Genomic DNA, 72,089 nt, shown 5'->3' with positions numbered 1-72,089 from the left:
GGGATTATGGCATATATTTTATATACCCAACGCTTCATCACATGGTAAATATGAAGACTACTATGTATTGGTGCAAATATTTATACCCGCATCAGCAATATGAACAAACACATCCACAAACAGCATGCATATACTTATTCAAAGAGCGTACATTGAATTAAGCAGCCTATTTACAAAGAAAAAAACCAGAAACATTATTCAAAAGTGATACAGCTGCCATGTTTCACAACCTTGCTCCTTTTTTTTCGTTTCAAAATTCGATGGCAGCAGCCGCGATTAAACTGGTGCTAATAGTTCGTTAGCCAGCAGACAAGAGACAAACACGATGAAAGACGATGTTTTGTGAGGAAATTAGGGACAACGAGTTCGCGTGTTTGTTTATCGTTAGAGGTTGGACACGGCTGATTGGTCAACAGGAGATCCGGCTGGCATGAACGTTTGCAAAGTTCTTGTCTTCGTTCAACGATGCAAAAAGCCTGAGCTTTTATCGAGACAAGACAGAGCGCTGCAACAGTCAATAAATGAAATACAGGAATAAATGAGGCGACATTTGTGAGAAATGAATTTTAAAAACCCTCGCGGTATTGTGTTTCAAGGAGAAAAAAGAGTTTCTGGACTGCTGCTGATTGCACAGCGGTCCTTGCGAATCTTGCGTGTTTTCCTTTCATTTGCCTGACTGATTTACTGGCCTCCAAAACCAATATTATTAACAGAATTAAAAGACTTGGCTCCGAAACGTATTACCTTTGCGTTGTGGCCTGTATTTACCTTGCAATAGGCGGCTGACAGAACTCCATTTTGCGAGGAGGTGGCACGTCCTCCAGCGGACCAGCAGGACAAGAGAAGCTGTTGGGTGACGAACGCAGTTTGACGAGGACTGTTGCCAGCACACGCCAATTAACTGGACTTCCCTCTTTCCATTTATCTTCACCTTGTTTGGCGGGCATTCCAGCAGAGCCATTTGGCTGTTTTTCTTACACTTGTCAAAATATTTTGTTCCCGGACTATTTTTCTGCAGCTTACGGAATTAGTTGCCTATTTGCCCACTCAGAGCGGTAGTAAGTCAGTCCTGCACTAAATGAAACCGGATGAAGAAGACGAGATTATGAGAGATGGGGTTGGTGGTGTTGGTGGTGGTTGTGATGGTAGAAGGGGGACGAAGAATGTACATATAGCGGGGATCTACTCAAGCACGTGCATAAAACATAAAGAGGTTGAAAAATAATGAAAAGAAAGAAGAGTTAATGGTGAGAGAGAGAGAGTCAACAAAGAGGGAGACGCTAGGATAGAAAACATTTTTGGATAGTGGAGATGGACTTATACTACACAGATAGGGATGTTAGGTTCGTCATCAAACAGTTGTGAATCCATTTCTAAAATCGAGAAACATATTTATGTCTGCGTATGCTATCCTGTGTAGATATGCGTGTATGCGTTCTCGAATTTATTAGTTTTTTTTTTTTTTCCTTTTTTTCTGTTTGAATGTCCGTCTGTATTCATCCATCTATTAATATCTCGGCTTTCTATCCATTACCTTTGTGTGTGTTTATGTGGAGGTCCATATGTGTATTCCTGTTTACTCGTGTAAGTGTAAACAACAAACAACCAAGGGAGTCGATGCCGTTGAAATAGGTTCCCCCCCGGCGGAGGTAGGCCAAGGGAGATAAACCAGGCAGATGACATTAGTCTCGACAAGAGAAGGGTGGGTAGGGCGTCTCAATATTCCCACCCTACCACTGAGTCTGACAGGAACTCCGGCCAGTATTGAAAATGAGATGTGACAAAGGAACCGCAGGTCATCCGCAAAATTTCTCCCTCCTCACTCGGCTGCTGACTCCATCAGGTCCGATGTGTGACAGTCAGCCGTCTGCGATCTTAAGCTCGCCTGCGTTATGAATGCCATGAGTGTATCAAGGGATTTCCTCCCTTTCCGCAACGGCCTAAATGGAATCGAAAAACTTGGGTACGATTAGGTTATTGATATTGGCATGCAATTTAATCCTCCTGGCTTTTGTCTGAATTTCACGTTGGTGTCCAGCCCACCTCTATCCTTCTGAGTATTTGCAACATTGGAGAGTAATATTTTACAGGAAGTACCATCACTACACTGATTTTATAAACCTTTTGATATAATTATGGATATTGTTTAGTAGGATTTTAGGATTTTTCTGGTGTGTGTTTGAGTGTTGTTGATTTTTTTTTTTAATTCAGTTATTCCTCAGCAATGGTTTTCTTTAAATCCACACTATTTACAAACCCTATGATAAACTACCCATCAGAATACGGTAAAATCCAGCTACAAAAATAAGATGGCGAGTGAAATGAATGGTGTGAAGGTAAATGAAATTGAAGACTGTTAGATGACCATCCTACTCTTCTTCAAATTAAATGAGTCACAAGAAACCAAAAATAGCTAGAATGAATGTTGAAATCAACGGTATATGAGGGAACTAGCGACCCTTCACACACCTACCTTATCCCTTCCTCTCTTGCTACCTTCCTTCCTCCACTCCCACATGTTTCCCCACATTCCCATCCCCCCTGTTGCGAAATCGCCTGTAGGTGGAAGCACTTTGCCTTCCACAAACAACCAAAGCCTATTCGTCAGGTTCCTGGAATAAGCTTTCTAAAGACAGAATCGTGTATTTTGTAATCCTGTGGAGCAGACAGACTATTCATTTATTTTTCCCCAGGGATGAGAGGTCGGAGCTGTAAATAGCTCCCGAGACACAGACCTTTATGTCCAGACCTCCTGTCTGTGACAGATCCCTGCTTCATTTCCGGTCTGTGGTAACTTTTATATCGTTTAAGTTTGATTTACCAGCGTATCACTAAAAAATACATTGTATTCTGAAAATGCAATCTGTCAACTATGTTCCAAATAGGCTCTTCAACCAGCATTTTGCTCTAAATCCTGTATTTTTATGGCGTCTGCTTGCAACTTCCGGTATCGTCTCCACTAGGACACCTTAAAGAATTTAACAAATAGCTTTATAATAAAATATTAAGAAATAAGTTTTCGAATAACAATGCATGAAAAAAACCACAACAAGAAAGATAAATCACGAACAGACATTGTCGATTGAGAAGCCAAGTAGTACCTAGCCCTATAAACCCAACGATTTCACACCTTCCGCACCAGAGGCGGGCGGGCTCTTGCTAACGGGTATTTCTGTCGACTGGAGATGGCCGTGAGCGACCTTTGCCCTGACAGATCGCGGGAGGGGGGCAAGCTTTGACGAGCAATAAAATCTGCACTACACTTCAAGGGGTCAGTGCCTGTTGGGTCAGGTCACGGGCATCCTATGGTGAGAGGCTCGGTATGAAATGAGCCGTGTGCAAAATGCGTTCTTTCACATCGCGGCCAATCACGCGAGCAACGAGATGTTTGCAGAGAGTTTAGTGACCATGAGCGTACACACTGAGTGGTTTGATTGATGCCAGTGAAATGGATACCGGATACAATCACACTTCAGAAATAACATTTGTGGATATGCACCGAAGTGAAGATGGTGAATCGTAGTCAGTTCGAAGAGGTACCGATGGCCATTGCCAAAAGCGGTGTAGTAAGTCATAGTGGAAAGTTTATAGACTATACCATCCACTACTGGTAGCCATGAAGAGAGCGAATGAATGGGGGACATATCCACAAGAAGAAAAACAAAGTTTACTGGCAAATATAGGCGAGGACATGATGAGGACTATACAGTGAGACTGATAAGGAAACAGTCCGGGGCTACAACTATAAGACATTTCTCCCCAGTCATGATGACCAGCAAAAAACATTAGCCATTGAAGACAAGTGAATGCGACCTGCTCTAGGATGACAAGTCTATCGTAGACCAGTGGTCGGAGTACTGCAATGACTAATTTTTTAATATTCCAAACATTCTCCAGGACAACCAGGAGACGAATGTACATCCAAAAGACCCTGCAAGTCCTACTGAAAGAGGTTGAGTGGGTTATTCGGAGCCTGAAGGCAGGAAAATACCTCGGACATGGAAATGTCTCAGCGGAATTAATCACGTGTGGCAAGGAAGAGATGGTGAAGGCTCTTACCACACCGTGCCGGAAAATTTGACCAACCAAGCAGTGGCCACAAGAGTGGACACAGTCGCTGGTCACATGTCTTACAAAGAAGGGAAACTAAAGCAAGAGGTATCGAAGAATAAGTCCGATTAGTCATAAAAGGTTATGCTAAATGTGAGTAGAATCCGCAAGTTTTGTTCTGGACGACATGCCACCTTGCTGAAGACAGTCCTCCATGGCAGTCGATTCTGTGGCGAGAATGACAAACGCTGGGTGACTAACGCGAGGTGGAGCGACTGTCCCCTGGGAAAACTTTCTCACGCATGCGCGAATCACCCTCGCTGGTGTGTTGACCTCTGTTGCAAGTGTTGTGTTTCCCCTCTGGTACCAGTTAAGGGATGAGAAGAAGACGCAAGAGAAGATAATGAAGGACTAACTGACGATAAACAAAGGGTACAAGCAGGAGACCATGGTTCACTTCTAAAAGTGATTTCTCAGTGTAAATAAGTGCGGTTAGCTCGATCACCCGGAGCTTTTTTGATGCAGGTTTAATGGCGGTAAAGGAAACCTTTCAAATAAATTCGAACAAATTCATCTGCAACCCAAGCACACACTGCAAACCTCCTAAAACTTAATTGTCAGGAGCAAACTATACCGCCATCTTGCAGTGAACATGTTTCTATTCAGAGGCTTAACGACTCCCATTACACTTTGGCAAAAATTGTAAGATGGAATATAACCTATACATGAATCATCCAGACAATCCATTAGGATTAGAACCCCTTGAAATTACCTCCCTTCCTCTGCAAACTAAATACAAAAGTTAAAAAAAAAACTGGCAGCCTATCAGACAAGCCGAGTATAAATACTTTCCAAATACTCATCCTGTTTATTTAAATAAAAAGTCAATGATTTTATGATAGCACTGCTGTCAATTTTGCTTGATATTTTTTTTATTATTATAAAATATAACACTCGTGGGACAAATTGTATTTAGGAATAAATATGATTATATTAATCTAAATAAAATCTACAAGTAAATGCTTTCATGTTGCACACTGTCAGAAATTTTCGAAATAGGAAAAACCGCGATTTCCAAAAGCTGTCTTACTCATGCTTAATTTATGTAGTCTGTCCTCTGGGAAGATGTTTCTAGAATTCAGCTTTAGAAAGTCGCGTGGACTGCTTGTGTTGTCTCCCCCTGTCTGCCCACAGCCCTGAGGGGTGGCTGGAAGTTAAAATAAGGGAGATTACTCACTGATGGATGATTGATTTTTTTTTTTCGTTTCTGGAATGGCGTTTTTCTTTCTGTGAGGTTTGGATAAACATGAACATTCGGATGCAAATCAGTCCACAGTGAGAGCTTACCACCAGACCAACCACTGGATGCGACCGGAGTTGTGTGCCTTTGCCAATTCCCAATTTTGTAGTTTCCTAATTTCATCAATTTGCACTTTCGCTATTTTCCTAATTTCATCCCTTCGTGATTTTTCCATTTCATAATTATGTGATTTAGAAATTTTGCCTCTTTGTAATTCGGTCTCTTCGTTAAGTTACCATTTCTTGATCATGTCACTTTGCAAGTTCAACCATTTTATAATGTTGTTATGTCCTCATTTCCACTTTTAATAATGACAGTGGTTTATAATTTTCTGCACTGATGAGTTTTTTTTTCCAGGGAAGTTTACCGCCAGACCTCGCTCATATTTTATGATGTACCTACACAGACTGCCATCCTCCTTCATATTGGTAATTTATCCCAGACATTGCCAGGTTATGACCAACAGTACTCCCTAGCAGTTCCTACCTGATCGACTTTTATTATTATTAAAGTACTGTTATCATAGCAAGATGATCACAGCATTATGTTAAAAAAAAACAAGAAATTAAGAATAAATAAAATTAAACAGCTCAAATTGGCATTGCCCGCAGGATCGAAGAAGATAATAAGAGGATGAACATCAGACTAGTTATAATAAAGACGACCGCCAAGTCCTCCTTGCCCGGAGACATCTTCAGTGCCTTTAGTCAGACCTTCTGCATCGGGGTTAAGGGCCGCTGGATCACGAGGCTGGACATGACAGTTAGTAACTGCGTGCTACCTCAGTGCCGTCTCCATGGCAACCGTCTGTCAAGATGTCGTCTACTTTGTCGTCGTCTCAAGAGTCATGGTCGCTGCTCTTGTCAGGAGAGTTCACGGTAATTTTTTGTGTGAAGTTCCTGGGTGCGGTATACCCCATAATGATGTGTCACCGGCGGCAATAAGACATCTCCGTAGCGCAAACGGATACCACCAGATGTCACCAGGTCCAGTTAGGAAGATGTTATGGATCTGGGTCCAGAGACAGTACCACCACAAAGTCGATGGACCCTGGCACAGGCTCTGTATATGTGAGCTGCAGAATCTCGCTCCTAACACATCGTGAAAGCATACCTCGAGAAGACAATACCAGAAGGAAAAAATGAAGGGCAAAAAAAAAGAAATAAGGACAGAGAGGTCACGATAGAAAATTTTTTTTTTAAAAAACTAGAAAAACAGAAATATGGAAAGGAAAAATACATGAAATACCAAAATTTTGAAAGATTGCTTTCTCTACATTAGAAAAAAGGGTGTGAGAAGCAAAACACAAAAACAAAACAAAAATGAAGGGGTTAAAAAAAAGGTGGAAAAACAAGCAAATAAACCAGAAGTAATGGAAAGTAACTGTAGGATGCATGTTGTCAAAAGCGAACCCCAATGTCCAAAGTGAATTATATGCTCTCTTTTCTACTAGTGATGCTGGGGAGGAATGAAAACATTTAACTTCTGGAACCGAGAGGCGAGCGGGGTTTTTCGCCCCTCCCTCAAGTGACAAATACACATTTGCTTCCTTTTTAGTTTTTTTTTCTGTCTTCTATGAAAGTTTTCCTGATAGGGTTCGATCTGCAGCCTAAAACCCAAGACATGAGCGAGAATAATCCTTTTCGTTTCCTGTTTGTTATTTTTGGCATTTCCTTTTTATTTTTTTGTTTTGTTTCATTACTCCATTTTAAAGTCTCTCAGCTCTCAGAATGTTTATATCTGCTTAAATTCTAGGTATCCGTGTTGACATTTTCTTTATGGAGACGGCGTTATAGATGGAAATTTTTCTGTCAAGGAATTCAGACAGCAGGGTCTTGAAATATTGAAATGAAATCACAAGATCACAAGAGCCAGTCGCAGGATTCAAGAAGATTGAATGGTAAAAAATTAGGGCCGGGACAATGAGTGAAAAAGCGAAGCACGCCGAATCCCCCTCGTAGTCCAGGAGAAATGATTAAACAAACCAAGAAAAATTGAGAGATCAATTGGGGATATTAAGTATTGCTGAAGCAGAGAAAAACATCGATATAAAACGTTTTCTCCGATGCTGCCGAAATGCGGTTGGCTGGGTTTTATGTTTTCTTAAAATCACAGAAAATTTGAATTAGTTGATTAAAATATATGTACTATATTTTATTCTTTAAATTACTAAAATTGCATTTCCAATTAAAATATTGAAGGGAGGGCTAGTGCTAGTGGCTAGTGATATTTAAATGAAATTTTATGATAATGAAAAATAGTTTCGATTTTTTTAGTTTGCTCACTTGAGAGATAAAAGAACTCGCGATCTTTAGACCACAGTTTTCTACAATACTATGGATAGTTGTTTACTGATAGGCCAAGCACGACCAGGTGACCAGTGGAGGTGTTAATGACATCCGGATGGTCTTGACGGGTACGAATGACTCCTGGGGGTTCTCACACAACGGACTGGCAGGACCCAGTAACCTGACATGGGGAGGATTAGTCACCTGTCCACCCTGCCACATGTAGGTGGAGCAAAGGGTCAGAGGGGTGGTGGGCTTCCTCTTATTCGTGCTGGCTACCTGTTGGCTGGATAAAGGATGTGTGAGTTGTCCACCAATAATACCCCTTCCTGTAGGTGTCTGTGAGAACGTACGAAGCAAAGGACTTGTGTCCGTGTGGGTGGACCACGTGGTAATCATCTTCAGCTTTTCAACTTTCCTTCGAGACTGAATCTTAAGCCAAAAGGGAAAATAGAAGAAACCACGTTTGGGTTCGAGAACATTGACCCAAGGGAAGATTCAGTAACAGTAGACCTTCAGGACTGCCAGATGTCGTCGAGGAAATCAAAGAACTTCGTCTTAACCGTTGCGCCACCGTGCCAGCAAAGAGAAAGAGAGAAGGGAGGGCCAATGGCGCTGGACAAAGAAAACTATTCCACGATTAACGATTAGCAGTCAAGCGAGATTACAAACACAGAGGATAAACTGAACGCGGAGCAGACTTGGTGCACAAAGACTCACGTGACTACACAATGGCCGCCGTGTCCGCCTCGCTAGGCGCCGACTACCCCAAGCACGTGTGAGGCGAAAACCTTTAACATGGCGCTGGGTGGCCTTGGCAGGGGACGGAACCAATCTTCGTTTGTCAATGCTGGAGGCTCGGGCGCGAAAAAGCTCGCCGCGATTTGCCCGCCGAAACTCGTGGGTTCCGACTGGTGCGAGTTTATCGTACCACGTGACCTGGCGATCGCGTCGTGAGGCTGGAGTTCCGGCTGTCAGTCGAGGCTGCACGGGGGGCATAGAGCAGCTGACTGAGGGCTTAAAGACAGTGGTGATCATAGTGTGTGTGTGTGGACGTCAAGTATTTTAAGATTATTGAACACGTGACTTACACACGATATATATATTTTAAATACAGATACATACTGCATCGAAAATAACATATATAAATGACTGATATAATAAAAACACAATTGTCCTAGGAAGAACAAGATCGAGGGCCAATGCCAAACCATAGGAAAGGTACTAACGACTGAAGATAACGAACACAGGTCCAAGCAAGACATCAGCCATCAAAACATGGCCGACTTTTCACAGAAGGGCTGTTGTACTAAACCGATAGATATTATTTATACCATTTCTAGAAAAAGCAAAAAGCAAACAGAGCCAGAAATACAAACAGAAAATCTAATCAACCACCAAAGTCATCCTGAAAGGGATACAAGATCGCATCAGCATCCATCTGCGGAATTGCTCGCAGAGCAAGTACAAGCGCAGCTCAACAGATTTTGAAACTGTCACATCCTAATTGAAAAGCATCTTCAGAAACTTGATAGACTTCAGAAATGTTTTTGACGGAAGCTGCCACGAAGGGCTATGGGATCCGATGCCAAAGTTCAACATCGAAGAGGGTCTCGTCCAAGTCGTCGAAGTGTCGTATAAGAGCTTGGTGAGCGAAGTATTAATTGATGACCAAAGAGGAACTTTCTTCCACCCGAGAGCAGACGTCAGTCGAGGGTATCCGCTATCACCTGACCTGTTCAACATCTTCTTGGAGAACATCATACATGAAACCCTCTTCAACAATCACACTTTCATTTCTATCATTGGAAAACCTTTCTGAAATCAACACTTAGCAGGCGGCATCATAAAAGAACTGCAAGACCTCTCATCAGACGAAGGACAGTTAGAAAGCATATGGAATTGAAACCAGGACTGGTTCGAGTGAAGTTCTGTCCAAGGCAGGTTTCAACATGAAGGACAGACGTGACTAGTGGACCTTGCTGAAATGTCTATCCATGTGTCTCCACCAGTCAAGGAATGAATGAATAATTAAATTAGTTACATCCCTTGCAACGACATCAACCATAGGTGGACCTTGCCTTGAGAAGAGGCTGTCGCTTTTTGCTGATCTCTTGATGTTTAGATGATTGTTACATGAAATAGAGACAAATAATCTCTCTTCTCTATAATATTTCGTTCATTAAGATGGAGAAAGTGAAAAGGAAAAATCAGATTCACACTTACACAAACCCACCCATACACTTACTCTCCAATGCCGTTAATCTCTTCTCGCGAGACAGCTCGTGTCTTCCCTAACAATTGCAATCCATTTGTCCGCTTTTTTGACAGTTTGCTAACAGACTTATTCTTTGTATAACCTTTCCCTGAACTGTACTCAGCCTAAAGTGGCATTATGCAGTCTGGAAGCATTGCAATTTCGTTGGCATGCAGTGGCATGTCGTGACATGAAGTGGCATTAACACAGCCTGGGCTGTCAGGGCCTTTCATTCTGGTCCTCCAAGAAAGACATTAGCAAAATCGATGTAGGTTCCTTTTTAGCTTTTGTTAAATACAGGCGAACATATACATGCAGACAGACCTACAAATGGAGGATAAAGAATAGAAGGGTTAATGATTTAATAGATAATTAAATGAAATATTTATATATAAGTAAATAGGTCAGTAAATTGATTGATGACACATCCTAAGTCCAAAGTATTTTTTTCATTCAAGGACCAGCGCCAACAGAAGACAGGACCAAAGAAAAACATGTTCTTTGTTTCTACAAAGCTGTTGAAGTGACAAGCAGACATCCCTTCCCCTCAAATCCCACAATCCCCCTCCCTCCCAAAACAGTCCAACTGCAAGCTCAACAGCCTGCCGGGGCTTCCGCCACAACTGCGCATGCGCACAAAGCAGGCTACCAGAGGCCGTAAATGTTGCCCAGGCATCGATCTCGCAGGACAAACGCTGCAAAGTCTGCCTGTAATTGAATTCCACAAGCGCATGGGTGTGCGGGCTCCGGGGGGAATCGGGTGGTTGTCTTTGGGCCAAATCTCGCCAAATCTTATCTTTCGTGCACGGGGCGGGAGTCGCTGGAGCTGCAACTGTCCCTCCGTCTCTGACAGTAATGCTGCGGCGGGCCGGCCAGCGAGCCGGTGCAGGGGCAACTGATACGTAAATATTGCATTTAAGGGAGACGAGAATGGCTGAGATGGACGATACTGGAAAAACAGACTGGAGTGGATCGAAAGGAGAAACCGGTTAAATACATCTTAGTAGAAAGCATAACTGGGGTAAGTCTTAACATTTTTTTTCTTTTGTTTTCTTTTGTTGTTTTGTTTTTTTTTTTTTTTGGTTTTTGTTTTTTTTGTTTTGTTTTTTTTTTTTGGTTTTTTTTTTTTTTAGTGTGTGATGAACTTCAAGATTTTTGATAAATTTTGTTAGGTTTTATTTGTTTAATTTATTTTATATTTATTTTTATTTACGTTTTTATTTGGCGCTCAAATATGGTCGCTCACATCATAGAAAAAAAAAGAATTATTTTTGTTTATTATTTATGCTGTTATCTATTAAAACTATCAAATACAATCATGTTTTATTGACCGCTAGACAGTTACATGTCGACATGGTGCCTGTGTATCTTGTTATTGTTCATTTCTTAAAGTCGTAACTGCTTGTAATTCTTTTGTAATTACTAACGAGCTTTAGCAGTTAGCTAGTAATACACATTCTTCTCACCCTCCATCACACATTCCACCCCTCTACAACTGTTCTTAACTGAGCAAAGTGCCGGAGCATCAACCCTGTCTGATTCCCAGTGACTTTCACACAAACTTTGTCAAAGGTTCGACAGAATGTTTCTTGCAAAGAAGTTCTGCTAAATGATAAGTTTTGAGTTATTCAGCTAGTACAGGATCAAAGAATGAATGAAAGAATGAAATAAAGAATTCGGCTTGAAAGAACAGTTGACACGTGTGTGAGCAATGTGGCTGGCTGTACTTTTACAGGTGACGCTTGCTGGACGGCTGCATCGCCTCCGACAATCGAATTCACAGAAGTCGACTCTTTTGCATCGCCTGCAGCCAATCGTATTGATCTCACGCGTCCCATCCCATGGAGTTGAACCCTCGTGACCTCAGCTACACATGCTGAGTGTAACTCACAAACTTTCAGCCGAATACTTCACGAGGGTTGTCAGAGCAGTAGGATAGAGAGTTTGGTGGGTATACTATGGAAGTGAGTGGCAAGTCGGGCGAGTATAGCTGTACGTGGAGACTATTATAACTAGGGATATGGTGGAATGCCATTTATAGGAAGATCGCTAGAAATTGTTTAAAGGGAAAAGCAAGTCAAATAGCAAGTTGTGTTTGAATGATAGATACTCACCTTCCGAATTATATCCAGCAACATGTACGATGTCTAGATTGCGGATGCCAGAGTCCTGAGGACCTTTGGCGACCTTCCTCACGACATCAGTTACCACACTACAAGGCCCCCACACCTTACTTGCCAACACAAAATGAAACGATCTCAGACTTTATTTCAGACATTATTGTGATCTACCCTTTAAACTCAATTTACCATCCAACTTGCTTCTTCCTTCAAGGTGTGCTGTATGCTTCTTCTGCTGCTAATGAAAGGTGGATATTAAAGAACCTTTACATGCTGTTAACTGGTGTCTATAAATAAACAAGTTGTTTACCAGTAAGTGTTTGAATTAGCAATTTGTGGACACGAGCAAAGAATTTGTTGAGAAGAGGCCAATAAACGAAGAAGGATTTAATTAATATTCAAATACTAGGAAATTTACCACATAAAGAAAAACAAACCCACTTCCATAAATAAAGCGAGGACAAAGTCCTTGAAAGAAATCTGGACAGACGAATACATGACTAACCGATAGAGAGAAAAAAAAGATAATGTCCCTATGGTATTGTTTTAATTCAAAACACATTTACGCTTTAATTTCCACGACAACACGAAGAAACTTAAATGGAGTTATAGTTATTGGCTGCCCATGGCCCATACCTAGCCAGAAGACATTGTCAAAGCATGAAGAAAGAAGTAAGAAAACAAGGTGGACGTATCAAACTCGACTCTCGTTGGCGCTCGTTGTGGAAAAGTAGTTGTCGCGAAACGGCTCAGATCCTGAAGAAGATTCTGAAAAAAAAAACTAAGCTTATTGTACTTACATATAATCACTTTGTTTGGTTAAAACCACACACATGTTTTTGTGCCACAATGGGAAAATAACAGTTTTTGTTGACCATTGCAGGACAAAGCCTGAAGATCTTAGACAGTCCAGACAAAACCTCAGTAATTTGCCGCTTAAATGGAAATAACTTTTCCGCCAGATGAAACGCATTTATGCTTAGCTGGCACGAGAAAGGTCTTTTCTATTTTTAGTTTAAGCCAAAAGATTACTGACATCATTGCATCTACCTGCCTACTCCTACCCTCGACCAGTCTAACACGCTTTATTTCAATAAGAAATGATGATGATGTAGGGTAGTCTTGAAACGGCCAGATTTTCATTACGAAGCAGTACTTAGGGAGAAATTGAAAACAAAACAAAAATAGTGAGAAGAAAAGGATGGGGGATCTGATGTCTTACTGCAAGCCGGCTATATCACAGCATAGCAGTCGGCCAGGTGTCACAAGGAGGGAAAGACAAGTATGTCCTGAGTCGAGATTTGAACACAGGGCATCCAATCCTCACTGTACAAGTAACACACTAAAAGGAATAAGAGGATAAATTGATAAAAGAAATAAAAGTATGATGTGGACGGTTTATCTGAGTAACAGCTAAGTCTTCAGCGTTTGTTTTTGTAATTTTCGCCCCTTGCAGCTCGTGCAGCATCTCGACAACAAGTCTCGTCGCCTTGACCACGAGGTTACAGAAGTAACTCCGGGAGTTCCACACACTGGGCAGGTCGCCTGTAAACATTCGCGATCGACACTGCAAAAGGCATCCTCTTCTATTTTATCCGATCTGTAGACAACAGACACCATCTGTCTGAAGTGTAAATCATTGTCTTGGCTACTGGCTACTTTCCTGCGAGTCACGACTAACGAGGGTAGGAAAAGGCCAAGGCCCACTACTCAGCCTCGAATATGTTTCATTTCCGCTTTCTTTTAAAGCCAGGAGATTGCAGTCGTGCAATTACAGACCCTTGTCAAGCGAGAAATAGTCTGTGGAACCAGGAGGTCGTCTGCTGTCGCCAATAAATCAAGAGTGTGGCAGTTGACAAAAGGGAAAGGGATGTCGGTGGACATGGGGGGAACCAGCTGTTAAATCTCTGTCGCCTTCCACGATACATTGTTCTACATGTAAAGAACCCATTTTTCTCGTTATGCCGGAGATAGATCACCACATTTCTTCCTGATCTCTTTTATACTTTTTTTGGAATTTGTCTTTTGGGGTAATTAACTGGCGGATAATTTACGTAAATGTTATTGTTAGCGGGAGGTTGTTTATTGACACAAGTGGAACAACGGAGGTACTGAACAGGTAGTTTCAAGTCTTCAGAGTGATCCATCTCCAAATGTGAGGTTGGGTGCTTGGAATTTGTCTGCTGCATAATTAAAGTCTATGAAACAACAGACGGACAGACGCCTGCTGGAATATTGCTGAGGCCAGGCGATCCAGAATTGGTAATCAAAGTCCTGGTCCTCCTCTTGTCCCAAGTTTGTTTTTTTTTTTTTTAATATGATATTCCATTTGGAGATGGACTTGAAATATTCATCGACAACAGTGGTTGATTTGTACGGCGGAAAATTGGTTTTTTTTTCCACGTGTTCAAAGTGAGAAGAAGAGCTCCATCCTTGTATCTACTTCACGGTGGAATCAGTGACGGCATTGGACATCCTGGAATCCATCCGCTCTTCCATTACTTTAGGCAAGCGATTTTTTTTTACTTTTATCTTTTGTTCGTCTGGGGTCAGTATCCAAAAGAAAAACTATTCCCTAAAATAAATTTCGAATGACGATTAGTCAATGTCCACAACTGTAAGGTCACTATCATCGCGAAGATCTTGCCCTTCTTGCACCTCACCACCCACACTCAAGCTTCATGAATCGTCTCCCTTTCAGAGCTCTCTCCCGTAGGAAGGAGGAATCGGACGATGGGGACAGTCAGTTTCCATCGACGGCATTATCTCCAATGATTGGATCTTAAGAACGCTCTTGCGCCAGAGACAATGGCTTCTCGTTGCCCCTCACAATCGATGTTGCAGCCGTTGCCCGCGTTGTCTGCGCAACCTGAACTGGCGGGCGATCAAAGACAACCAAGTCTTAGAGCGCAGTTTCAGGACCCGTAGCGCCCTGGTTTTGCCTGTAATTCCTCGGCAATTTTCGCTCGTTTCCTTTCGCTTACCGGCTTTATTGCAGACTTCGTTCTTTGGCGTTGTTTTGGTTTTTGTTTCCATAACGGGGACGATAGAGTTTGTGGGCGTATGTATTGCACTAGGCCTTCTTGAAATTGTTTGTTCTATTTGACAACTATCATCGATTTTCTAAAAGATTAAAAACTTTGTTTTTTTAATGTTTCATTTTTTTTAAGTTTAAACATAATTTCAAGTGATTCTAACCAGAAAAAAATGCGCATTGCAATGCCAATGAGAGTACACACGCGCACTCACAAGCACGCGGACAGAGATCAAGCCTAAACCTAACAAAAATATTACTAAATTGTTTGCATTGTCGATAAATATTCTCTCTAAGGTAAACCAATGCAATGAGAAATTTTTGAGACTTTCTTTTGTCGAATCGCTTGATTTCAGAGATACATGTCGCAGGGAACTGAACAGAGATTCGTTTAACTTATACCCCATACCTATGCTTTGGAAATGTTACAAGCCGTTTATATCTGTGTAAGTAAGAGATAGAATTTGTGTTTTACACCGAGCCAATACCAAAAATCTCTATCATGGCAATAAATAACAGAGCTGATAACAGACGACACAGAAGGAACAGCCTGCTCGAGATGACACCAAACCCCAGGACATCTTTACATACATACAGGCAGACTAGCATACACCTGATTAAGGTAGATATAAAATAAACCCTCCTGAAAACACACACAGGGGCCATGGGGGAAGAAATGAGCACCTGAATAAAACCACCTTAGCTTACGATACCACAGACAAAACAGGTAAACATGATCGAGGTTAGCCACACAAAAGTCCAATCAGATAATGTCCATGATCCAGAAAAAGGTTTGAAAAAAAATTTATTTTTACTTATATATACATATACAATCATCAGTGATAGACAGTATTATAACTCATGTATCTCTTCCTCGATCATTTTAATAGGTTGCTTTTGAGATACTTATGAGAAGGAGAGAAAACTCTTGTTTGTCCGCTGTTGAGGACAGCGTGTCTACAAAACAAAAGAATACAAAATGGCATTCCGCCCTTCCCAGTATACAAAGTACAATTACTATGCGTCTGGGGAAATCCTAAACGAAAGAGCCTACCCGAGAAGTAATTGATGGCCGACTCACTAGGGTCAGTCGACTTGGGGCAAACAGGAAGCACGATTAGTGCGGTTTCTTGATGTAGAGAGTATTCACACCAAGGGCCGTCATTCATCGGACGTTAAGTGTTGCCAGCCCCTGGGAATGTCCTCTCTCGCCCCACAGGGAGTTATGATGGCGGTTTATGTGAATGTAGCTCCTCAAACAAGGCAGAAGGACATTTTTGTTTGAAGAGCGGCGTTTTCGCGGCAAATCCGCCATTATGTTAGCCGTTGCTAAATAGTCTGCTTCTTTTGAAGGATTCTGGGAAAGGCGCCATTTTGACCATCTTTCTGCACGAACGCAGGGCAAGGACCTGAAGGGCTTTGCACGGTTAATGAGGTGTTGTGCTTTCTGTCCACGGCTGACTGACCACTCAGCACGGGGGTAAATGGGATATGACGTCATGGTCAATGAAAGATGATTACGCAACGATTCTACCGCTCGGCTGTTTAACGAGGGTAATTAAGCTGGTTTTACAGGGGAGTTAAAAAGGAGCTTGTGCACGTGATACAGAAACTAAGAGTTAATGATGCTGAAAACTATTATAAGCTAACCTCGATACATTTCGATGAAAGCAAAGTGATCTTAAAGTGGAGACTGGCCTGGTTAATGGGATGAGCGCTGCTTGGTCAGGTGTCTACAAGTGAAAACGTCCCGAGATCCGATGTCCGATGCACTTCCATGATGTTATTGTTGGAGAGTAATTATTTCAAGCAGGGTGGGCAGTGAGTGTAACAGCCACGTGTTGCAAGATGCCATCTCTGGGTACAAGGTTGGAGGAACTGACAATGTGTACTTGTTGGTCTCCTCACATCCATGAGCATCACCCTCCCGAAAGGCGGTCCTCCAGGTATTGGTGGATGGAGACAGAAGCGGAAGTAAGCACGATTCACAATGACTAATGTGGAGGAGTGGACAGGCCGCTGTAGGAAAGATGTTCTCAAGATGGCTCCACATCGGCCTGAATGGTGGACACTCGCTACTGCTCCGTCATCGGTCCACCTGATGACAAGTACTGGAGGATTGGTCCCACGAGTGGACCGGCTGGTGCCAATTAAGGAGATGATGATGATGATGATGATGATGATGATGATGATGATGATGATGATGATGATGATTAAAATATGGCTCAGGAGTAGCGACCTGGATTTTGGAAAATAGTATCTTGGACTCCAAAAATGGACAACACAAGAAATTAAAGAGCTAACCTGAGACAATTTAATTAAAAAAATAATTTCAAAGTTTTTCATTACATCTTTTGTTCTAAATTTGTCTGAAAAACCTAGAATTGTCTGACTCTAATCTACCTAGTTAGTAGCTAGCACTGCTGTGTGACCTTTGAGAGTGTTATTTTTGCGTCTTTATCAACAAAAACTGTTTTGACATTAGTTTCCAAGGCTCAAGTAATAATATTGCAAGTACAAAGGCTAATAATCGCACGAATATAACAAAGTCATTTAATTTGATCCTGGGAATAAGCTTTCAAGGAACTACGCCCACTCATTGGATGTAATCGCCTACTTCAAAGTGAAATGTATCTCAGTCTGCTGCCTCTGTTGGTAGAAATAATGGTGACGTGAGACGGGAGGTCGGGAGGTCGTGGGGTCAGGAGGGTCAGGGGGGAGTTTGTGATGATGGATACTAGAGACGTCTGCGTCCTTAGTGTAGCGACTGGGTCAAGTAACTTTTGTATTGACGCCATGGTCTCCCTGTAGACCTTTTCCTCACATTTTTCTCCAATCAGACTTGTCCTACACTCTCTCATGTATGTCTCTTCCCTATTTACTTCTTTCCACGAATCCTCTATCATTTATTTTGCTTTTTAGTGGAGACGATGAGCTGGCAATGTAAAAAAAAATCATCGAAGTCATCATCATCTTCTTCTTCTTCTCTGCGACTACTACTACCTCTCCTCCACTTGTGTTTACCTTAGCCTCGTCTTAACTATCCAAGAGGTCCGCTCAGTGTCATCGGATTCTCTGTGAAACACTCTTCCTTAAATTATTTAGTTTCAGGTCAGACTACCTCGAGGTCAATAATTACCTTCTGGAGTGTGATCCGAGGCTCAGGCCGCACCAGGCCACAGGATGCACAAGACAAGCGTGGAGAGATCGATGGCTTGAAGGGGAGAGAACTGCCGTGCATTGATTGCACAGGTCAGGAGTTACCCAAAGGGAGGTAATTGCTACGAGGAGGGTTAGCCAGACTGAATGATACAGCTTGGTTTGAGGGAGGACGGGGGATGTCGGAGAACTTACTGAATACTGACGGGGGAAGTTTAAATCCACCTCCCAGCCATCACTTCCTCCTCTACAGACCTCAGAGATAAGGGAGAGAATATTAAACTCTTCTTGTCCATAAAGGAGGTGACCATGAGTGTCCCGAGATGGGTACATCACACCAACACACACTAGAGGTATTGCTCAACCATCTACATGATCATGTCACACAGTAGGCAAGGTGCACAGACACTGTTTGTTTATTTTTCCTTTTTCAATTTTGATTTTCAATGTGGTTTTATTTTTTACTTTTGTCGGTCACTTTTTCTTTGAACCCTTTATTCCTTGTCACATAAATCTGTCTTTATCGTTCTTTTTTTAAGCTTTCTAGTATCAACCAGCATTAACAGCCAAAAAGATATGAAAGAAAGAAAAAAAAAAAGAACGAACTCGATGACCATCTCGCGTGTTTAACAACATTCATCCCACCAGCGAGCAAAGGCCATCTTCACGACACAACTGCCGACACTTGCACACCCCCTAGCGGCCAACGCCATTGCAAAGAACAATTTGCACGCGCGTCAGATCCTGTCAGAACGGGCAACGAGGCTTTCACAAACCGGAAACCGCTGAGTACGGCGCACTAGATCGGCGAACCCATCAACCCTTGTACCCACGAGTCGACGAAAATGTCGAAGATCGACGGGTGCGCTGAAATGCCCCGTGGCCTGTCGACGGACTGGCGAGGGCAGATGAGGCGAGGTGATGGTCGATACTTCCGCGTCCCAATCATCCATTAGGCTCCGTCGATGACCACCAAAAACAGGGCGCCGGTGTCTCGTCGGCTCTAATTTCGCACATCGGACACTTGGTTTGGTCTTGTCCAACTCGCGTTAAGAGTGCTTACCTAGCGCTCTCCTCCCTCGCTGGTTGCCCTCCCTCTCCCGCCTGTTTGCCTCCCGAATTCCCCCGTTTGTTCCTGGTTTTTTTTTTTTTTCCTCGATAAGCGTGCAAATTGCATTGAGGCCGATGTCCTCGCAGCTTTCGCAAAAAAGCTGTTGGAATTAGAACTAATTCAACTTTGCCTGAAATCTGTAGAATATGGGTAAGAGGATTTTTTTTTTCTTCTCCACCGATGTCTCTAGAGGCTGGTTCCAGTTCTACCAAAGTAGATTATGGCTTTTAAAAGTGTTTTGTTCGGAGCAGAATTGGAGAGCTGATTGAGTTTATAATTGCAGAGACTTAATTGAGGGACATTGCTAATAGATCGACAACAACAGGCTACATCAAAAGTTAAATCAGAAAAAACAGAACCGCCCACAACTGATGCAAGGCTCGATTTGCTATGTAACGGCGATAATAGGTCAGTCATCCTCCCACACCTGCACACACACACACATTCACACGCATGCATGATCATCTGTGGAGTCCTGTCATTGGTAGATAACATACATCTGTAGACAAATGTCAATAATTGTATAATATACATCTGTATAAAAGGTAGCATCATCATCGTCGTCGTCGTTGTCGTCGTCCTTAACAACGTTTCACCTCGACTTCGACTAAAAAGTCGTATGAGAGAAAAAAATCGAAGTACTGTCCTCGGAAAGCCCCAGTCACCAATAGTCCATCTCTTCAAGCTGTCGTCTGCTGATGAATGGCCCCCTTGTCGCCACCTTCGCTGGACGCTGACCACCACAAGTCCGCAGTGACTGAGATGTATGAAGGCTTGACCCTTGACCTGACCCTCTCGCGTGGCCGCTTCAGCGACCAATCAGTCTGGGGGCATCCAGCCATGCGTGCTGTGGTTCGTTGACCGGCTGGATGACTTCCTCTCACTTTGCCATAATGAAAACGATAACAACAGCAACCAAAAAGAAGATAAGTCAATCAAAACAAAATCGAGAGGTCCTGACTGTTTCAACGTCGACTCATCTTGTCAAATAATTTCTGTTCATCACATCCTCTACCATCACCTTGCTTTTTTGTCTCATTTTGAAAGAATGAAAGACGAATAAAAACCATTTTGTAATTTTTGAAAAAAATCATAGAAAACTATAATACAGTTTACTGTTAAATTTTTTACAGACAACAGCGTCGTTTTATCCTCCATTTATCTCTCTTTGGTATTTTAAATAATATTCGATTATTTTAATAAATGTATAAAAATTTTACGAAGTATTAATATTCTTTTGTACATAGAAACTATAATTTTTAACAGTCGCTTTTATTATTCGTAAAATACTATAAAAATTATCAGCTTTACTTAATGCTTGTACCCTCATCAGTCACTTGGTCCGACTAACCACAGGGTAATGTAGAGGAAGGGAGAGAATCCTGTATATTTCGCCTTAATTCTCGCCATTTCTCTCAATTTTCTATTATTCTGCAAGATCTGCCGAGCGACACACCCGTCTACTATTTCAGGAAATGTCACGCTAGTGTTGGGAGAAATACAACCGAGAACATTCTAGTCACGGGCGGGCAGACAACTCAGACCCGTGGTGTGGACTTTGATGCCAGTCAAAGTTTGTGTATATGGTAAGTAAGCCGCTAGAGAAGATTTCCTCTGTGACATGCCACGGAATAATTCTGTGAAATCAAGAGACTGCAGTTATCTCCAACTTTTCCTGACTTAGTAACAAAACTTCTTTGACGATAATGCGACAAGACTGTTTTCTCTTCCTTCTTCTCCTCTTCTTCCTCTTTTGTCGCCGTGAAAAGGTCTGTGGAGGAAGTCTGATGTTTAAATTATTCAATCCATCAATAAATCCATCAAAGAATACAAGTCTGACGACAGCAATGTCCAACTTTTTCCTCTCATTAATGAATTCTCTCCAGCAAGTTTATTTTCCCTTAAATTCTTTCTTTTTTTTAGCCATCTCAATAAACTAATCCAAGCTGCACTCATTGACACGGCTGATGTGCGTGACAATGGCCAGTGATTACCAGGCTATATCAGCCCTAAAGCCAGCCGCTGTGTTAGTTTCGTAGTTGGTTGAGTTTCGTATCCAGCGGCTTCCAGGAACAGCAATCACTGCGAGACGGCGACAAGGGGAGAGCATTCATTCACGTCACGGTTCAGACGACTACGACAGAGTCGTGGTCTGGTCTTTGATGTACGTCCCACCTTACATTCCAACTGATTCGTCGTCTTCGAGACGGATGGAATCATGGGATCGATTGAGTCTGCGAGACGGATCCCACGTAAACATGTTTATTGGTGATCAGAGGAATGGGTGGTAATGTCTTGGCTTTTATTTATAATTTCTTGTTTGTTGGCTATTAATAGTTGTATTGTTTATTTAGAATTTAGATTGTTTCATTAGTCTCCTTTTCTGACATTTTTTATCGTTGTTTTGTTTTGTTTTTTATTTTGTCTTCTTTTAGTTTACAATTTTGAGCTTTTTGTGCATTGTCTGTCTGCTTTGTTCTGCGGTTTCTATCCCCGAGATTGTGTGTGAGAGAGAGAGATTGAAATATTGATCTTTATGTATGTATACATTATTATAGAACTGTAAAAATTATATATAATATTATATAAATTTTTTGCTTTATATTATTTATTTACATAGCTGAGTTTTGAACATCCGATCACTACTCTTGAGAAGATGGAGAATGAAATCTTGCATATTGTATTTTGAGAGAAAAGGAGAGAAGAATACGAATATAAATATATGAGAGAGAGATTTTAAAAAAAACCCACAGAAACAGAAAAAAAATTTCATGTGAACATTATTTGTATTTTTGTGTATGTATGAATGTGAATCGTGCCTTTGTTGGTCAGACCATTGTTCCCTGGTGTATGACACATGGACATCGTTTTAGTCCTAGAACCAGGGAAGGGTAGGTAGAGCAGTGAAAAGTGTGGAAACAACATCAGCACCCACATAAACACACATAAAAGCACAAAGAACACATAAATTACTTGTCAGACTATCGATTATTCATTCGCCAGCCCAAGATGGTCACATTGCAAAGATCCTTATTTACCATCAGGAAACTGTCTTGCTCACTGGGATTTGTCAGTGGCCAGGGGCCTGTGTGTGGTGTCGGCCTTAATTCATGGCCAGCTCTCTTGCTTAATTCAAAGTGATGGTGACAAGCCCACCGCGCAGGCATCCATAACGGTGTTGTATGTATACAGCATCACGTGACCTCCAGTTAACGAGGTAAGCAACGTGTCTGCACAGTGTTGAAGGGCGGGAGGAGTCACGTGCACGCGGAGGATGGAAAGCACGATGGCTTTAACGAGGAAATGAGGGTCGAGAGTTGCGGTGGGCGAAGAAGAAATGTTGTTACAAAGCGAGAGGACATCTTTGCCTGCGGGGAAATATGGGGAAATAGTGTCGGGGAAAGACTCTTGTTTCTGAGGTTACAAAACGTACATCCCGTCGATGTTTCTTTGTCATAGAATGTTTTATCATTACAGTTTCAGGGTTACAGCAACATCCTCAGACCAAAGTTTTGAAACGAAAGTAAGTCAGTCCCCAGTGAAAAATAGGTAAGTAAAGAAAAAAAGGTTTTGTTTCGAAAGTTATAAAGTAGTGTCGAGACGACTGAGAACACATACTTTATGTCTCCTTTTCCAACGACAGGTTTGTCCACCGTTTTATAAGTACAGCTCCCGGGATTCAACAACAGGGATCTGGACATCACTTTATAACTTCGGAAACAAGTCACTTGTCCTTTAATTCTCCCCGATGCCCCTTCAGGGCAAAGACTTACTCTCTCTTCATAACTACGACCCCAGAGGGTCTTAACAACTCTTTGTCAGTACAGAACAGGACTCTTACCCTGTGTTCCCTATAAAATCGACATGCCCTCTCTTTATATCAGCTACCGCCTCGGAAGACCAAGGGCCGAAGGAAGAAGGAAGGGGGTTGGTAGGAGAAGGGCGAGGTTGACAGAGGTCATTACGACGGAACTCAGACATGGCTAATCAAGGACAATAATCTTATCTGCATGCCACGGATCAGCTGACACATCGATGCAAACAGAGTTATCCCAGGAATTATTTGCCCAAGCCCGGGGTGCCATGAGCGCGAGTCTGTGCGATATTGAGTTATGTTGGTGACGCCATGCTTCCCAGCATCCTAAAGCCCCTCGTGCACTGATGTGCCCCGATGCTTAAATGATATAGAGCTTTTCCTCCAGTTGAGCAGGTTTCTAACAGCCACTGCTCAATGGGGAGGGGTTTGAACCAAGACACTTCCTACGAAGAAAAACGAAGGTGTAAGTAGGTTACCTTTCCTTCAAATTACTTCGTACCTTGAGAGTGAATGGGGCTAGGGTTACCCGCGCGGTCCTGGGGGAAAAATAGGGTCCTTCTGCAACAAGAGCACCGCCCCCGGCCACGTCATTACTCCTTTCAGCGGTAATCTTGGGAAGGATAAAGATAGGGGAAAGACCTCGACAGCAAATTTTGATGCTAACACAGCATCAGTGAAGAACGCTTTCGTGATGAAAGTACCGGCCACAGCTCAGGGCCCTCCCCTTCCCCTTTCCTCCCACCCAGTGTTGGAGACCAGCACAAAGTTCCACTTGAAGATGAGATGTCACTACAAAGTGTGTGATCTCAGAGACAAGACAGAGAAACAAGCGCTCGCCCTAAAGGCAGACTCCAAGGATGTGATAGTGAGAAGTGTGACTGCGGGATCCAAATGCTAACAAAGCTTCGAGGAGAGACTTTTACTGGTACATAGGACATCTTTATATTACACCAGTGTGGAAAGGTGGACAAATCTCGCTCATAAGCTAAACCGATACTAATGGGACATTCAGAGAAGTATCACGCGAGTATGGGGAAAGGTTGTCGAAGTCGTAATCAGCTGTAAACCCATTTCCGACAGTCGGTCCTTCTTTTTGCGTTTCTGTCACCGTCACCGTTGTCGATGTCTTCGCAAGAAGTCGAAGAGGTGGAAGAATTCTACGATTCTCTCGAAAATATAATAAAGGTCATATAGGTAGGAATTGTTACTGATTAGAACATCAAAATCGGTCCAGATGCTTACCATCCCTGAGCAGGACTGGTAGCGAAGTAAAACCAATGACAGGGGCCTGACTTCTAGAGCTGGGACAGTTATCGACTCATAGCCAATATCCTTCTTCCCCTCAAGGAATCCAGGAAGGCAACTTGGCAGTCTTCAGATGAGTTGGTCTGCAACTAAACTGATTCCACTCTGCTGCCAAGTCCTCAACATTAATATCAACAAAGTTGAAACTAGTTCACAGCCATGCGCGGAAATAGGCAACAACCATTATCTTGTCTAAAGTTAAGAGAAAAGGCGAATTCAGCACAATCCAGACCTTGAATTTGCTTTGACTTGGACAAAAAAAAAACTGCAAATTTTCAAGGCTGAAGTTGAGTTAAATTTGTCTCTGGCAGACTATGAGGAAGTCATCGCTGGAAAAAAATAAAGAGGTATTACTTTCAAAAGTGTTTATAGGAAAGCAGATATCCTAGATCTTCGTGACCAATTTGTCATTCAGACAAAAAAGAAAAATCAGCCACGAGTCAGCGTTCAAGAACAAAGCAGTAAATTTCAGGGGAAGGAAAGTGGAATGGAAAATACATGTTGACAAACACCGGGAACCCATTATAGACCAGAGCTATTAAGAGAAAGGTCATGGCTAACCTCAGTGACAGAACAAAGAAGTCACATGAAAGGAGAACAACTTGAGAAGGTTAACACTTTTAAGTACTTGGGAGCAACACTTTTTAAAGATGCCAGCTGTACTGCATACAGCTGCATCAGGATCGCAGTAGCGACAGCTTTACTTGCTGGACACGATCTGCGGCAGCATTATCAACAAAGAATAGAAAGATTAGAGGAGAAAAAATGAACAAGACAAAAAGAGAATAAGTAAGATGAAAGAAATATGGAAAAAAATAACGGACAAAAGCAGAGCGGGAAACAAATTATGCAAAAATTAAAACAGAAACAAAACTTAGTAGAAACAAAAACAAACAGGCAAAGGGACCTTGTCATCCTCCTCCCCGAGCTTTCTCTCCTTCGCCTTGGCCACATGACCTCTCCACTAAGACGACCTCGCCCTGAAGACCTCATCAACAGACCTCACTACTCAGATGTTATCAACCGACTCCACCACTCGGACCTTGTCAACACCCTTCTTGCTAAGCAGACTTCGCAAGTCCAGCTTCCCCACCAAGACCTCGCCACGATGACCTCGCCAAGTAGCTGTCAGCCGAGAGCACGAAACCTCTTTCTTTATTCGTGCTGCACTCCCTACCTCCCCGGCTTCCCACCAGCAGGAGACGTCTCCTGCCTCTTGCGACATCTTTAGCCTCATCTTCTCTAATCTCTGCCGGTCTTCTCTCGACCTATCTCCTGCTTCAGACGCGTCCTGGCAGCTTGATACCAACCAGTCAAATTTATTCCCCTTCGGAAAAGGCCACCATTTTTTTTTCCTTTGGGAATTATCTGATAACTTGCACAGTACCACTTTTGTTAATTCTCGATGGAAAGGTCCAGCAGGACTGCGGCCACTTCAGGCGTGTGATACGCGTGCTTTTAAATCTAATACTGAGGGAGGGAGGAGAAAATTGTCCGGCATTTCTTATAAATGAGACGTGTGATTGATTGGTCAGACGTCCCGCTTCCTGGCTGGCCGACAGGACTGCGGATGAAAATGGGAACGGATGAGGGGTAGATGATCTAAGAAAAGATATAATGACCCCGATATTGGTGAGATGGAACGGAGGAAGATTGCAGGAGACAAAGGGTGGAGGGACGACTCCGGGGGGAAAATTAACACGGAGAGAAGCCAAACGCTGAGAGCTGAAGTCTGGCAATATCATCTCTGGAATGGACTAGCGGGTGCACACATCGCACACACACTTAAGTATAAATACAAGCAATAGACTGACAAACGCACTTACATTAAGTTATGTACACATAAAGAAGTGAATGAGAACAAGAAATTTTTTAAATAAAACCAAAAAAGTGAAATAAAACTGATTGTCTGATTCACATTCTGTGAGTCATTTCCACGAATTAATACATAATTGTGTGACTTTTAGGGTGTATCTGGGTAGCTTTGAATAAAATAAAAAATTATTGGATAGACAGGTGGACGAAGGAAGTATGGAGACATAGGCCTCGGCACACGTGGGCAAATAAAAACACACACAAAGGGGATGAAAACAAACATATGTAAAGATAATTTACTCGGGTTGGTCTTTCACTATTTTCAGACATTTTCAGTCTACACTTGTGTAACTTTTTTTTTTACTTTAAATCCAGATGAAGGTACAGAAAGATAAATGAACTCAGGAAGCGATAACATATAGTGTCTAACTTATACCAAGAAAGATGTCTTGACAGAATGACGGATGACTGGGCAACACACAGTCACAGACTAACAGTCCCCATCGCATGGGAGACAAATTGAAACATATTAGTGGAGTGGAATAACTTGACCACAACATCAGTCCAGCTGTAATCGTTATTTCCCCAACCACCGGACGGGAGGAAATTAGTGTCTACAGTACAATCCATTGCTCACTGCATCATTTTGCAAACATATTAGAGTTCAAAAGTTTACAGACATTCGGACCTCGGTAAGGATCAGCTAACTTATCTTTAGACTAAGTTTTTTTTAAAGTGAGGAAACAACAGGCACTGTAATTATCACCTCCATGCCAATAATGTAATGTACTGTTCTTAACTTACTAAGGTACAAACAATGGCAACATTACTCCTCTGAATGTCCTGACCATATAACTGTTAATCTTATTTTATCGACATTGCACTTTCCCCAAGATCTCAAGCAAATAACTTTTTTATATTTTTTTCAAATTTCAGAGCTTTTCAGAGTTTTCTCTTGAACGTGTTTCTCTCTATGACCGTGGAAAGAAAGTTTTCTAAACATGGTCTTTTCCTTTAACCTCAGGGTAAGATTATACCACAAATATGCAGTTTTGATTGAAATTAAAATTGAAATTAAATGTAAATTAAAAATCAAAAATCTTTGCAGTATAATCTAACCCTGAGGTTAAATGAAATTGTAAGAGGATGGTTTTTACACATAATAATGTTAACCTTGCTAACAAAGTTGTATTAAGTTCCATCTCGTTCCATTTCGTTCCACACACTGAAAACTCTCTTCAATGTTAGTTGTTAATAACAGTATAGTTTTAATTTTATTAAATATAAAGATTATAAAAAGAGTAAATAGTATATAAAAAAAACTCTTCTTGAGGTTCTGTCCTTCAAGTGAGTCTTTTGAGTGATGTTTTCATGACATGGATTTCCCCCCGAGCTTTTAAAATCTTACTACTGCAAGACATTATTCAGTCGAGGAATGCTTCGATATCACAAATGGGTGTATAATGCTTATTTTAAACATAAAAGTGTAGTAGATGCTACACCTTATCTCCGGGTAAGGGAGGTAACACACGTAAAATCGTCAGTGTGTTTTATTAGAAGTTACATCCCTTGAAATTGTCGATAAGCTTTTTCATTCTCTAAATGGCTCGTACACTCACTAACACTAACGGACAAAGATCACACAAATTCACACAGATTCACACAAATTCACACAAATTTACACAAGCTCACACACACACATACATATGCGGGAACGCAGAAACACACACACTGACAGTCGATCTGAGTGAACATGAATATTCAGCATGCCTACGGATTTGTTTCAATACAAATGCTCAGAGTCAGTACCAATGATGAATTCTTGACTGAAATATTTGAACACGATGTAGGCGCCAGCTTGCTGCCATACTGAGGGCAGCAACAGCACACACGGGGAATTTAGGGAATGAAGCTTAAGCAAGACTGGATCTGGTCTGAAGTAGTCTTTCTCACATGACATCCTGGTCATCATAGTCACTTTTTACATTTTTATCTTCCGAGGGCCTGACGATTTGCTGCAGCTGCGCTTCCTCCTCCTCCAACTCCCACCAAGTCTTTTGCCGGTACCGCTGGCAGAGGTCAACCACGTGACTGCACAGTGGGGAAGCAGAGACGCAGTCATGTTACTAAGATGTCAATAAACAGCTTGAACTCTAATATGAGGTCACCATGAGGTAACACAGTCATTTATAAAAGGCCAAGACTTTATGGCTGCTGCACATTTTAAAACCTTTGACGAATTGTAACACTTACTCGATTTCGATTTCCCAGTCGGCCTCTGGGTCAAACATGGCTATCAGACTGTTCACCTGCTCCATAGTCAAATTGATGCCAAAGTCCTGCACACAAAATCCTACATGAACGCGCTCGTGACTTAACACGTGACTTACCTTTACATCAAAATAACACATACACACAAGTCGTACCACAGGGAAGCTTGTCACAAAACACCATATCATCCAAACAAAACATCATGTTATCAAAGCAAACAAAAACTATTTCTTCAAAATAAAATTTCGAAAAAGAAATTCCTGTGGTTTTCATAGCACGTGTCTGTAGTGCAAAGACATTTGACCCCGGCGATCAGTTACCAAATCTCTAGAAGAGTGCAAAGGTCACGTGATCCAGTAGGCTGCTGTGCCAGGGAGGGAGATGGATCAGACCTATTTCTCATTGCGCCTGACTTGTGAGGTAAACTGTCCCACGCTAATCAAAGTCTGGACATCATTGACCACAACTTGGTGCAGTGCATCGGTGTCCAGCCTCCAGAGGTCCTTCGCCTCACATACCAGTGTCTCCTACTTCGGTATATATATATACAAATCCGTATGCTTATATTTGTGTTCATCACAATCATCATCATCATCATCATCATCATCATCATCATCACCACCACCACAGTAAGTAGTAGTAGTCGATATGGCGCTCACCATCAGACCACGAACAAACGCATGTCGCTTGACAACTTTCTGATTGTCGAGGCTGCTGCACGACAGTAACAAGCCAGCGATGTCCGTATTCTTGGCGTGCACGTGGTCCAGGAGGAGGAGCAGAGGGTCGGAGCGATGCCTGACCAGGCCCCTCGTCATGTGGCGCATCAACACCTCGTCGCCTCTGTCGTCGTTGCGGTAGTTGAGAGTAAAGGTCGGCTTGGCCTCCCGCAGGTTGTGGATCATGTCCTCCAGCTCGCTGTCCTCTTGATGTTCTGAGGCAGCAACAACGGGACTAGCAGACATCCAGGCGAAGATTGTTTATTTTTGTTGAAAAACGAACAAACAAATTTAAGTATGGGTGGGTTTTGTGAGTACGGGACTGTAGGTGTGGCCAAAGAGGAAGCCACATTTTCCAGACTAAAAAGCAACTAAAAGGATTGCTATATGTGCAAGGAATGTAATTTTCTGTCCAGGATTTTTTTTTATATTTTCCTATCTTCCCTTATCTGTGCTCGTTCCTTTGCTGTTCCTTTGCATCGAGGAGCGACAAATGGGAAAGCACTGGGTATCGGAGTTTTTTCTTGAAGGTTCGGACCTGACGGCCGAGGTTCAAAACCAAACTTGCTTTTATTTTGGAAATTATGGGGTTACTGCTTATGTATGTTTCGTTAGAATAATCATTTTGTTTCTTGATCATTTTTCTAATATTATATCTAATTTTTTAAATAACATTTTTGTTGGTGTTTTTCTGATCTCGTCCTTACAGAACTGTAGGTGACAATGAGAGAGAGAGAGAGAAGGGGATGCCCATCGTGAATACTTACACTCATATATACATTTTCTATAGCCAGTGAGTCCATAAGTTTCAGCTTGCTCAGCAGCTTGATATTCTCGCATATCGGGAAAGGGTTGTCAGAGACCTGTTGAAATCCAGAGTCCAAATGAAAACAGAACAGGTCAGAAGTTGGTATATTCTGGAAATTTCTAGCTTTTCTCATTTTGTTAGCTTTTGCTTCAGCATACATTCAAAGAATTGGAAACAGTTACAGCCGTTGAAGTCAGACGTGTCCAGTAGCGGCTTCTACTTTGGGATGATGTCAATATGGACTCCTACTTACATACGGGTACTTGCAGACTGAGACTGGTGCTAGGCAGCAGTCAGGGTGGCTTACATTCAGTGTCTTGAGCGAAGTGTTGCCCTGGAGGGTGGTGAGCAGCTTCAAGATGGCGGCGGAGTTCAGACGGCAGCCGGACAGGTCGAGGGACAGGAGGCAGCAGTTGTCCTGCAGGCTTTTGCCCAGGGCGATCACGTGTCTACTGTCCAGACAGCTCCACGCCAGACTCAAGCTTCGGAGGCCGGTGTTCTGCTGCAAACGTCAGCAAACGTCAGCACTGACCGGACAGTCGGCTGACCGGACAATCTAACGACCACCTGTGCTCGTGCTCGCATTAATGTCTGTGTGAGTGTGTATGTGTGTGTGGCTGTTTGTTTGCGAAAGCGTGTATTGGCTGCAAGTGTGTTAAAAAGAGTTCTGATATGAATGCACACATGTATATTTATATATTTATATATAGGAGGAAGAAATTAATCCTTCTAAAAGTAATGCGGGCGTGTGTGTGTGTGTGTGTGTGTTTGAGTGTTTGTGTGTGTGATCCAGCTGTCTTCTCTTGTCTCAAACTAAATACCTTTAAACCAGTCAGAAGTGCCAGCAGACCCGCATGTCTAAAATGATTGTAGCTCAGGTCCAGCCACTTAAGATTCATATTTTGTGCTGACAAATGACAGAATAGCACGGTCAGTGACACACACAGATGGCACACATACAAGAGGACATGACATGCCACAAATAAACAAAAAAAAAATACGAATCATAAGCATGATAAAGTGTAGGACAAACACATTTGACTAAAGCAGTCCACTTCATTTCACAAAACCCAGCCAGCCAACCAACCAGATAGAGACAGACAGACAGACAGGCAGATAGGCAGGCAGGCAGATAGGCAGACAGGCAGCTAGGCAGACAGGCAGACAGACAGACAAAGATTGTGTCCTAATCTGAAATCTGGAATAAAGAAGTCCAGCACCAGAATTTTTGCTACAGTCAGAGAAAAGTAGAAAAATTTTCAATCATCACAGGTTAAAGGCTCACCTAAGCCTTCGGCTAAGCTTTTTCCTGAACCGATCTCAAACAGGTTGCAACTCAAGTCGAGTTCCAACAATCGATCGTTACTCTGTTAATTAACATCAAAAATGGCATAGCATCAAAGAAATCATAACATCAGAGAAAGGAAAATATCAGCAATACATCAGAGATAAAAAGCATAACAGAAAGTTAGTCTGCTCATTAACATCAAAGATAGCATAACATCAGAGAGAGAATAACACAATAACACCAGGCCCTGGCTGTGCATGCAATTTCACACTAGCCACCAGTTCAAGGTTCATGTTTGCATGTATTTACTCTGTGGCCTACAGCTCAAATTCACAGGTTTTTGACATATTCCTGTCTAATACGAGATTCCCCATTCCATACCAAATTTTCAGCACCGCTGGGAATGTCATCAAATTTCTATTGTCCATGTCAGAGTGCTTTGATATCAAAACTAGATGGTGTGCTACGATTCCCACTGTCCAAGCTCTTTGACTGTTTAATGCTAGTGTACAATAGATGGTTTCCCTTCTCAGTCTGTAAGTTTTAACCATTGAAATGTCGCTTACCTTGAGGGCTTCTCCCAAGAACTTGGCAGCCATGTCCCCAAAGCAATTGCCTGCAAGATGTAGACAAAACAGAGTTGTTGAAATAAAGAGACACAAACCTTCGTTATGGTCTCTAGGAATGTTTAACATCTGGTCGTCAGTAAGAACTTCATGTTGCTAGCACTGGCGAGTAGTGATACAGCAGGTACAGGTAGACACTAGTGTCTCGTCTTGTAGTCACGTGATGTGTGGTTGGCAGTCAGTACCTTCATGACACTAGCATTCGGTGAAATTTTCTCATCAACAATTAGTAGCGGAGATGTGATACACCAGTATTCCTTGTCGCAATGTCACAAGATGTCACAAGATGTCACAAGATGTCACTAGCAGTGGTCTGTGCGTGAAGGGGGCGGCAAGATGAGTAGCACCATTGTGACAAGTTGTGGCATTAGACAGATGCTAATAATACACATCAGGTGTAAGGAGAAGACGGAGACAAAGACAGCGCCGGTGATAATGATGTGTGGAGGGGGTAGTAAGGTTGATACAAGTGAGAGGTTAGGCAAGTACAGGTGTCGACATTACCTACCTGCACTAAGTATGCATTCCAACGGTGTTTCTCGAGTAATCAGAGCGGCTAACAGTTCGGCACCTTCAGTCCCTAGGTCGTTCTGAGAAACATCCTACAGAGATAGAGAAAAGATACAATAAACAGTGCTTAAAAATGAATGCCCATGGATATAGATCGAAAAATCTGTTAATAAACATGTAAAAACACACATAGACACAAGCATAGACACAAACAGTCGCTAGTCATATTTCTTAGCAGTCTATAAGTCTGTCTGTAAGTCTGTCTGAAAGTCTGACAGTTTTCTGATAGTTAGTTGGCAGAATTACTTCACACACATTTTCAGGATAATTAAAGAATAATAGAGCAAACATCGGGAGAAGCACGTGGTGCCATTAGATGACAAAATGTTGTCATCATCGTATCAGAGTAATGTATCCTCTCTTTTGTCCTCGTTCCTGAGGTCACAGGGTCAACAGTCCCGCAGTTACTAAGGGACTGGAGCAAAGCAAGGGTCACTCACTAACAGCCTCAGTGTGTTGTTCAGTATGAGTCCATTGAATAGGTATTCAAATCCATTTGCGCCGAGTTTGTTGTCCCTCAGGTAAAGCTCGCGAACAGTGTAGTTCTTCTGCAGACAGAGGGAAGACAGAAAGGACAAGACAGATAATTTAAACAGAATGAGAAACGGTTACCATGAAACTGAAACACATAAAGACAGAAAAACAACAATGACGAAAGTACATAGATACATAGGCAAGTGTGGTGACAAGTCACAAATGTAGTCAAGGACCACACACACACATTTTAAGAAAGTATGAATGGGATGCTGGGACACAGCCTGACACTTGCCTTCAGAGACACAGCGATGGCCTTGCCCTGCCTGTGGTCCAGACCCTGGTGACAAACCACGACACGTTGCCGCCAAATCTCCCGGATGTAGCGCTGGCTGGGCACGGTCCGCGTGTCGAGGCACACGGCTGTGTACATCACCTTCACTCGTTCGGGCTCGTCCACAATGGGTGCTGAACGTTCGACAGGTGAAACAAACTATTCAGATCATTGCAGGATAGTCGATCGACATGGTAGTGAAGTTTGTCCACTAGAGGTGATTTCTTGCGATGAGTGTAGGAGGAAGTGAAAGATGGGGAGGATATGACGAGAAAGGGGGGAAGTTCCAGAGATCGGAGAAAATCACCAGAAGGCCGACCCTGCTAACGGGTACATCCCCCAAATATCACTACTGGACTTACCCACAAACCCTTTCCCTGAAATCTCAGGTCCCCCTGTTCCACAGCAAACCCCGACAGCCTCAATTCCATCAGCAGAACTCGACCCCTAATCTCACCTGGGGACTGAAATCCTTGCTTACCTGGACTTGGCGGTGGGTCCAGAGCATCGCTGTCGTCATATTCATCCTCTAGAGGTCCCTCCTGGATTCTCTTTCCTTCAGTGGAGCAGGAACTTTCAGAAGTGCTTTCTGACGCGGAGGACTGCGACATCTGTTCTCCGCCCTCGTCGGTATCCTTTTTCTTATGCGTGTCTCGATTTTTCTTGTTTTCGTCTCGTTGTGTTGTTTCGTCTTCCCTTCTCTTTCGCGGTCCCTTTGTCGTGTCGTTTCTTTGCGTTTTTGTTGCGGTCGAGGGCTGGAAGCGAGACGGGCGCCGGTGTTGCAGCCTGGACAGTCTTCTTGTGCTGACCATTTCCAGACTTGGCCTCTTTCTGTTTATCCGAGCGTCGCCAGTTGAGAAGGTTAGGCGTGTTTGGTTGTTTGTTGGCCTCTCCAGTGGGATCCTCCTTCATCTCAATGACACCCATGTCGACCCACACGTCGGCCAGAACGGACCTTTGAGACTTGAAAGGCTGGACTGGCTGCCCACCGTCAAGAGAGAGAGAGAGAGGGGAGACAGAGAAAACTGTTTTACCTATTCAGCAAACGATTGTAAATTTTCTTATTAGTTTGTTTGTGAAAATGAGATTATGAACTTGACAACACAACATTTTGTCGTGGCAAATGGTGTGGTTCCTCAAATGAGAGTTCTGTTCCTTCGCCTGATACTCTGAGGGAATCGACTCTCTTTGAGTTTGTTTATGTTTTGTGGTCGTGCTTCGATTTGGATAAAATGTGTTGGACCTTCATGTTTACACGTGCTTCCGCTGCGTTTTCTTCCTCTTCTGGTTTACAATAGGATTGTCTGTATATAATGTACTAAAATGTTCTACAACAACAACAACTAATAATAATAATAATATGTTCAATTTATATAGCACTTCTTTCCCCAAATATTTTCCTAGAAAATACTGTCAGGTAAAATGATTTCACACCCAGGGTAAGTCTTACGGTCATGAGGACAAAGGTTAGACATTCCACCTGTCCTAGAATACTGTAATAAAAGATGTAATGTTAAAAATGGTCACGTGACAGGGATGTGCTCATTTTTAAGTACTCCACCCGGACTATGACATACACTCGACTTACCTGAGGGGGTCCCCCAGTCCCTATGGTGCAGGTAAATTCCTCTGACGTCAATGTGTAGATGACGTCATCTCGAAACTCGTCACTGGTACATTTGACGCACGTCCGTCTGTCATAATGAATGTGAGTGTGTGTGCGCGCGCATCTGTTTGTGTGTGTTTGTAGATGTCTGTGTGTGTGTTTTTTTTTTTACTTGTCTGTTTTTGTGTGTGTGTGTGTGTGTGTTTTTGTACATGTCTGTGTGTGTGCGTGTGTGTATGTGTGTGTTCGCGTGTCTGTATGTTTATTAGAATTTATGTGTGTACGTGTGTATGTCTCTGTGTGAGCGCACGCGCGTCTGTTTGTGTGTGTGTGTGTGTGTGTGTGTGTGTGTGCCTGTGCGCTTGCATGCTTGTGTGCCTTAGTGCAAGCGTGCGTCTGCGTGTACCAGCTTTACCAACATTGATCTCTTAACCCACTTAACGCTGACTTGCTATTTCAAACCATTATTTCCGTTCCTTGATGCCGACCAGGTGTGTCCGGGTGTTGAGGAAAGGTGTGCAGGTTTCACATTTACCTCCTGTACACGCACCCGTCTTATCAGCGTGACAACAACGAATAATCAATAACTCATATCCACCTAATATCCCCCACCACCCTCTACCGTTATCCTCCCCACCCCCCAAATAATCAATACACCTTTTCTGATCTCTTCCTACATGATTCATCACCTTTGTGCACCGGAATGCGTGGTACAGATGGTGAGCATGCGCAGTTCGGTCAACCGTGTCTGTCATCAAGATGAGACGTGACGAGTTCATTTACACGGCAATCACGAGGATAGCACACCTGTAGCGTGCACAGGTCACACAACCCACGTGACAGTTCCTGTTGTGGGCTGACTGCACGCAGGTAACACTACTCTCATTTATTGTATAGTCCTTCTATAACCACATGACATTTTATGACAAAACTTTAAACAATCCCTATTATAGCCTTGAATTTTACAGTCTAGGAATTTCAGTTAGATAGTTATGATTTATTTTTCATTATCATCCAGATTTTGCTGTTTTCCTCCGGTACCTCCCTATATTTGGATGGAAAAGTCGTTGACATCCAGAGTCTAAGAAACACGATCCAAAAGCCAAGTCATTACAAGGGTACATAATTTTTTTAGTCGGGTAAGCAGCAGGTATTGCAACACCGCCATTCAATAAGAATACATTCATTCAAGCCTACATTGTGATCAAAGTAGTGTTAGGACACCAAGTAGTTGTAACGGCGGTGGTGGTGGTCTGGGAGCGGGTGGGTGTTCAATGAGGTTCAATGATTGCAGACGACATGCCGGTGGACTCCCAGCGTCGCCGGGCGGAAGACCAAAGGACTGCATTGTTCTGTCTCTGAAAGGCACAGACAATAGCTTCTTCTCTTGACAAGACGAGACTGGCAACAACAGCGTGCTTAGAAAGAAAATTATGTGCTTAGAGCAACATTTAAATGGGACAGGGCATGCACAGTAGGTAAGGACGACAGGCTGGATACACCTCACACTAGCCGACGACTTCAAAGCAATGCAGGTGTACTGGTCATGGTGGTGTGTTTAAACACCTGATACAGGTTTTCACCTGAAAATGTTTAAAAGAATTGCCGGACCGTTTCAGTAACATCTAACCTGTTTATAATCGTGATCGGACAGTAATATCAGGAGTTGGTTATACCTGTGTGTCATTTCAAATCACTAATGTCAGTACAAGCAGAATACTGGGGAGACAGGTGTGAAGCTGACCTCTAGTGCCAGACCAGGAACCACAGACAGGTCTGTAGTTTTAATTTTTATGTTAGCTCATGTCAAATCATTTTCTAGCTCATGAAACAACAGCAAATAAGTGGGACCTCAAAACCAAAAAACAGAATCAAACCGCTGGTGAATGTTAGTATTGAAAGATAACTTCGGAATGCAAATGCCAGGTATTGTTTTTATTAAAGACTTGTTTAAAGATTTTACATTAAACTAATCTGTGTTTTTGGTATTCTTGTATTTTATCTGTATAGGAATAGCCTAAGTATAGCTAGAGAATGAACGCATCTTCCTTGTTTTATTTTGTTTGGTTCTGTTCTGTTGAAGCGGTTATATGACCTTTCACTAAGATATCTGAAAACCATTGATAAAATGTCATTTACTTTTAACCATTCTATCTTTACCGCCCTCAATCAATTTCAAGATTTATATTAAATTTTTTTCTAGAAAGTGCTTCACAGTTGTCTCCATCAACTGGGACACTGACAACACAGTTTGTTTAATATCGTTGCCTACAGCACACGGTCCAGTGAACCACTCCGTTTTAAGTTGGTTTGTGTAATCGATTGCATTGACAGACCTGATAAAGCTTGTAACGAGTCTATACTGCAAAAAAAATTTATGTCTAATCGTTTTAAGCTTCATTTGCGCTGCAAAATAAAAGATTAGATTTTTTTTTCAGAATTTATCCAAAGCAAATGGAGGTTCGTTGCTCTTTAACTAAAAGGCAGTTCTTAAGGGCTGAACAGGCAGGTTTGAAACTGTATTGCAAGCTTAGAATGTCCAACAGACAGCAATAGAAAAACTTTACTTTGAGCTGTCAAGTGCCTCCCAAGGAGGTTATGAAATTGCGAAACTATTTTTTTAGTGGCATAAGCCCCGCGGCGGTGAGTTGGTCTCACGTATTCACGCCCAGCGACTGGCTGAGGCTTTGGTTCTATTCTCTGCTCGGACAATCCAGCCATTCACACCACGAGCAAAAATGTTTCATCTCTCGAGCAAAGAAACATCGACACAAGCGTGACAGTCATCGGGGAGTGGAAGGGGCTACAGAAGGGAATATTTAATGACAAACCTTTAAAGGCCTGCCTGCACCCTAAATTTTAACGGTTAAAGATTAGAACGAAACAAGGTTTAATATTTTTTTTTTTCATGATACATCATTATTTGACAGGTAGCAACAAATCTGTTTATCTGATTTTTGAATATAATCTGTTTCTTCATTTTTGTTCCTTGTTTCAAAATTTGGATTTTTGTTTTTGTTTTTGTTTTTTTTTGTTGTTGTTGTTGTTGTTGTTCTTCTTGTTTTGGAGTTGTTAATTGCATGGTTTTTCAAGGAACATTCCTCGTCTTACACTTCTCTAATAAACCTGATATTCGCATTTGTAATCTTGATATCACTATTGTTAGTAACATAGATATTAATATATGATATTAGATATTGAAAAAAATATCATACTCAGCATGAGAAGTACACCGGACCCATATGTGGCAACACATAACTCATTCACAAAACATAGTCCAGAAATTTCTTGCCATCGGTGAAACATTGTCTGGCACTTGCTATACTTATTTCAGACCTGAGTGCGTGGTCATCTGCATCCATTCATTCATAAAGTTGATGACATGGAGTCGACAACAGACATTCTGCAACATAGTCCTAAACTACTAGACGGATAGCGATTGATTGACAAGAGCTGTAACCTTCTGTCGGGTAGAGCTTTAAGCCAGACATTCACCAATGGTATCAATCAGTCAGGGCACTCGAGCATGAAAGTACCGTCCTTCTTCCTGGGGTCGAGCTGTATAATGGATGCCATGAGCTTTCCTCGCTCGACCAAGCACTGAGAAAACGGCTTTGAGTTCACAAGACACAGAAACGAATTCAAATTATATACAGTACCAAATGTACAGAAATCTCAAGAAAAAACTTGGTATGGTTAAAAGAGCAAAGATAAAAAAAAGTAGCAGTGCAATATTGTAGGAACATAAACAGCCTCCTGCTTGTATGTCTGTGACGAAAACCGATATAAATGTTTTCTCTTCGTTATTTTGCTGTAACTATTATCCCAGTGTTCTCTGATACTCAGTGTTTTCCTATTTTACTCAGGGACTTGATTTTTGTCTCGCCAGAAATGGATGTCATCAAGGGACAGCAACGACAGCGGCAGGTGGCGTCGTTGCGTGCGAGGCGGTTGAACCAGACGGCCGAGGCCCTGCTGCTGCAGCAGCTGCACGTGCTGGAGAAGCTGCAGGCGGTGTCGACGCGACGTCTCGCTCGCGGGCAGCACGCTGTCCTGCTGGAGGCCATGAGCGCTGACCCGCCTCAACACTATCCCAAGGGAGACAACGTCGTCAGTCATAGACTGCAATTACCTCCCTTGAATAACTCTGCCGAGCCGAGCGATCCCGTGCGAGGCTTGTGCAACTCGTTGGTTTGTCCTCAAAACAAGAATGCAGTTGATGACAGAAGAGACGAGGGTTCAGAAGGGAGGATGGGTTCATCGTGTCGCTATGTGGCTCTGTCACAACTCCCTTGTCACCATTTTCCCTGCGTGCGTCCCGCCACCTACAACACCTTCACTGGCTACCAGAGAAGTGTAGTCGCCAGGGTAAATGCCTCCGTGTCGAACAATTACTCTTCTTCGGAGCCGGGACAGCACGAGATGTCGACTAAGGAGGATGACCTGGAGGGTCACACCAGTCCTCGTACGTCAGTGCGCGAGCGGCTGCGGGTTGCGTCAACTGGTGCACGAGATGCGCGCTAGGAACGAAGGGAAGAGACCGCACGACCGCTGCGTCAACTACGGTCAGCCGTTGTCACGCCGTCTGCTGCGTAAGCCAGTGGTTCCCATTCACTCGAGGCGTGACCAGGTCACCCGGCCATCACATCCTATAAACTTTCTACAATCTGCTCTTGAGGTCAGCTCTGACATGTTGCCCAGTAGTCTACATCAGATTGAAGTGCTAACGACAGTGGGTACATAGGATACAGGATAATGTTTAAATATAAATCATGATTAACATAATCAAGTAATGGCTCTTCAAACACAAAGTGTTTAATTAATCCGAGTGATCAGGTGTTTTAGAAAAAGTCAGACATCTAAGGCGCTATATAGTGTGTTGCTGTTTCAAAATGGTTCTCCAAAGTCATTTTTTAAAAGACTAATATCAGTTTGCCGAGTGATTATTATCAGGAATGAATATTGCATTCCTTAGGAATACGATATTCTCTCTCCTTTGTAGTACCTCTACAGAAAGAAATGCAATAGGTATGAATGTATATTTTCGATGATGTATTTCAAATGTGGAATTTACTTGTGCAGTTTTTTCTTCTTTTTTTAACATATTATGTCTGAAAGTCAGTTTAGTAGTTTAATAAAGAATTGTTCTTTCCAACCGTAACATAACTGTTCCTCCATCTTTGCGTGTGAGCAGTCGCCAGCGCGCGCAAAGAGAAACAGAAAAGACAGGAAATAATGTTAAACGAGGACAGAAGGAAAAAGGATGAGGAAAAAAAGTAAGAAACAAAATCAGGAATTAACGACAGATAGTCACAGCCCACTAAAAATTCCTGACAAAAACATTGTCGAAAATTAGACACTTTAATTGCAATAGATATCTGAAAGCTCCGTGTCATGGATCTTTAAAAAAATAACAGAACAAGAAGCAAGTAAAAAACATTGATCTTTCTCCTCCTTACTGTACACAGCTTCGATCAATCTTTTTGGTACGGTTAAAAATACCAGCTTTTTTTTTTAATCTGTTATTTACAACATTCTGTATTTTATATTTGTCATCAGTTCATTTATCACATTCAGCAAAACATTCAAATGCAGGCAAATGTTTCCCGTTGCCCTGTCGCTCAATGCCTCACATCAGGTTGGCACAAGTACCACTCACAAATCCATTTTCCTCAAGCCAGTTGATGGAATACAAGGACAATTTTAGTAGTTATTAACATACAGCAACTTTTCAAATACGATACACTCATCGATTCGTTTAACATATACTTTAAGATGTCTCCGGTATGTACATAGAGACAAAAGTGAGTCAAGAAGTCATGCATGAGATTTGAGCAAGGGCAAGGTTCCCATTTCAATGACTTCTTACTTCTTATTGAAAAACTGCTTAATATATTCATGATTATAAAAACAGAAAACTTTTTGAGACAATAGTCCAGGAACCAATCAGCAAAAACAGTTTAGAATTTCTGTTTCATGTTTGAGACAATAGTAAACGCCTAGCAGTCAACTACAGTGTTCATGGATTCAAACCTTGCAGCCAGACTGCTGCATGAATTCGTTCATTGTATTATGTCTGCCTCCTAATAACAATACAGCAAATTGTACCTTCGTGTAGTTGCTTTTTTTACTCAGAAAACAATATTCTGAAACGATCCTACAGTTGCCATGTCCTGGATGTAGCGGATGTTAAAAATAAGAAAAAAAATGAGATGTACGTATTTTCAATATTTTAAAAATATCAAGACAGGAATTCTGTCGTAAATGTCTGCTTTATCGACACACATTTATGTTTATTTCCCTTGAAAATTTGGACAGTGAGAAGATCCAAAAGATAGTAACAGTCAATACTTTTTAAGCAAAAGCGTTGATAAATTGTGCTCTCTATTAAAACAGATAAATACCACATTTTTATTGCATACATCACTTTGCTTGACTGAGACGGAGATTCTAACAATGGAGACGGGATTAACACCAGCATTGGTTCTTCTCAACAGATGAGATCATTAACTTGGTCAGTAAAAGGGCCTTTGGGAAACAAATGTGAAAAAAATGCAACGAACAATTTAATAGGAAGAACAATTTGAGAAGAAGAATGCCTATTCCATGACTGACATTCTGCCTCGCCAATGAAGGTCTGGTTACTGAATCAGCTATCGTTGATATATTGGTAACAGGGTAGCGCAGATTAGGAACTGCCTGTATAAAGAAGTACAACAGTTGACTTGTAAGATCACAGGGAAAACAATTCTTCATGAACACATCAGTGTACAAATATACAGCCTGGCTAACACATGACAGGAAAGTCATAAAAAGATAGCGGACTGAAAAAAAGGCCCTCGCCAAGGCCTCGGCTGGTAAATATTTCTCGTACTTAAAATACATCGAGAAAAATTTGCTCTCGGGAAAACACCGCATGGACACCTTAAGGACACGGTACGACAAAATGGAAAACTGAACAGGTTGTGTTATCATGTCTACCTTGAGATCAGACGATGCCTTGTCTGCCTGGAGACCACACGATGACACTTTTCCTACAAAGGGATTGTAATTGGGGATTTCCTGTTTGCTTTGAGACTGGATATGCCATGACCTGTCCGTTTAGATACTCTGTATACTCAAATAATATACGAACATTACACGACAGAAGGAACGCTCGTTTACAAAGAAGCAGCTTATTGATTATTCCCGTAAAGATTTATTATGTATTCATAATTTTTAGTCCAGTTTGGAAGTTGTTTTCGAAGAAGGCACTCGTTGTCCTATTACAACTGGAACTAGACAATGCCTACTGAAGGAAAAAAATACAGTTTTTATCTGTCACAATTACATGGCTATACTGTTTACAGCCCATATTTATGAGTCAGTCCGTGTAACAAAGGTGTATCGATTGAACCTCAATAAGTTCTTGATAGATGGACAATCCCGAACGAGAAGCTTCAAGTGAAAATTTCAGATATTAATCACCTTAAATAAACAACACTCGGGTCCTTTATTCCACAAAAATAATTTTAAACATTTTGTACATTTCATGGCTTATGTGCTTCAACAAGAACAATATGGAAGCAAGATAATAGCACTAACACTGTAAACAATATTTAGTTGTTTTCAGCATGGTTAACAATATATATCACAAACAGTAGTTTCAGAAGCAATCTGGAATGTTGGGAGAAACATGAATGGGGATCGGTTAAAATATACTGGAATGAGTTATCATATCAGTGTCCATTATTGCATAGAGCTCGTGGCAGGTGCACATTTACACAATGTTTGTAACCACCCACACTTCCACACACACTCTGTCTCTCCTTCTCTTGCTCTAGCACCTTCTTTATCTTTCTCTCTATATATAATGACATGTGTGGGGATTATCTTACCAAAGAAATAATATATTTTAAAACTGCCACAGACTAATTATTATACCAAAATAGAGTGCATGCATATGTCTGTGCATCAAAAAAATATCTAGAGTGAACATTGAGTGGGAAATATGGTATAAACTGCATATTGCTGTAAAATATTTTAAAACTCTTTACATGTCTATGAAGTGTGTAGCTCGCAAAAACGATAAGTTGTAAGCAAATTTTTTCAATGATTAGTTGTAAGGAAGTAATTAAGAAATTAAACATAAAGGTGAATAGTCAAATTACAGAAATGTTATCTAATTAACTTAAATAAAATTTTAAAAAATTTAAATAATATTTCTGCGGTTAGTTTCTTTTCCCTTCGGAATGATTACTTGTGAAAATGTTTTCTTATTCCAAACATCGCGAGGTCATATTGTGAGCAAAGAAAGTTTAGAAGCTTTGTTTGCTTACTTCGTCCATAAAGACTGTATATTACAGGAAAAGTAAACTTTGTAAGCGCTTGATGTCTATGCTAAAAACACCATGGCAACCTCCACTTGTAGAAGTCTGTAACTGAAGTCTTGGGCATTGACGAATACGATGATGTATGCGCCTGGCAGTTGTAGACTGTTTCAGATGTATTCGTCCACCACAAAGATAAACTGTCAATGTGTTTATATCATATGCGAAATATATATTTTAATGTGTTTTGATTAAGTCACAACCAAAGACTTCCGGACAAACCGTAAAACATCACAGGTATCACAAAGAGTCATCGGGCAATAGTCACATGACATGGTCAGTCACAAGACAAAGTTTGACCCATGCCTCTGCCTCGGAGTTCATGAACCCAGCCATGACCCGTTAGCAAAGAGTGAAAGCACCAAAAGGAGATTATGTCGCGAGAGGTGAAGGTCATCTAGCGCCTTTAGATGCCATCAGGTTGCGAAGCTTGGCCAGGTTGTCGAGGGTGATGGAGTCGGAAGGTTTCAGTGCGAGCGCCTTCAGGTAGCTGGCCTCTGCCTCGGCAAGTCGCCCGTTCATGTGCAAAATGGCGCCAAGATTCATATGAGCAGTAGCTTCCTGTATCAGACAGCCAGTACTCTGTTTAGTGAATCATCACAGCGCACACAGAACATTTCTGACTACATTTCTATCCAAACATCTATTTAATTAAAAAAATACAATGTTTCTACGTTTCTCGTGATATCCGACTAGTGACAGTTATTTCTATGTGACTATAGAGAGCAGATCTTCTAAACTGTATAAATATGCATATCTTGGGTATATTGATCAGAAGATATAAGCAAATGTAAACAATGATAAACATATACACAAATAAAGAAATATCAACATAGTTCACAATGCTGAATACATTTAGTGAATGAGACAGGAAAAATATTTTGTACAATATACTTACTTGGGGTCTAAGCTGTGTGGCTTTTAAGTATAACTGTTCAGACATTTGTCGATCATTTATCTGCCTGGAAGACAAAAAAAAAAAAAAAAAAAAAAAAATGATCAGTTCGCGGTGGCACACGTGTGTGCGCACACAACAAGCAAAGGAAAACCTTCAGAGTGAGCTCTGTCTCTCGAGCAGACAAAAACAACTCTCCATTTGTCTCTTCGCCTCCCAGAATAGAACAGAATCATTCATGTCAATGTTGATATGCATGTGTACCAATCACAACCACTTACAAGCAGCATTTTTACCTGAAGGTGTTAGCGGCGTTAAAAACAATGTCGAACTCGTCCGGCTTTTTCCTGAGGGCCTGTCTGTACAGCTCTGCTGCCTCTGCGTGCCGACCTCGCGCCGCGTGCAGCTGAGCTACAAGAAATAAGGATCATCACGAGCTTTATTCCAACTGTTAACAGCATCGCAGTGCCGCGCCCGACACAATTTCTTCCATAAATATGTCAAGGAAACCATATATTATATTGAGAAGCCTGCTTGAATTGCCCTTGTGAATAAATAAATTCGCCTTGTATTTTGACCTATTAAATTATTAAAGTAGGCGACATCGAACACACATTGTCAGAGGAATTTGATGAATAAACTTGTGTCTGATTCTATAATTTCATAAAGCTGTGTTGATAATTTCCCCTTAGGTATTAATTTTCCATGAATACTACTAATACCACATCTGAAGGAAAAACATGAAATAGTTTGTTCGTCAGCATAAGTATACCATCGAAAAAGTGACAGAAATCCCTAAAACATAATTTTATAATGGTGCTGGTAAAAATACTTGATCGTAGGAATTGTCATTGAATAATGTGGAGTTTACCATGGTGATGATCCACCATGCCGTCAGTGGGATCGAGAGCACGTGCCTTGTCGAACCACCTCAACGCTTCCTCATCATGCCCCTGGCAACAGAAAGGAATCGGTAATTATTTTGGTGACATGCTCATAATCGCAAAAGTAGAAAAAGTACACTATATTCAGTCCTTTTCAGCCTGAAAATAAACTAACAACAAAAATTTTTTAAAAGTGTAGACTAAAAGGATAGTTATTTACCTATCAACATTATCCGAAAAAAAGGTAAAAAAAAAGTTAATCATGCAGATATACAGGATGTCGAATCACCATACATGAGGAAAAAAAGAGTTTACCTTTACCCTTATCAGGCAATTGTGTCTGACATTTTTATCCAGTTGGCTCCTAGGCTTTTCCGAATTTTTTGTCATTTTATTTGTCTACCTGCATCACCGTTCGTGTCGTGCTATGATCTGATTTTCTCCACCCATCCACCACACGCAGACACCCTCCCTTCCTCTTATTTCCCACTGTCAACCTCATCAAGACAAGGGTCATGAAGGAATGAGCTAATCAAAGTTTACCCTGTGCATGAACAGCCTGGCCAGGGTGAGGTGGGCGGGTATGTGGTCCGGTTTACTCTTGAGGGCTTCTCTGTACCAGTGTTCCGCCATCTTGTCATTGTTCATCTTCATGTACAACTCACCTGCAACGACACCAAAAATGTCCTGCCATTGAGACCAACAAAAAGTACACACAAAAATACAGACTGCACTTCTCAACAAAGCTAAAGAAAAAAAAGGACAAGAAAACTTAAATGAGGGTTTCACAAAGACTAAAGCAAAGAGACAAACAATCAGACATCTGGAAAGTCGAACGCACGAACTCCGATTTAAAGAAAATGAAGAAGAATCAGATGACAAACGAGAGGTGGACAAAGCTGAATTATAGAGAAGGAAGGCTGAGACTAAGAAAAGTATAAAAAAATGAAGAAAAAGATATGTATTGAATAAAAGGGAGATAGAATAAAGATGTGAAGATAGAAGCTTCTAGATAAACGAGTAAATAAGTGACGCAGGCTGCAGCCATAAAAACCGCCTGATGCCAAAGAGATAACCAGGGATGAAAAAGACAGGGTGAGGAAAAACAGATGCACACAGAAAGGAAACTGAGACATAAAAAAGGAAAAAAGAACTCGTTGTCCAGTTTGATAGAAGCTCTCGACAAATGATCCCTGGCAAAATGTGGCACATCATGGAGTGTTTAGCCACGTGACCGGCGGCTAGCAGACGGTTCTGATGACATACCTAACATGTTCTGGATACTTTGTGCTGGATAGTGGCTAGGTCGTCTTTCCAGGGCTTCCTCGTACACCCGCAGGGAATCCTGAATTGTTAGAAGCAAATGTTTTAACATTGACAATAATAAAGCATGTAAGTATATAAAGGCTTAAGCTGCCTCCCACCTTCTAGTCGGTCTAGTCCTTTGAACGCACTTCCGGCACTTAAAATTCCCTTTTATTTGTCTTTGTCTCTTCCTTGAATACAAAGAATATATTTTCGGATGAGTTAATATATTTTTTCATGCTAGCAATCCGGGCTCAAATATTTGTGTGTCCATGTGTAGTAGACATCCATGTGTAATGGGAAACACACAATCAGTACTGAGACTGATTCCTCACAAATATCATCTCATAAACTGATATATGTATGTACCTGCAACATATTGTGTTCAGCAAGCAGTCGGGCGAGATTGTAGAGACAGGACACTTTGGTGGACTCGTGTAGACGAGGATCCTTGAGACCGGATGTATCCAAATCCGCACAATGGCGGTATATCTGGAGCAGAGAGGACATGAAAGACTTAACAGACTCCTTACTTCCGTCCTGAAATAACTACTCATCTTTTCTGAAAATGATTGCAAACTGATATGAAAATATGAAAAATACGATTTTTTTTTGCATAACAAATTTTATCATTGAAAAAAATTGCGAGGCAATAACTAAATTAGGGAAAAGCCTACTGATCCAAGTAAACCTACCTTTGCAGCTGTCTGTACATCTCCACTTTGAGCAGTCAGTATACCAAGATTTAGGTGGGCCACTGTATCAAGGAAACGAGCAAAGAAGCTTAATTAGTCCAAAGAAGCTGATTAACATTGAATGCAGACTTTACTTTTCTATAACTTTTGTTGTTGTTGTTTGTTACAATATGTAAGTAGATGGTCTTGGACATTGAAAAGGTAATGGCTTTATATATATAAGGGTTATTACAATGCTTTGATCAACCAGACAGTTATCCGTTTCTAACTAACCCAACTAATTTTAAGTTCAAATCGATTGAATCTCATAGTGCTGACAGAATGATAGAATATACCAGTGTAATTAATTTGACATAAAAATGAGCGAATGAATTGATATTTAAAAATATCCTTTCTTTTCTTCTTGGGGTACGTTAGCATATGATTCACATGTAGCACAAAACATATGTTGGATGCCTAGAAATAACAAATGAAGATAGAGAAACGAATGAAGAACAATCATCAAAACAAATCCAGCCATTGCCGTTGTAACAGAAATTTGGAATACCAGAGCTCTAAAAAAGAAATACACAATTAAGAATCTACAGAAGGAGTGTCCTTTCGGTCTTTATGGAAGTGAATCCTGGAAGATAACAAAAATCAGGCAGACACTAGGACCTTTCAAACCAAATGTCTGAGGAAATTTTTCAAAACATTCTGGCCTAAATTAATTACTCATGACGAAATCCGTGAAAGAGCCAACTTTACAAATATGACAACCATAATCCAAAAACGAGGATGGAAATGGCTAGGGAATGTGTGCAGAATGAAACCAGAAGCATCCCCGAAAAAAAAAAACCTTCATTGGACAGATGATGGCAAAAGGAATGTGGTTGGCCAAAAGAAACATGGCGAAGGTCAGCAGAGAGAGAGAACTAGAGGATGAGAACCTGTCCTGCAACAACAAAGCTAAACTTGATGCTGATGGACTCAAATGGAGGTTTCTAATATAAGCCTTTTTTACCATCTAGATACGAAGAAGAATTAAGTAGCTCATGCAGAGGAAAAGTTTACTTTTTTGACTCATTAAATACGACAGAAGCTTCCAGAAAACGCTAATGAATCGCTGTCATAACAAAAAGCCGAGAGAAATAATGTCAGTTCCAATCAAACTGCTGGTAAGAAATTTTTATCTTGAAATAAAAGAGATTCGGGGAATCATGGAGGATGCAGAGTCATTTAATGTACATTTTATGTTTTTATTTGTTAATGAACATTTATTGCAAAAATTGTGTAAAATAATGGTACAGTAATAAATACATGTTAAAAAAACAACCTAAGTAAATGGTCCTTCAGTATAGCATGTTGAGAATGGCACTAAATGATTCCCCCTGTGTGCTCTCTGACAGCTGCTGTTACTGCAACTGACAGATTGCTGCAATTTCGCTCAACTGCAGTAATTTTAAAATATTTGTTGCAATTGAAGTGTCTCGCGCAGCACCCACCTGTCAGCTTTGGTCTGAAGCTAATGGCCCGTCTGTAGCTCTCCATGGCTTCATCTCTTCTGTTTTGGTTCTGGAGCAAAATGCCTCTAACGGACAGAAACAGCATCAGGGCGATGATGACAACCTTTGTAACACTGATGCTAGTATGTACAGGAAACTAATTACAAATATTTCGCCGCTAAAGGGGAATGAAGGAGGCATGAGATTTTGAGAGTTGAACAGACAGACGGACGGACATATGTAAGTCTGTGATTATCACCACATCGTTTGATGACTGCAGTGTACCACATTTTCTCACACGTGCAGCTCAGATATTGTCGTGGTTCGTGATTAAACACTTTACATTTGTAAAGCTCATTGGTATACTTAAAAAAAACAAACAAACAGATCACTAGGTCTAGTTACTGACACTCCCTCTATTCATTGGACCACAATGATCCGCTTCGCTTCAATGGCTGAAAATACTACCGAGTCCTGAGGCTGAACAGCATCAAAAGCACAGCCACACTTCCCACAATGCCTCTACCACGTGCTGCACGTGACTAGCCACAGAAGCCTAGCGCGTGCTCTACTAGCCCTCGTTTAAATGAATTAAGGAATCTGTTGGTGCACAAGACAATCATGTAATGTGACAAGTTACTTGGCAGAGAATGTTCGCTTCATTCAAAACTGACTTACAGGTTGTAGTGCACATCCGCCATGTTGCCACGGTGTTTCAAGGCGTTGCGGTATGCCACTTCCGCTTCACTTGCTTGCCAGCGTCGTTTAACACGTTAGCCAAGTTACCCCAGGCTACGACATACACGCGCGCGTGCACACACACACACAAACACGAATACAAATATAATCAAATCAATGATCGCGCGTGCGGGTGAAAAATACATGAAGACGACAATGCAGAAAGAACTACCTAATCTGAAAGTTATGGCACAGCATTTTCCACTCACAGACTACTCGAGTTATCACCTCCCCATCGCTATCTACATTGCTAGTCTAGTGGTTGTCTGGCTTACTTACTCTACGTTAGTCTGCACAAAAGACGAGAAAAATGGTCACTGAATAAAACATCAGGCTCCCTTGCCCAACGTGATCGGGTTATATTTTTATGAAGTATTATGATAATTATAAAAAGTGATTGATTTGTGATAAATTTGATGCTGTACAGGAATTCAAACAGCTGAAAAAATATTTTTAAAACGCGCTTAATGGAATGGAATGTTGTTTACATCACAAAGGAAAGAACGACAAAGAAATAAATAATTAATACCTTTCGCTGGATTGACGGAAATACCGGCAGTGTACAACCTTTCCTCCGAAAGCCAATCTTGGTTACGTAACCAGGTCCTGAGGCTGAACAGAATCAGCAGCACAACCACGCATCCCACAATGCCTTTCTTCTGCCACGTGCTGCGCGCGGCCAGCCACATGAGCCGAGCACCATGCGCTACTAGCAGGCAGAGGCCGGCGGACGGGATGTACAGGATGCGCTCGGCGAGAACAAACCCGACATAGAAGAAGAGGTTGGAGGCTGGGATGAAGGGAAACACCACCAGAGCCAGCGACAGCACCAGCACGTCCAGCGACTTCCCATGCAGGCTAGAGTGAGGGAAAGGTCTCCTGCACTCCTTCGTTCTTCCGTTGGCATGCACATCACGGCCATTCTGTCCAATGCTGCACTGGGTGGAGGAAGTCCGCAGCGGAGAGCCTCGATGGCCGTTCACGCCGTTGCCATTGGCAACGACGACCTTATTGCCGAGCTTCCGCGAGGAGTCGAGCGCTACACGCTCGTTGTCCAGAGCTCTCAACACGTGACGAGCGGCCAATACCAGACAGGCGTACATGGTCAGGGAAGCCAGGTTCCGGGGTCAGAAAAGCTGGTCAACAGCGGGATGGCCTCCATGGACCAGTCGAAGCTCAGGGTGCACGGGAAGAGCAGCAGCATGGCGTTAGCAGCAGGCAGGTAGTTGAATGTGAGGGTGCGGGTCAGCAGGCTGTCCGAGTCGGATGCTGGATTGTCCGAGGGCGCGAACTCTGGCGGCTTGTTTCCCATGAAATACACACGAAACCCGACCAGAGAGCAGCCACACACGAGCAGACAAAGCAGGCCTTCTCGCAGTCGATTGTAGCGACTCTGGAACAAGATAATTGTTCAGATCAGTTATTTGATGAATGGAGGAGTATCTGATTTATTATTTGTTCTTTTACGTGGATGAGTCATGATACTTGTGTAGCTTTATTACTAACCAGTATGAAATGATTGGTTATAATTGTGCTCAATCTGTGTACGGATTACTAATGTGTTGTTATTTATTGTATTTATAAAGGGCGTAATTGCGTGTGCATATTTGTTTGTGTGTGCATATGTGTATGCGTGCAAGTGGAGATATGTGAATGGGGAGATATAAAAGCGGGAGTGAAAATGTGAGGAAAAGATGGCATGAAAAAAAACGTGTTCGAATAAAAGATAATTATAAAAGAGAGAAGAGGATGAAAATTTAAATTTTGAAGAAGGACAAAGTTATTATTTGAAAAAAGAGAACGAGAAAGAATGTGTAATGTCTGTGAGAGCCCATGCATACGTGAGTGTGATTGAGTGTTTACAGAGTATATACACTGACCATCTACCTCCTAGACAAGCAGCTAAGATGTAAGACTCAGTTACTGGGATGTACATAAAATCAATGAGACACATTCAGGTACAATTTGTCAAGCGTCAAGACACCAGACATGCTTGCCCAGGGGAATGAAAAAACAATACTTGATTCGTCTTGTCGAAAATCGATCAGACGGGTTCAGACACACGCTCTCGGTCACGCAAGTGGCGCGCGCAGCCCGTAAACCGATAAAACTAAAATGTAAAAAAAAAAAAAGATAAAGTCTCTGTCTTTCGCTAATGAACACGAACCTTAACGAATAACTGCATGGTGATGACATCCACGACAGGCGCCCTGCTGACCACGACGATGTCATACACGGCGCACACGGCCAGCACGCTGACAGCCTGTTCTTTGGCCAGCATGCTGCACGTGGTCAGCAACATAACACCACCCATCTGCAGCCACCGTCCTCCCATCAGCACCACACACCCTTCTCTCACGGACACGTAGCGACAGTAAGTGATGAAAGTAAGCAGCAGGAAGAGGCAGGCCAGGACATCCGCTCGGCCAACCACCCCGGCTACGCCTCCGTGTGAATCGGGTGGCTGGCGAAAAGGAGACCCGCTACCAGCGAGGTCACCGCGGATCCCTGGACTCGATGGGCCACATGCGTGAAGACGGCGGTGGTGAGGCTGTGCAGCAGGACATTGGCCACGTGGTAGCCCCAGGGGTTGAGCTTCCCGGCGATGTAGTTGAGCCGGAAGGTCGCCACGGTCAAAGGTCGGTAGGACTTGTGTGAGCCGGAGTGGGTCAGCGGCGTCCCCCAGAAGTCGTCCCACAGAAGATTGCTCCATGGTGTCTCGGGCAGGAGATCCGGGTTTCTTACAATTGCACGACTGGCAACAAAGGAAGGAAAGCAAATAATTACACGAACACACGCGCTGGCAAAGCACAGACAGACATATACACACTAAAACATTCAACCACAAAAACAGAATAAAAATAAAAGTGCACGTGCATGTATGAAGGGGTACCTCATCCCATCGCCAATAATATAAGCACATTTGACAAAAAAATTAAAAAAAAAAAATTTTAACAAAGTGGTATACAATACACACGAAAGTTTTTCTTCTAGCTGGTCATCCGCAAAAAACAAAATAAATGCACACAAAAGAACTCGAAGACTCGCGCACAAACAAAAATATCAGGCTCACTCGGGTATCCGGCAAACTGTACCACGTGACACTACCACCAGGACATCGCCATCTCTCCTTTCGCCCGCTCCATACCCGTCTTACCCTGGCATATAAAGACAAGCGCACACAGACACACAAAAAGTAACAATTGCTCTGCCGTGCATAAATGTGATTTTAATTCTCCCATATCCCTCGGAATCCTTATCACTACCCGTATCTTCTTGGTGGCGAGGCTTGTTTCAAATGTGCGTGATATTATGTTGACATGCCAGTCGAGAGAGGCAACAACTGAGAATCTTTATGTGTAACAAGACAATGCAACACAAACCAGTCTCTGTAAGAATCATCGTACAGCCTTTCTATCGATTATAACAGATAATATTGTAAGGCATACTTTTGAAATTCCGAACTGGAAACTGAGCGAGTTTTTTTATTCAACCCCGGTGCACATACCTCGGGTCTCTCAAATGAAACAGACTTTATCAAGTGTCGCAAGTGTCCAGCAAACATGCTTCAAACATTTTTTTAGTCAGTCTTGCATTTCTAATTCAATGTTGGAAATGGCTGCCGACAAAGTTCCTCTCCGCTCCTGTATTTATTTTGGTCGAGGGGAAGAATGGAACATTTAGACTAGTGTGAATAAAAGCTTCATGTCGACATTTCATTCACCTCAGCAAGTTATTTACCTGTTATTACCTGCAGAGGGAATAAAAAGCTCTCTGAGGACATACCTCGTGTCCTCCTTCAAAGTTTCAATAAAAAACAAAGTACACAACAATATACTCCAGTTTTAAACTACTGCAGATATGGACTTATTCCTTTCCAGCCACAGAACATATGGCCCTTGTGTCGTTCTGTGTCTTGAGTATCATTCAGGGTTTACTACAATCATAAATTGTCAGCCAGACGAGCAGTGCATTCTGTCACCTGTGATGTTGAAATATTTCTTTTTTCTCTCACTTGTTCCTTGATTCTTAATGTTACAAAAAGAATTTGTGGGTAACACTACGAGTTTTTTTTCCAAATAAATGAGTTTGCAGGTCAAAATGTTCAGTTACAAGACATAACTGTGACTACAACAGGACCTGGGGATTAAACATCCACCCGTGCATAATGTCCCTCCCTTTTAACACGAGCTCGACTACCCACTAGGCATGATACGATTCTGCATTTAGTTCTCGACAATCGTAAGCTGCATGCGACCGAAAGCACTTCAAGCATTTTATTTGTCACGAACATTTTTTTTTTTTAATCTTCACCCTGATGAAAGAATTTCATTTGAATCACTGCCGGTGAGGGAGCAAATAAATCTGTCACCAGCAACTTTCGTTCCGGATGTGTTTTCACTTTTATTCCAGGCTCGAATAGACTCGGGTACACCCAAACGGTCTGCAACAAACACTGAATAGACCAGCTTTTTCTCCTGAAGTAAATATAAATACATCGCACTCCCTGCTTTTATTAGTCAAAAAGATTTGCCGGAAGGGAGGGAACTCGCAGCTGTATGAAGTCGGAGGAGCGTTGACAGGTTTCTCTTGTCACAAGATTCGTTTCTCACAGAAGTCCTTTCGTTTCTTTGCAAGTGTTTGATATAGACAAACATGCAGGTAGGGGATTCTACCTGCCCAGAGAGTGAAGGGCAAAGAAAGGCGGTCGTGGTGGAGGAGGTTCGGTTCTTTGTATTTTTATGAGAATCGAGTATCAGAGCCGGGGTCGTTAAATTCTTACGGTCTGTGGGCTCCATGGTCATTACACAGTCTGGCTCCCAGAAAGCACCTCACGTGTCTTCCACATTTTCAACCCCATTTCCTTTCGTGGCAGTCAGGTGTGATGCATAATATAAATAAAAATAAATAGATTTTTTTCTGGTTTTTTTTTCTCTCTCTCTCTCTTATGGTTATACATTCCTCCATTGTGACTCTCTCGCTCTCCCCCTTTCACGGGTAACCGAACACATATCCACACGTACGGCCTTGTTTATATATATATACACACACATTTTGCAAAGTCTTATGAATCCTACCCGGAAAAATCCTTTGAATAAAAAAAAGTCTTTTTCTCAGGGTATGTTTTATATCCCCTTCCAACACTATTTTAGGAATCCACATTATTATCTCATTTTATTTAGTTGTCAAAACAAATTATCAGCGTAGAATTAAAGTATTACACTTCTCAGATAAATTTCACTGTGTTGCAGAATTAACAAACGGCAAAGAGTCACATGATCAAAGACAGAATTATACCCCAGCCCATTGCCGGTTTCCCTCGCCCACCACCGGGGTGTAAAAAGGACTTTTAGAATAACCTATTGTTAATCCGAGTACCACTAACATTGCATACCCAAGACAACACGAACTAATAAATCACGGAAACGCGAACATGAACTACTTCTAGAGTGTAACACTAGCCACTTCTCTCATTAAAAGGTTTAATCCTATGGTTGTGGATGTTGACAGGTGTGGACTATTGAATACCCAGGATCTGCTACTAAGCCAAGGGTGTTGTATAACAATGCGACTTTGCTTAAACCTGGAAAGTTAGTTCAGCAAAAAGGCATAATCCTGTCTGTGTGCATGAAAAATACTTTCAAGCCTCAGGTATGCAGGTGGAATAAATAATGTGAGCATTTAGTTACCATTTAAAATTACTATACTGTTTTATCTATACCCTCACATTTTAGTTGTAGTCACAAGCTATGTCCTCCCGTTACGAATAGACATTGTGAGTGAAATTTTAGCCAGATGTGTGATACTAACATGTTTTGTCAAGCCAACTCAAGGACTTAGATGTGTCGGGAATAATTACCTGTCCTGTGTGAACTATTTATTTAACTTGTCCATTTTGATAAACTGCAAATCTTTGGAATCAATATCTTTTATTCGATGTGTCGTTTTTGTCAAGCAGCCAACTGACGACCAAGTCCTCTCATCTCTGGGAGGAAACCTTGGCTGACAAGCTTCATCTCCTACTCCATGATTACTACTGTAAACCTAGCAACTGATCTCAGTACTAAGCTGTTATCAAATTAGTGGCATCTAGCTTTGTTTTCAACTATGAAAGTACTTATTCCAAGGAGACCGACATTCTAACAAAAGACAACATTGGAGACGACTGGGTTCACTCGTCCACTACATCCACTAACACAAGCTGCAATATGATAATAATACAAGTCCCGGGGATCACAGCAACGGTTGTGATTTAATTTTGTCGCCAAGGGAGAAAATCTTCGGTGTCAGCACTGAAATTGTCGAAATTGTTCGTGATGAAAAACTGTGGTCGGAATTAGATGATGTTCAGACATCTTCCTAAGCAACTCATTCGTTGGGAAAATGACATTTGCTTCTACACGCACAACGCTATTATTTTATCACATATAATGCTATGCTAATTTTCTTATTTTCAGCTTTTTATCCTTTCTATATAAGCTAAAGATCCAAAATTTAAGACACGAACATGGGAATATTTGGGTTATATAGATAACAATTACTTCTTTTGCAATATATTTTTACATGATGCCGACTGAAATGTTAGGCTCTGTTCCTTAGCCAAGACATATTTCACTTCTAGTAACAATCAACTACTTATATTGCCGTTTATTCAGTGTAAATGTCAGCTCCTTTTTTGACATTATTATGAAAAGAAACTCTGCATAAAAAACAATAAAAATGAAAAAAAAAAAAATCAAGAGAGAAAAAAGACTATTTTAAAAAGTTCAGCAATCCTCTCCATGTATTTTATTTACTTTTTTTCTACTACACCTTCTGGAAATGTATTAAGCTCTATCTAGCTTTTTTTTATTTCCCACACTTCTGGTCTGTCTGATGCCTGCGTGCCTGTCTCGGGGACCATTGCTGGCACTAACTGTACATATGTCTAGTCCACGAAGAGACGAGGCGATGAATATGTCTCCATCAGTCACCAGACATTCAATGCATGAACACACATATTAGTCCTTACTGAGACATTTCAAGAATACAATGACTAAAGCCAAGCATTCTTCCGAACTGTTGAGCTCAACCACCAAATAGCATTCTTTTCCCCTCAGACCATGATCCACACAATGTGAGTGCGAGAGAGAGGGGAAAAAACAGAAGAGAGCACAAAGTTATAATGCAGCCAAGGAAGAACAAATAAAAAAAGCTAAACCAAATTATGTGATGTTTGACTTCGTACCTCAATAAAAAAAATGCAAGGCAAGCAATTTCTGTTTAAATCAGACCAGCAGTCTAGAACAAAAAAAAGAAGGGGATATTTCACGGGTATGCAGCTTCTGAGTCATTTGCAAAGACGGGCTAAAAATTGCATAGAAACAGTGAACAACATTAAGATTCATACAAATGTGAACAAAATTCCAAAGCAACGGGAGGGGAATAAGGAGAAAAATGTCCAGTCTGCACAACCTTTACTTCATATCGAAAAATCACAAAATTTTTATTTTTTAAGGAGACATTAGTAAGGATGTTGCATTGAAATAATTGATAAAGTAAGAAAAGTTGAAATTTGTCATTGTGTAAAAAAACATTGACTATCTCGTCTTTAAAAACTCAGCTGCAAACATGCCAGAAGAAAAAGAAGTATAAATAGTTAAACTCTGTTGGACTGCGCGTGCTTCTGCATGCTAGCCACACAGGTATGGCAATGAGAAGGACATAAACTTGTCCCGCAGATAACACAGTGGGTGTCATTGAGCCCATCGAGCTATACAAGTCACCACATATTTACCAACAGATCAGTGGATTTGTTTAAAACACTCGATTACTTATAATGACCTTTTATCCACAGAGCTGTTACCATGGTGCAGGGGTTATGTCGTTATGTGCAATAGCCTTGACCTATGTGCAGGAGTATTTTCCCCCATCACAATGGCATCAGATGAAAGTCCTTCTGAGATAAGAATCTTTAAGCCACAAAAAATAATTTCGGTAGATAGGTACCGTATTGGAGACGAGTAAAGTAGGGCAAACTATAAAGTGAAGGGTTAAAAAAAGTTGTCGCTAAAAATTTCGGAAGAAAATGGGTTTTAAGACTGGCTTGAGTAAATAAAGAAGAGAAAAAATTTCCAAACTGCTCTCCAACAAGTAAGATAGTGGTAAGTAAGTAGCCTAGAGGTAAAGTGATGGCTTGACATATTAATCTTTCGACTCTGAGTGGTCCATTAACAATGTACCGCCAATGATGGTGCAGACTCTACGATTTTTTTTAGGGGGTGGAGGTGGGAGGAGGAGGCGGGTGGTGGTGAACTGGATTGTGATCTCTGCGTCGTTGAGCATCCAGGAAGGAATGTCTGTGTTAAAAGCATCCCGACGACAACTTTATTAGGACAGAGCTCGCATTACAGGGCCCGCCAAGCCACTCGCTCACCGCTGCTAGCGAGCTTCGTCAAGCGCTCGTCAAGACTATACGATTCTCGCGAAGTCTCGCTAATAGCTCGAAGTTCGGTGCTAAGTCCTTCGGCGCCTAACTAGCAGCTAACACCTGTGCCTCCTTTGACACACTCTGCACGTCCCTTAAAGCGCGAGGGACTGTTTCTGTCTGTCCATCATCCGAGCTCGTCAAAGAGCTCGTTTTGTGTTGTTGGTTGTAGAGATGATCACAAGCTTCTGTCGAATTCAAACTTAGGGGTCGGTAATAAGTCGTGTAGCATCAGGTGGCATTTCTGTTAGGCTCAGCTGGTGATAGCTGTCTCTCATTTTTTCCCCAAAAAAATTTGATTGATTACTTTCGATGAACATGAAGTTAGCTACGCGTAAAAATAAACAAACAAAAGCAACTGGGGGAACTCTCAGTACAACCCAGCAATATTAGAGTTTTCCATCATTTCTTTCAAGTTTTACTCTAAAGATTTAAACTGCATATTCATGAAGTATCAGAAAGAATGATGTTGTGTGTGTTGTATGTCGAGGAAGGATGATGCATATTGACGTTCTGTCTTCGTTAACCAGATTTTTTTTTTCTTTTTCTTTTTTATTTTTTTTTTATTTATTTTTTTTTTTTTTTAACTTGAATCAACAGTTCAGCAGAACCAGCTTTAACAGAAAACATTATCTGGCTGAAAGCTGTGGTTAAGAAAGGTGTGCCTGGGGTGGTTTTGCTTGTAGTTTTGTTCCGTGAAACGAACAAAATAATCGCCCAAGCAAACAACTTATCTCCCGTTCCAATCAGCTGGTGTCGAGTGTCCCGTTAAGTCTCGTGTTCCTGTAGCCGACCAAATTTATAATCCTGCTAACTGATCCGTGGTGACGCCAAATCCCATTACATACACGTGAGCAACTTCAACTGTTGTTGACTCGCCCGCCTGTTGACACGCCCTGACCAAGACAGCTTTAAGAACCCTCGCTCCAAGGTATTACCATTAACTGTTGTCGCGAGGCGCAGCCGAGTGGTCGGGCAACAGTCAACACAGGTGTTTGCACGCGTGGGGATTGGGGAGGCACTCAGAGGCTGGGTCGGCGCCGTGGTGCTCATAGGCTCCATTACGTGTCAGATCGTGAAGGTGAACAGGTTGTATTTGCAAACATCGGTAGACGACTGGATTCAGAGCGAAAATGAAGTCAAAGCAAACAATTTTTTAAATGTTCTATGAGTTGCTCTTTTGTACCATGTATATGTATATATTATTGCTAGTATGACCACTATCTTGAATAGCCCCTGGGGATCAGTAAAGTTGTATTGTAGACCTCCTAATGATCGTTGTCGTGATGCAAACGTGACGGCGACGCCACGATGTGAGTTTGATTGTGGAGATCAATAAGAAAGATGATACGCAACTACCTGATTTTACTAAACAAACAGACAAATTCAACAAAGTTTATACTCATGTCTAGCTGTTTTCCCAGTTACTAGCTCGATCAAACAGACATGTAAATATCAAGTGACAGACATGTAAATATCATAAGATGTTGAAAACGAATCATACATTCACAATTTTTTTTTTTTTTTTTTTTTGGCAAAGTGTTTCTGGCCATCGTAAGATAAAAATATCGAGGATAATATTTATAAGCAGCGCTTTCATGCTACTGCCTGAACCTACATGGACTGATATAGTCACTTCCTATCAGCTACAAAAGGTTGATGAATAAAATTAGGTAATAATCAGATCTGACTACCTCCAAGATTGTCCATCGCTAACAATGCCACACAAAATGATAATTTTTTCGTAGAATTTGCCCTTTTGGACAAATCTCGATATTTCTTTTTAATTGAGCATTGCCACTGTCGGCAGTTTGCAGTCCATTGACAGACATTTGTACATTACTTATGATCGCATAAAATAAACTAACCAAAACATATGCGCCAATGTGACACACACCCACAGAGAGAGAGAGAAATAAAGGGAGGGAGAGTAGAGTGATACGACAGCTGCAAGGCAGCATAAATAAAAAATGAGAGGGTGGAATGTTGATCACATAAACTGTTCGCACGAGCAGTCATGATTTTGAAAGGTCACAGTTTCACAGAGAGGTCGGAGGTAAAGGTTGCCAGACACCAAACAATCTGCATTCTGTTCACGAATAAAAAATTAAAAAAAGCTAGAAGGACGGAGAACCAGGCTGGGAAAGGGGGAAGGGATCAAACTGCGGGCAATCAATAGCAGATAAAAAAAAACACCCACACACAACTACACGATGACAGATAACAGTGTAAAGTGATATGGTAAAGCAACAGGTGGCTGGGGAAAGGCAATGTTCACCGGCTGGCATGCTGCAGTCGAAACGAACTTCACCACCTGACCTGCCGAGTGTAGAGACCCACAGGCAACATGTCTCCAAGCCAGCGACAGCAACTATGCGACTACCGAGGCCCTGGCGTGAAGGGACGATGAGGGTGAAGGAATAATAATTTCTCTTTGAAAACTTATGATCCACTCCTCCTGTGCGGACAGCAGGAGGGAGATTTATGGCGCGAAACATTGTGACCTCCTGAGCGTGCAGCCGATAAGAGAATGGCCTGGAGAGCCAATAAAAGTCCCTACTCGAGGCCTGCCGAGCTCCTTATCACGAGCAAACACCGGTGAACTCGTGCCACGCAGACCTGTAGGTACCGCTCTAAGCTGCTGCCTCTTACCAAGATGAATCCACAGCAATAATTCGTGCCACGGTTACCAAAATTATTTCTTGACCTCAGAGACCCCATGATCACAGACCCAGAATATTTCTGACATGTCAGTTTTTAGATTGCTTGTTCTGTTGGATTTTTTTTTTATTTTTTTTTTTTTTTACCATTTCTTCGAGCTTTCGTTTTTAAAATGAAGCTCATAAGGGTACTTGATTTTCGACGACAGGATTTTACTTGTTTTTACCTGAATAATTTTTTTTTCTCTTAACTATTAGAATTGCGACCAATACGTACACCTCTTCTTCTCTCAAGGAAAGTTTTATCCTTCTTAACTGCAATAAGAAGTCGCAGACACTTGTCTAAAACTTGACAAACTGTTCTAAAACATGAGTAAAACATATCTAAAAGCTTGATTGAAATTTATGTAAAATGACTGAATGCTCCAAGACACCAAGAGTTCCAAAACACCAAGAGTTCCATAGCATAGAGACAGTGAACGTAAGTGGTTCACCGTGTCCACGTTTACCTTCCTTAATAACTCAGCTTCCCCATTTCTTCTGGAAGCTGTTGGATTGGTAAGAGGGGTAACAGCCAGCATCAAACGAGCGCTTTCCCTTTTCTGCTCCATGGTCGATCGCACTGACCACTAGGCTACCAGGCCTCCCGGACTTTGCTTTAGGAACAGTTAATGAATGAAAAAAGAAGCAAGAGCAGTCAGTAATGAGCAGTGAGGGCAGCAGATGCCCTTTTTGGCTTTCCGTTCAGTCCTGTCGTAATTTTGCGAAGCATCGATCACTGCAATCCCTAGCTACCTCATGTGTTAGGTAAGGGTGGCCGCACACGGTGCGACTAAGACAAAAAAAAATGTGATCAAGAATCTCCAAAGAATATTTCATCCAATGGCGGTCGAATGGGTTTTCTTGCAACATCTGCGACAGCAAAAAAACAAAAAACAAAACAAAAAAAAACGGTAGTGGAGAATATTTTTGCCTGTCATGAAAATTTAATTCGATTTCGACCGAACTCAAATAAATTTCAGGGTTTTTGTTCGGAGCAGGGCGCACACCATGAGTGGGGTGACAGTGTCGATACTTTCACAGCTGTTCTCTATGAGAAAGTCTCTGATGCAACCACGGTGATCGAGTTTGCATATGCGCTTTGGAATAAAACAGTATTCGTTGTTTTTTCTTCTCGGCATTGTTGTCTGAATCAATAATCTGTAGAGGAAAAAAGACTCAATTACTACTGCCTGTTCCTCTTGCCTTCCACAACTCCTCCTATATTCTGTTTTTTGTTTCACTGCGGTAGTCAAGTAGAGTTGGTACGGCTGTCTGTAAACCAACTCCCCGTGTCACTCCTGAATGCCAACTAAACTAGTTTATCAAAGGGTTCTTTGTTCCTTCAGGGGATAAAATGATGCCAGGCGTAATTGGTGAGCGCTTCCTTCCTGAAGCAGTAAGAGATAAAAACGGACTAAAAATGCAGACATCGAACCAGGTTTGCGGAATCTGATGTGTTATTTTTTTTTCCTGGGCTGCTGTGCATGAATGTTCCCTTTTGTGTTCATTTGTAAATGAATATCTTTACAGCACAGGCTAAGTACATTTTTATGATATGAAAGAGACAAGGAAATTCCTTTCTCATTAGTCCTATAATTATTGTCGTAAATGATCATCATCATCGTCTTCATCGTCGTCGTCAGTGTTTCCTTAGCACCAGAAATATTTCTTAAATTTCGTGTCTGAAGTTCTGTTCGCAACAATTCTCATGCTCTAGACACCATTCCCATCGGCCTCCACTAGTTCTTCGTGTCTGGCATCCAGCCCTCTTTACGACCCCTGCGGCTAAGTACGAAGTGCATGGTGGGAAAGCAGATGTGGCTGCTTTTCTATAAGCCTCTTGACTTCCCGAGGATGCCGACCATAAGAATCTCTTGAAGCAAATGTGCAGCGCACATGTGATATTCGTAAGTTGTCTCCGGACACTCGACAACAACAACTTCCTGTCACTGTTGTTCAGTTTCGGTGTGTCTGACATGTCGAGCAAGCTTTGCTCTTCATGAAACATCGTTAGTATTATGGTCATTTCAATATTTTATTGCAGCTAATGAGGTCTAAAAAAATCAGTCGTACAAAAAAAGACATGAACAGACATCATCGAGGAGTGGAGTGGATTGGCCTGCCATGCAGCCCTCCCAAGGAATGGTATAGAGCCGACAAAGATGGTGGCATTACTATTAAGTACTGCGATAATCATGACTATGAGACATGACGATGATGACGATGAGATGGGGACTTTTAACCAGACAATAATGATTTCCCTCCACCTCCAGGTATCTTCCCGCCAGACCCCTTCATTCGCCATTCGCCCACAAGGACGCAGAGACAGGTCGCATTGTCGTGAATATTTGCCCAAACAGCCACAAGGCCAGGTAATGCTTGCTGGTCAGTCAGGTCACGGGAGGTAACCACCAGGAATGGCCAGTTATACCAAATCAACATCACCAGCAGGGACACTTGTTGGAGTATGTAAAGCGATGTGCTAGTGACTGTACGCAGTCCAGTCCCTCCTCCTGATGGAGGCTAGTCAGATGAGGCTCAGCCTCATAATTCAAGGAGAGAAGGAAGATGTCTGCAGATAAAGGGACAGAACGGCAGTTTAATCGATTGTGGACCCGCTGGCCTTTCACTGACATACACAAACTCTTGTCTCCAGCTCTCATGTGCACGCTCACACACACAAGAAAGAGGAGATAGTGGCATATGGCTACGACATGTGCGAAAATCGTAATTAAATTTCTTGAAGTTTCGTTAATTACTGTTGAATAAGCGTTGTTTTTACTTTCATACCTCTGTAACTAAAAGAACCAAGAAGTTTGTATCTAATTTTTTTATTATCAAGAAACTTTATTTAGATGCATGCAGGGTGAACCTGAAAGAATTGTCAATCTATGGGACGGATGCCTCACCTGAATTCAGTGTCGATGAAAGATGGTCACTACGAGCCTTTTCTTCTCCCCCCCACCCCGCTACCACCACCACTCCTTCCTCCTCGATACCTTCCCCTGTCTGCCCTCGCAGCCTCGGCCATGAACGCTACGCTTTGCTGACCCCGGGACGATGGCGTGCACACGCGAGTGACAGGGACAAGGAACGCCTCGGTCGTCCTATTCAGACACCTCAGCATTCATCTGTCAACCAGTGGACGCTGGCGTTCCCACACTAAACCAATGTTTACAGGGTCAGCCAGAGATGCCAGGGCTTGTGGTGAGCCTCAATGCGGACCCTCGATACGTTCAGTAAGGATAACATAACGAGCGCCTTATTCTTGAAGTCAGAACTTGCGCCTCGAGAGAGCTCGGCTGACCAAGAAGTTTATTAATCTTTACGACCATCATTTAGTCAAAATGTCCGTGTCTAATGTCCAGTGCGGTGGATCGTATTTTCATCTAAAGATGGCTCGTGGTAGCATTCATGGAAACATTAGACTAAAGTATCAATTATATATATATTTGCATTATTTGACATTCGAATGTGTGTGTGCCTGGGTTTCTGTTAATACGTCATTAAAGGTGCATATGGGTGTGTCATGTGAGTGTGTATATGTTTTGAGGTTCGTTAAAAAATCAGTTTAGCATCAAGTTACACCACTAATCATGGGTATCGTTTGCTGGAGGGTGATCTTACAGCACAGGGGAGACACTGTATCATTAGCATTACCACACGCGAAGCTTTTAACACCCTCGCCTTCCCTATCTCAACTTTTATGCTTTATTCTCCCTTATACAGGAATTGTATCCTTCTCCTCTGATTTCTTGAGCTTTTTTGTTCTTTTTCAAGAGTTGTCTACGTCCTTTTAGTGATATAGTGATGGCATGTTTAAACATTTCGTAATTTTTTTTTATTCATTCATTCCATTTCTAATATCCAAGTTACCACAACGGTTCTGTTTCTGAATTTGAGATGTTTTACAAGTGATTTGGATTTAATTTTTTGGTATGATTGAAACTAAATTAACAAGTCATTAACAAGTCAACAATCGGAAACAACTGATAAAGATGTAAAAGATGTCGTTCTGCGATTTAAATAAAATGATTGTTCAGTTCACAAAAGTTATTTGAAAACTTTAACGATTTTCCTTTGAGTGTCAGTTCCCAGTGTACTGTCTGTGCAAAGCTGCTCCCACCCTTCTTATTTTGTTTAATGTCATCGGGTGACAGCAGGGTGCAACTGCCTTGGCTTGAGCAGATTCTCATTTCATACCAATAGTAGAACCTACTTAAAAAAAACAAAACCAATGTGTCTAAAAGTTATTTTCATAAAGCAAGTGCCTTGTTTAATTATCAGTTTTTATTCTACTTGAAATTACTACTAAAATTTACTGATATACTAGGTTTGTGCTCACATAAATATTATCTGACTTTATAAGCGGAGTTAATTGCCTGGTTTAAGGGTCTTCGTCACCCGCCTCCCCCTTCCCGACAGGGTGGTGCTTGTACTGTCCTATGATGAGCGAGTAAAGCTTACAGAAGAAATTCCTCCTTTCCATCATAAAAGTAAACGAAGTTTATGGACCCGTCCTGAGCAATAAACTGCCTCATCACAGGAAGACTGGTTGCCTTAGCAACACAATTGTTCAGACCGAACCCCGTGTGAGCGGACCGTTTGTGTCGTCTGCTTGTGCCTCGGTGTCGAGGTGTTGACACAGGCCGATGAGGGGACAAAATGTTTTGATAGTCGAGTTTGCCTCTACCCTGCAAACCCTGCTCACGACCTAGTCAAACCTGTCTGAGAGAGACACACCGCGACGCCTACTCTGATAGCTATCTGCAGAATTTTTTTTTCTCTCTCTCTCTCCTGCCCTCGCCAATCCCTGCGTCATTTAGCATGGGCGTTACACGCGGTGTGCACAAACTCTCAACTTGCCGCCAGGACCCACGACGAAACACACTTACCCCTTTCAGCAAGAAGCACTCACCCAACTACCCTGGTACATTCAACCAACAGGTTTGACTGTACATGAACACCAACCGTGAAACACGCTACACCGAACATGGCAAAAAAACTTGAAAAGTTGTCGCGAGCTCGCGAGACTGTGTCAGGTCGCTCGTAATGGCCGTCCGCGCTCGAATCTCTCTCTCAAAAAAAAAAATCAAAAAAATTACTCACCTGTCATCGTAAGCAAAGTCGGCATCGAAGGTGTTGATGTACAGGCATGCTGCGACGACGGCAGTCAGGAAACAGCTAAGCTCCATCGTCACCAGCTGCCACACTGGCGGCTGCCATCTCTGATCTGTTCGTCTGCTATCGATGAAGTCGCGCATGCGCCTCAGTCAGTGTCAGAGCCGGTGCACGCGGTCCGATCAACACAAGTGGGCGGGGCTTCCGTGGAAACGACGCGGTGGCGACAGTCGCGCCTTTCACCGCGCGCGCTCACCTTCCCGGGTTCTGGCGATTAACTTTGCCATCCTTGGGACCCGAAACCTGCGACGGACTTTCTAACAAGCTCATTTGCATCCAGGCTCTGACAGGTTAATTGACTATTATCGCGCTGCCTCAAAGGAAACGAGAGCCGGGGGAACTCGACGCGAGCTTGGGTCAACACGAGTTTTCGCGAAGAAGTTTGTCGTGGAAACAGGTTTGTTCACCTGTCACGTGCAGGATACAATTAAAGGAAGGACATTACCAGCGAGCAATTTGTACATCTCATCTACATTACCATCATCATAATTGAGTGCTCTTTTTTTTTTTTGAAAACCACTGGATTTAAAAACCCTTTCCAGAGGTTCTTTATCCCGATATTATTCTCGTCTGTCTTCATGAAAGTCTGCGTAGGGTTGGGATGTAACTGCCTTCAACAATTTCTAATTTTGACATGTACTGGCTTGCTTCTCTACTTGACAGAAAAAGGTAGGGGAGTATCTGGTGTGACTGATGAGCGAGTCAGTGACACTCATTATTCAGGTCACAAAACTTGATTGTGTGCTTGTGTGACTCACAGAAACGTGTACAAAATATTTTTTTTTAAAAATGCTAGTTTTCATCTTCCTGTTCGTCTTCTTCCTGCTTTTTATTTAACCTTTTTTTTTCCTCATGTTCTTAACTTTTTTCCTCTGTCTTCATTTTGGACAGATTGTTGGTGCAAACGTGTTGGTACTCTGGTTTCTTGGGGCTCGGGGTATAAGTTTAAAAAAAAAAAAAAAGAAAAAGGGGGATGAAAGTCAAGAAGAAAGATAATGATAATTAGGACGGTGAAGAAGAAAAAGCTGCAACAATACTCAAGCATGCGTGAGACATACTTTAAAACCATCCCAGGTAAGCTGTTCAGGTGTTACCATTCATGCTGTTCTTTCTTATTTCTCACAAAAGCGCACATCTTACACACATACACCCTCCTTCTCTCTTTCTCTCTCTCACACACACAGACACATCTGCATGTGGTCTTAAACAAGCAGAACCACTTATTCATGAGAATAGGAAGAAGCGTTTTACTCGCGGCTGGAGAAACATGATACCTTTAACCTTACCTGCCAGACCTAATGCATGCACACACAATCGCTCTCGAGAACGACAACAAAAACTAAACAAAAGTGAAGCCTGTAGGCTTTAAAAAAAAAAAACTCCATTAAAAGACGAACATCCAATCTTGTTTTACCAGCTCTACTAGTTTATAGTTATTTGAAGAACTGCATTTTCACTGGACACCAAAAGACACATTTAAAGATGTTGTGCGCATGCGTGGCAGAAATATGTAGGAAGAAAAAAAAAACAGTCGCCATCTCGACGGGCACAAGATGCAAGATAAAGCAATATCAAAGGGTGTGTTTATGAACGACGAGGAGAGATCTGTCGATAACCAGCTGCTGGAGAGTTGACCGAGGGTCTCTCTCCCTATCTCTCTCTTTAATGTCAACGTCAAGTTCTTTCCTCTCTTTTGTGCTAATGTCTATCTCACTCTTTCGATCTGCCCTCTCGTTATAGTCAGTGCCAATCTCTCCTCTCTTTGCTATGTCAATGTCAGTCTCACTTTTCCTCTCAAACACTGGCATATTTACACTCACACATACAAATACGCACACACACGCACGCACATACTTATGCACACTCACACACGCACGGACAAGCACAAGAGACAGAGAGGACCACCTTCGCCAGTCAAGCAGTCAGTTAAACAGGTGACAAGAAGGAAAAGGTTTTAAAAAAAAAATCCTCCTCGCGTCAGTGAGTACAAGACGACTAAAACCTGAACGAGGCGTCGACAGAGTAATGCACCCGGTGAGAAAGATCATAGTCATTACTTGTCTACTGGTTTATGTTCTCCGCTTGTTTTTTTTTTTTTTTTTTTTACTCCCCTTCTCGTCTATTAAACATAATATTGTATCACTACCTATCTTGATTTTTTTTTTGTGCGCACGCTTGTGTGTGTTTGTGTGTGCGAGAGAGATACACACAAGCCTACACATTTCATGCAGCATATACATATGCTAGGATAATCACAAGCGAACGCGTTAAAAAAAATAAACAATGAACAATAAAGTTTATGAAATATAACTCCTGTCTTTTAAAAATGAACGTCTTCAAGAACAAACGACGTATTCTTGCTTATGAAATAAAATGCAGACTGTGGTCTTGAAAGGGTTTCAGTTTCCTCCGAAAGACGAAATAATGTACGAAAAACAGGGTTTTTCTCCTTACAACGGCTGCAACTTTTTTTCCGACAAGCTCACAACAACTAGCCCATGAAACTAATCTTCCTGGTAAACAATATTAACAAAAAAAAAATAATAATAATTTAGAACTCAAACTCATGCAAACTGCAGTGTTCGTTATACCCTATTAAAGTGGAAGCCATCATTTATAAGGCTGTTTCTGGGTAGTCAAGGATCAGAGGGTCATCTCCCAAAGCAAAAGCCGCACCCAAGATGCTCAGTATAATGAGAGGGATGGGGACAATGATCTGTTTGCATGGTGCAACGTTCTCAAGTGTAAGGAAACAGGACACCTGGACATCTTGTGACCTGTGTGCGAAGGTCAGAACGAGGCTTTGTGCAATCCCGGGTGCACGCGCGTGAAAAGGTGTCGCGCCGTCTTGAGGGTGCATGATGACTCAGGAGCAGACAAACGCTCTCCGCATCACAAACGACACTTCGCTCCCTTGTGGCACACATTCGCACGTACACGTAATCACGCCGACGGACTCACGGCCGGCCACACGGCATCCGGGGAAAGGACGGTTTGACACCTGCATGCACACCGTGGTTTTCACCTGCGCGCCAAGGGGGGATAAGGTGTAAAAAGCCAGCGTGGAGGGTAACTGATCAACATCCTGTGATATATTAGCGATAAGAAACTTTGTCGCGTACCTAAATGACTTTCTCACGCCGGCTTTACACCCCTCCCGACCGAGATTGAACTGTTAATAATTGTGGGGTCCATTAGGGTAGGGCTTAGCCACGTGTGGGTAGCTCGAGTAGCTTGCGTTCTTCTGAGGACAGAGGTTAAAGTTTTCCTACCTTAGAACGAAGCAGTCGTCAGAGTTCAGAAGGTAAACCTGACATGGCAAGATAAGACTTAAAAAAAAAAAAGGAAAGAAAGACAAAGAAATACCGAGTCCACGTTAGTCTTTGTCAAGTTGGTAAGTTGTTTGGTTGGCAATGGCGGAGGAAGATGCTCGGCTTTGAGGGTGAGAGGGTAGCAAACTTCATGCTGACAGTGAACGATGTTCACATTCTTGTCCCCTCAGTACTTTTAGAGGGGGGCGGCTCCTCCAACCTTGAATGGTTAAGTAGATTGGAAAGTACTTACCCCTAGAGGTGGCTTGGTACTACAGGGGTAGAAGGGAGGGTAATGATGGATTTACGAGGCTGAGCCTACTCGGCAAAGGTCGCTTCGACTCTCGTAACGGTAGGGTATCCCAATCGCTGTTTCTTGTAATACAATTCAGTCTCAGGAGGCCACTAGACCATTACATGTGACACATGGTGACTCAACTCGTTGTTACCTGCACGGATCTCACACTGCACCTGTGTGACCAGGAATTAGAGAATATATTTGGATACTTGACAAGGTTGGACTGTGTAGACTGGAATCTTGGTGAACACAAAGAAATATTTATTTACTTGATTGATTGCTTTCGCTTCTTATTTTCTAATAAGTAGTTTGCTGATCGTCCATAAGTCATTTGAGGAATTTAGTCAAAGAATATAAATTAGTTTCTCTCTTTTCTTTTACTTTGATTCATTATAGATGACAAAATATGAAAACATAACTCTGATTTACAAATTGCAAACCTGAAATTTAAATTTAACGTAGGGACTTGAAAATGTGATTGGATAACTCAAATACTTCATTGTCCCCTCTCTCCAAAGGACGACCATATTCTACCTGTCTCCTATCTTTCTATGTTATGTATATTATGTTATCTTTACTGTATTGTATTTTGTGTACAAGCGTACAAAGTTTGATGGAGGGAGTGTGAGAGAGAGATGTACACATTGTTTGAGTGCAAGGAAGCTAATTTAAATTTTGTAGATATGTGATTTATATATCTCATGGAGGAAATTAGAATACCTGAAAAAAAAAATCTTCCAACGGCCAATCCTGTGAACAGGTGTTCCAAAAATGTGTCCCAAGGCGAACTCTAACCCCAAGGCACTGTGGCGACAATTAAGTGTTCTCGACCACTGCGCTCTCGGGCGTCCCTTGGCCGTTGCGATAGCAATCATTCTTTCATTTATTTAATTTTTTTTAAACTTGAATGTCGCCGAACAGGCCGCACAGAAACGATTAAGGTGTTGGACGGCCCTCTCCTGTCATCTTGTCCACGCTCTCCACCCTGTGGGCGAGGTCCCGTAATTACCACGGTGGTGGTGGCCTACGTCGAGGACGTTTGATGACTGGCACGTACACAACTCCCGCGCATGCGCATGTAGGCTTGCTTGACGAGAACGTGAAAGGACTTAAGAAGTGTGGCGAGCGCTTCGCACTTACATGCGGGTGGGGTATAACGGGTGCGTGTACTTGAGTCGCGTACCTCAGGTTTGCCTTTTGGACGATTCGTTGCTTTAATAAGGATTGTAGCTTGACAATGGTCGAGACCATGGAGTTTGCTTTCATTCAGTTGGCGACATACTGGGGTTCCTTTTTTCCATGAAAGGCTCAATTCAGGGAAGCTCTCGCAGACGCTTTTCACGGGTGGTTAAATGTCTCCGGTTAATAAAATATTCCCAGTAAATCGAGAAAACAGTGTCGAATCATAGACATCCCTTGTGTGACATACGCAAAGTAACAAATTCTGTGTGACTTGAATGGAAAGTTACTGCTAAAACCAAAAAGTTACTCCGACAGTAATTGTGCAATTTGCCTTAAAGAAAGCTGGATGACTTAACCACTCAACCACTTCTTTGCATTTTGAAACCAGTTGATATCAGAACGATGACTTGTACAAACAAAATATTTTTATATATTGCTGCATTACTCCATGTTGTCATAAGCTGGCGCCTCGCTACTGAATGCTGTAAAGTTGACGCATGCTTTGAAACTTTGGACAGTTTTAAAGACTTTAACCGCCAAATCTTGTAAAAGTGAATGTCCGGAAATGACGTCAGTCGAATGTATAAAATCTGTGAAGTCACTGCTTAGCGTCGCTTTCGCGGCTAGTTTCACTTCCGGTTGTTAGTGATGAGAACGACGCCTATGAGATGTGCTACAGCTTTGGCTAGAAGGAGACAGATGAAGCCAAAATGCAGTAACAAGGGGGGTGAGGGGCTGGAATAACCCTGAACTGGGGGGTGGGGGGCAGGGGAAAGAGCGGATGGAAGTAAAGAGAAGGAAAAGTCAATATTGTAAAAATGTCAAAGCGCGAGAGAAAGACACACACTTGAACAGTTTGCCCAAAGCGGCGGGCCAGTGGCATGACAATACGCAAATCCTGGACACGAGCACGCGCCTACAGCGCCTGTCGATATCAGCGCCACCGCAGTTCCAACAGTTGTCGTCCTTGCCGCTGGTGTGTATATCAGTCGTGAGTCCCTCCTTCAACGCCCGGTCCACATTCACCCCTTCCCACTCTACTGCACCCTTGATCAACATCTTCAAAGCGTCCAGCCTTGTCCTTTACAGGGTGTCGACTGCCTGGGAGTTAGCCAGGGGGCGCAACCGGAGGTTGGACCTCATGGCGAGGTCATAATGTACAGCATGCGCGCGCACGCACCCACATGCAGATGCACAACACAGAAAAATTTTCACACCCCGATATACACACACAATAAACAGAAAACATACTCACAGATACACACATCTGGACCTACAACATCCAGCAGGAACTGAAAACGAGAAGAAATTCAAAAGAAAACCACACAGACAAACACAAAGACATGCAAACATAGAGAAAGAGGGGAAAAAAAGAAATGAAACAGACTTTCATTAAAGCAGAAAGCACTAATAGAATCCTCTTTTGATGTTCCCCACCTTCCATCCGCCATCTTGTGTCCCCGGCTAACCTGTGCGCTTTTCTTGACTCTCTTGCTCGCTCATCCCTCCACGAAGCAACACTTCCAGCGCCGCCTGCAGCTCAGACAACCTTTTCCAATCACGCAAGCGTCAGACAGGACTTACTTATGTTCTGTAGCGACCTTGCACCCCGAGGCCACATCCTCC

At 42.1% G+C, this 72,089-nt stretch overlaps 3 protein-coding genes across 4 annotated transcripts; 1 reads left to right on the top strand and 2 right to left on the bottom strand.

The window, feature by feature from the left end:
* Positions 1-27,556: 27,556 nt before the first annotated feature.
* LOC112567345 (leucine-rich repeat-containing protein 74B-like) lies at positions 27,557-34,958 on the bottom strand. Its single transcript, XM_025244020.1, has 13 exons — positions 34,935-34,958; positions 33,828-34,327; positions 33,308-33,480; positions 32,979-33,086; positions 32,477-32,570; positions 31,909-31,958; positions 31,340-31,421; positions 30,876-30,961; positions 30,362-30,556; positions 30,014-30,109; positions 29,187-29,461; positions 28,510-28,595; positions 27,557-28,347 (listed from the first exon to the last, which is right to left on the bottom strand). Exons 2-11 carry the CDS (start codon positions 34,156-34,158, stop codon positions 29,429-29,431), a joined length of 1,248 nt encoding a protein of 415 aa, XP_025099805.1. The 5' UTR covers positions 34,159-34,327; positions 34,935-34,958; the 3' UTR covers positions 27,557-28,347; positions 28,510-28,595; positions 29,187-29,428.
* Positions 34,959-36,156: 1,198 nt separating this feature from the next.
* Positions 36,157-40,106, top strand: LOC112567348. Of its 2 annotated transcripts, none has more exons than XM_025244026.1 (2): positions 36,157-36,726; positions 38,819-40,106. In XM_025244026.1, the coding sequence occupies exon 2, from the start codon at positions 38,844-38,846 to the stop codon at positions 39,474-39,476; it is 633 nt and encodes a 210-aa protein (XP_025099811.1). In that variant the 5' UTR covers positions 36,157-36,726; positions 38,819-38,843; the 3' UTR covers positions 39,477-40,106. The 2 variants fall into 2 exon arrangements, with proteins under 2 accessions (XP_025099811.1, XP_025099810.1); XM_025244025.1 differs by having other exon boundaries at positions 36,165-36,726; positions 38,842-40,106.
* Positions 40,107-40,294: 188 nt separating this feature from the next.
* LOC112566656 (transmembrane and TPR repeat-containing protein 2-like) lies at positions 40,295-66,144 on the bottom strand. Its single transcript, XM_025242950.1, is given in 16 exon segments — positions 40,295-43,882; positions 44,220-44,283; positions 44,513-44,627; positions 45,088-45,169; positions 45,644-45,765; positions 46,367-46,445; positions 46,775-46,897; positions 47,101-47,162; positions 48,585-48,670; positions 49,263-49,335; positions 49,338-49,376; positions 49,852-50,448; positions 50,451-50,715; positions 51,490-51,767; positions 51,770-52,077; positions 65,601-66,144. Coding segments are annotated over 16 exon segments (2,616 nt in total). The 5' UTR covers positions 65,756-66,144; the 3' UTR covers positions 40,295-43,714.
* Between the last annotated feature and the right edge of the window lie 5,945 nt (positions 66,145-72,089).

Source organism: Pomacea canaliculata, linkage group LG6 (genome assembly GCF_003073045.1).
Source record: "Pomacea canaliculata isolate SZHN2017 linkage group LG6, ASM307304v1, whole genome shotgun sequence".
NCBI lineage: Eukaryota > Metazoa > Mollusca > Gastropoda > Architaenioglossa > Ampullariidae > Pomacea > Pomacea canaliculata.
The sequence above is the reverse complement of the archived record's forward strand: the minus strand, read 5'-3'. Positions and strand labels throughout refer to the sequence as shown.

Coding starts and splice junctions, on each gene's coding strand:
- LOC112567348 (XM_025244026.1), top strand. CDS start 38,844: ATGGATGTCATCAAGGGACAGCAACGACAGCGGCAGGTGGCGTCGTTG.
- LOC112567345 (XM_025244020.1), bottom strand. CDS start 34,158: ATGGTCAGCACAAGAAGACTGTCCAGGCTGCAACACCGGCGCCCGTCT. Junction 32,571..32,978: donor ACAACACACTGAGGCTGTTA/GTGAGTGACCCT, acceptor CTATCTCTGTAG/GATGTTTCTCAGAACGACCT. Junction 29,462..30,013: donor TAGAAAATGTATATATGAGT/GTAAGTATTCAC, acceptor TTGCTGCCTCAG/AACATCAAGAGGACAGCGAG.